This window comes from Thermobia domestica, chromosome 18 (genome assembly GCF_964235325.1).
Source record: "Thermobia domestica chromosome 18, izTheDome1.hap1.1, whole genome shotgun sequence".
Lineage (NCBI taxonomy): Eukaryota > Metazoa > Arthropoda > Insecta > Zygentoma > Lepismatidae > Thermobia > Thermobia domestica.
This window is the reverse complement of record NC_137471.1, coordinates 171,883,009-171,955,097: the sequence shown is the minus strand read 5'-3', so window position 1 is coordinate 171,955,097 and position 72,089 is coordinate 171,883,009. Positions and strand designations below refer to the sequence as shown.

Below are 72,089 nucleotides of genomic sequence, written 5' to 3'. Positions count from 1 at the left end.
TCCTACTAACAGATACAACCTATGAACCTGTTATCCTACAAAGAGGTGCACACTTTTCCTTTTCCTATGAAAACTGTCCGAATCTGCAACAAGTCCCAATCTGCAAAACTTGGTATCAATTCCCGCCTCCGAGATAGAGCTACAATTGCAAGTCTCGGCTTGCTCCAGAAGAATTCAGGCCGAAACTTGTAGTACCACTATTGACTCATTATGTTCAAAATCGAAAAGGTGAGACGTGCGTGCACTTTCATGTATCTCCACCCGAAAAAATTATTGAACTTCATAGTGATCATGTATCTAGTTATTTGACTATGACTTTTATTTCTATTTCTCAACATTCTCTTGTACTTACCTCATAAACTCATATTTTAACAACTATTACACGAGGAACAAGTTGACACATTACTTATCAGTAAAACGCATCTCACTCCCAAACTTAATTGCAAATTTACCGGCTATCAACTCATTCCACACGATATGAAGCTTCCGGCTCGATGCGCCACTAGCGGCGTTACAATACTATTTTATTCTTACACATGTAATATTTTCCATAAGTAGAAGCTTTGCTTTATATATACTTAAACACAAACAAAATATTTGCTGAGCAAAACAGTATATTCACATAAAAATATTACATACATATTACAGTTTCGCCAACTAACATTTTGGCTTCATCAGACACTATGAGATACATGAGAAACGTGCAGTCTTATATACACACAAGAGCTGAGATATCTTGCTTCTGATTGGCTCCTGGCAGCAGCCAATCCACTTCAAGTATTCTAATTCGTATTTACCTATACCGAGGCTTCCTATCTGTTGTAAATTACACACACACATCAAAAGGACGATCTTAGCACAAATAATCTAAACTAACAATTAATTGGCATAAATAATTAAATAATATTATAAATATATATAAATACACATAAATAAATAAATATATAAATAAACAGATAAACATACAATTACTCATACGCTTAAAAAGGCGACACACAGAGTATATACTAGTGGTAGGCACAGAAACCGGTTTTTCGGTTTCCGGTTCCCAAAGAAAACCTAAACCGGTTTTTAAAATTTTCAAAAAACCGGTTTCGGTTTCCCAAAAAAAACGGTATCGGTTTTCTTCATTTCCGGCTTGGTTTTCTCCAAAACCGGTTCTTGTATTCTTCAAAAACCGGTACGGTTTTTCTACTGAAACCGATTTCGGTTTTCTTCAAAGTCGGTTCAGTTTTTCTTCAAAACCTGTATCAGTTTTTTCAAAAATGGTTCCATTTCTGACCAGAATATTTTTCGTTGTTCTCCGGAGCCCATTTCCTTTCCACAGACAATTTTATGTGTTTTCCAGAACAGTTTTGAGTTTTAGTTTTTACTAAAACCATTGCGATGTTTACCGAATCCAGTATTGGTTCCTTGAGAATCTATATATGTCTTAGATCTTCAAATCGGCTTAGTTTTCAATCAAAATTGGCTTCCGTTTTCATCAAGAACTACCTTTGAGCTTCTACCTTAATCCAGTTTGAACTTTCATCAAAACCCAGTTGGGATTTTTGTTATAACGGTACTTTATTATTAATATTATTATTATTAATATTATTATTATTATTATTATTATTATTATTATTATTATTATTATTATTATTATATGTTACGCTTAACAACATTTTTTTTCTTCGATTCAATATTCACTCTTCTGTAAATCTCTAGTTGTTTCAAATACAATTACCTTCCTTATTATCAATAGATTTTCAGAACCTGGATTTATTTTAATTAGACTAGCTTAACCTGCACTCTCTACACAGCGCATCATTCACATATGAGCATGGATCTCCTTGTCATTCCTCACAACATCTGTACATGTCCCCTTATAGACACAAATAAAAGACGTCTTGATAAAAATCGGCAAGGGGTACCACAAAGGAGAGATTTTTTCAATATCTCGCACCGTTTGCAAGATTGAGCCTACTTCTGGTTGGAATTTCTAATTCATATATGATCAGTGCTTTCTTTCTTCTTGCATGCAGTATGTAATAAGCAAATATATTACCTACACAATTTATTACAATGCCACTGATATATGGTGTTCACTAGCAAAACATTCTAAATATTAAAGATTCTCCATCACTCGAGAAATAGTTTTCTTCGATTTTCATTATCAATTGGTCATTAAATGAAATGAAATCAAATCTTTAAATTTTACGTCCCACGCTTATGCCGGTTAGGCTAAAGGAGACGGTGATAATGAGAGATGAGTGAAATTGTGGAATGAAGAAAGTGGGAGGAAACGGGAGAACCCCGAGAAAACCCACGAGCACGTTGTTTGTCCACCACAAAGTCCACACGGCGCGAGCTGGGATCGAACCAAGGACCTCAAGCACCGGAGGTGAACGCTCTACCACTGAGCCACCGCGCCTCCTGGTCATGAAACAAACGCCTGAGAAATATACAACCACTGTATACAAACATGTTGTGTTGGAGTGTATAATTTATAGAATGTGTTATTTTTTAAAATGTCAACACTTCCAGTGTACCCTAAAAAATGTATTAAAGAAATAATGGCCATGCTTTTTAAATATTCAATTGGAACTGGGCCAATCTACACAAAATTTGGAATCGACCAGCAAGACTGGCACGATTCTAGCACTTGTGGTTTTCGAGATCTCATTGTCAAAAGGATTGGAGACAAACATATAAACTTTTCTTTGCACACAAACATATAAACCTAGCATTTTAATATATAGATATTTCTAGTCTCAAGTGATCAATTTAATGGGGAGAATACTGAAATGAAACACTATGCCCTGTATGATAGAGTTGCGTAATATTATGTAGTAGATAGAAGAAATGGTAATACTAGTACAAAGATTGCTTGATTAATGTCTTCACGAATAAAGACAGACGGAGGCATTCCTTTGGAGGCTCATCAACCGCCTTTTCAAAAATTACTGTGTATTGTTTCTTTGAAACAGCTCTTTCTTAGTACCGTCGTTGAATTAATCTACTATAGCGAATTTTTTGGCTTGTTTGAGAGCTGGATACCAAAAGTCCGGATAACTATTTACCAGTAAGAAATTGAAATGTATGTAGGCCTATTGGTGTTCATTTCCTGCACTCAGAGTACAAAATTATTGTGTAAATCAATCTTTTCAAGCGCTTTGAGCCCTCATTCACTAGCGGTTTTCGAGCTTGACACAACGTAATATTTGCGTTTAGTTTGCCGTAATGAAAATAAGCATTAATAAATAGCTTTTTCAGTTTTGTATTGTGCTGATGTACGCACATTTTGCTTTGCATGAACACAAATCGCTACCACGCAGTGGTCTCATGCAGTGACACACATCACAAATGGAGTGTTATGTCGAAGCTTCAGATTCTTAAGGATGATCCTATTTCGTTCCTGTACATTTAATGGAGAAATTTTGTCTTCTTTACAGGTCAAGTTGCTATGATCAAAAATACAAGAATTTTAAACCATCTAAAATGTTCTAATTTGGGAGTCATAAAAAGGGGTAAAAGTGGATCTGAAAAGGTAGGAGGACGGTAGGTAGCAGCATGACGTCACGCTTGTTCCCCCTTCCTATATTTCTCCATTGCATTTTTTTTAGGAACTGGGCGATGCCTACATATTTTTTCGAAGTCGGGACGGAGTCCCCCCGCGTTTAGAATCTATACCCTAAGTTGCCGTTTATATATATATATATATATATATATATATATATATATATATCAACGCACGAAATATTGATTTAGCCTCTCATCGTCAAACAGTTTTGAACAATGGAATAACAAGGCTCCCTCTGCGCGGTATGTTCTTCCTCATATAGGTATTATTTTCTCCCTTAGTGTGATTCTAGGAAAGTGAAGTGCATTTGATTTTAAAAATAAGAAAATTAAAAAAATTAAATAAGTAAAATAAAAATATTAGGTTCATTGTAGTTCTAAACTGGCTATGATATGCTATACCACCAGTTACAGTATCAGATTTAATTTCTTGGGGACACAATCGAAGGCTGGATCCATTTTACTTGAGGGGGGTTATACTGAAAAGGTTAATTTCACATTATTTGCGCAATATTAATATATACTACCAGTCTGGGGTGCAGGTATAGCCTACGGGTAGCGCCCGCCTCCTTGGCCCCCTTTGGCAATGTTACTTGTACCAGATTTGATTAACAACTCCAGGTACGGAAAGTTCTATTAATATTTTATTTTGTTTAAAAGATGTTAGCTTAAAACTAAAATATTGTTGTATTAAAAGATGTTTCGATGTGCACAATAGCTAACATTGTTAAAATATACTGGTAATCAAATGTACGAAAATGTCATTTTCTGTAATATATAAAACAAAATGCTAAAGAACGTTTTTGATAACGTATAACGTCCTCAAATGTACTTTATTCTAATTTGAACGTTTTGGAACCTAAAAGTCTTAAGCCTATAATGTGTCGAGCTTTTGATAGTAAACATTTGCAGGTGCATATAGTGCAACGATTGTCAAGGTCAACTGTGCAAACGCACTGAGCAAGCATTTAATATTCATTTCAGTGACCTGCAAGATAAGGGTGAAAGCAGCAATTAAGGTGAAGCAAATCACAATATGTCACGAAGTGAAGTGTGGAAATACTTTGAACGTGCCAAGACTAGAGAAGAAGCTTAATGCTTCTTGTGTAAAAAAGTACTTAGATGCAAAGGAGGATCGACAAGTGCTTTATTATCGCACTTGAGGACTAAACACATGTCTTGTATTAACAAAGTGATTGCACGGAACACTCAATCAGAAGATGATGACGATCCTGGAATCTCTGGTTCTACAAAACACATCACGTTAAGGTAGGAAGATTTAAACACTTTTCTATCTTATGTAATTTGATTCAAGGGATAGATACCGTCGTATGTTTTATCATGTAATATTTCATTTAATATTTAACTTTCGTTATTTTGGACATCCGCTTGGTCTAGTGGCTAACAAGCTTGCCTACGGCACGCGTGGATTCGGTTCCCGGTGGGATACAGTTGAACGGAAAAAGTGGTTCAGATTTCATTATAATCAGTAAGTCCAAGTCTCCTTTAGTCATCATGGCATAACCGTGGGGCGGTAAATTGAAACAAACCAAAACTTTCGTTATTTTATTTTACCTTAAAAGTGGCTTTAAGGGATAGTGTTATGTACAGTAAGGGCAATGTTTAAATTCGTAATATTTCCTTTTTCGAATTCTAACGAGGTTCTTGTAACTTGGACCACGTTCTAAGACTTTTGTTAGTAGAAACATCGTCTTTAGTTTTAGTTAGTTTAATCGTATGTCATTATACTCAACGTTTAATAAAATATCCCAGGATTTCTTCAATTTCTTTGGGGTGACTCTTGCCCTCGCCCTGTACCACATCGAGTTGTGTATTAATGGAAACTACGGCTAAAAATAATAAACATTCTTTTTCCCCCAACTTCGATCCGACATTTCGTTCTCAAGTTATTTATTTATTTTTTTATTTTATTAATTTTTTTTTACATCTTCCGACAGATTTTTCGCTGGTCATAGTACCGAAAGGAAGTATTTGTACACCCAGGTTGGTCTATACTTTTTGTCTTATCTTGGTGTCAGCAATCTGCTCCCAAACGCTGTCAGTGTTGTTTTGAAACACTGTATATTTCTATCCTGTATATTTCTATCCTTTTTCTGATTAGCTTCTGTCTGCTAAGCACCTTCCAGTTTTCCCAAAACAAACCAAAAGTGAACTACATCCACTTCATCGTCCCCCTCCCCTATGCTTTCTTGTTGTATAGTACTTATTAAATATTTATATTGTAGTTGACAGAAATTGAAAATATTGATTAAAATATCTGGTTAAAATGCTAGTAGAGGAACTCTCTCTTTAGTGCAGAAATTCCCTCCTTGTGTCTTACCGCCATTTTAGGCGAGAAGGGATTAGGCAAGATGTGAATTCCCATCTCACCTAAAATAGCTGACATTCTTCTCTTGGAGATATCAGTGACTGATAAATCGTTAGGCGAGATGGAATGGAATCTCCTTTTTTATGGAAGATATTTTTCCTTCTCTGATAACTTACCACAAGGATGCTGGTGACCAGAACGGCATCCAGTTTCCCACCACCCTAATTTCAAGACAGCGGAAGTCCGAACAAATCTCCTGAGGCAAATTTGTCAAAACAACTGTTGCATGCATACCCAATTAGTGGCTTGATGAGTCAAATAGTAATACACTAAAACAAGTTTCAATGCTTATATTCATAATTTCTTTGCTTTTGTCTTTAAAATAAGTTTATATTTAATTTGTTCATAGAATTACATTGTGATTTTGCTTAAACATAATATTGTGTCATTTTCTTTTTCAACAGTACCTTTGTGGAAGCTTCCTATTCGGATAGTTCTGAAGATTCTCCTGGAGAATCAGGCTGTGTTGAGGCCACAAATATGTCAGAAGATACTACTGTGAAAGTTTCCTGTGAAACTGTCACCAATGACGAAACGCGTGATGATGTAATTAGAGTTCCTCAAACACAATAAAAAGCGAACGAATGAACGAAGATCAATAGTAAATTATCTTAAAAATAGCCGGCCGTGCACACCAGAACATGAAGAACAGATTGCGTAAAGGATTGCAAACACGATAGTAACAGATCTACTCCCAGGAAAGGGTTTCGGGAGTTAATGTCCTTTCTTGAACCAAATTATAGCGTACCGTCTAGGCGGACACTATGGAGACGCTTGGAGCTTTTTTATTCTGAACTGAAAGAGCAAGTACAACAGAGGCTACAAAAAGCAGAAGTAGTTGTTTTACGACAGATATATGGACGACTCGAGCAACAGATTCTTACATTACAGTGACATGTCATGCTCTGTATACGAACTTCTGTACAGAAGATTTTGTTCTCAAGACAATTGAACTAGAAGAACGACATACAGCTGCAAATGTAGCTAATGCTATTAAACTGTGTATGGAGGAATGGTGCATCAAAGACAAAGTAGTTGCATTAGTTCACAACAATGCATCGAATATGATTAATGCTGGACGTTTGTTGCCGGTTTACAATGTATCATGTTTGGCACATACATTGCAGCGATCCATACTGACCAGTTTAGAGAAAAGCGAGGTAACAAATATAATTTCAATCTGTAGCAAAGTGGTAGGGCACTTCAAACATAGCACCACTGCTTCAGTCGCGCTTGAAAAGAAACAAGAAATTCTGAAGTTACCAAAGCATCGCCTTATTCAATATACAAAGACTCGCTGGAACAGTGTATATTGGATGATCGAACGGTTGCTGGAACAAAGAGAAGCAATAAATGCAGTGTTCTCTGATAGAAATGTCACTAAACCTATGGATGCAAGGAATTTACAATGAACTGAAGACAAATGGCAAATCATGGAAGATATTGTTCGAGTACTGAAGCCACTGCAAATGGCTACAACAGTTATGTGTGATCAAAAGTGTTCCATTTCTTTTGCTTTACCATTAGGCTATGGTCTTATTTCTAACCACCTGAAGGAATGTCCTTCAGATTCTGAAATTGTTAAGAACTTGAAATCTTCAATATCAGTTGACTTAGGAAAGCGTCTTCTGCTCGATGCATTATCCGATTCTGAATCATCAGATTTTTTGTCAAATAGTGTTCTGAAATGTTACCTCTTAGCAACATTCTTGGACCCAAAGTACAAATCATTACCATTTCTGAATTTTAAAATACAAACAAAGATCCATAGATTGGTTCATGATGTGCTCGTAGAATCTGAAGGATCAGAAAATGATTTATCACAGCAATCGTCCGGTGGGTCATCAGCATTAGACTATTTGCTTGGAATATTTCCATCGTGTTCAAAAAGTCCTAATGTAACAGATGAGCTTACTCTTTATAAATCAGATCAGTGTCTTTCGCAAAGTGGCAACAGCCTTGAATGGTGGAAACTTAACGAACATCGGCTTCAAAAATTAGCATGTCTTGCTAAAAGAAATTCATGGTGATCTAGACTTCTCCCTGAAAATGCAGATATATTAATATTTTTGAACAAAAATCTAAAAACTGTCGTTTGCAAACCGCAATAGGTTGGCACAAGTTTTACTGGTGAATTAAATTTTAAATAAAAAACGCTTAAAATGCAATATGCAAACATGATTTCACAATCAAACTCAACTCGTAAAATTTATGTTTAGTGAAAGTGATAGTTTTTCTTAAGCTATATCAATCAATACCATTTTAAGTTTCCTTTCGGCACATTTTTTTATGTTTCTTTTCTTGTTTTGAATTGATAGAATTCACTAGTGTTTATCTAATGAAAGTCGTTGTACTTATTGTTTATTTTATGTAGGTTTAGTTACTGGCGTAAGTAAAGTATTCAATTTTAGGTGAATGAATATAATTATTGATATCTTTGTTTAGTTTTTGATAACATTCTATTATTTTCCAATTGAATGTTACCGAACATTTTTGAACTTGCTTCATTAAAAGAAAACTACAACTGTCCGTTAACTTATAACTTTCGCAAAATATGGAAATTTGAAGCATGTAGTTTGATTGATGCTACTTAAGCAGTGTCGCAGATCGAGAAATTTCGTCGATTTCTGCATTGAATTTTAAGTTGACATGGGAAAAGTATGTATAAAATACAGAATGAATACGGTAAATTTCATAAAGTACAAATTAAACCCGTAATAAATAATAATATCCATTCATAACGTTTTCTTATTTCAATTAACTGTTTCTATCGCTTTCAATCTCAATGAATCAATGCATATACATACAGTTTGTATTTGTTTTTGTTTGACTAGTATTGGCGGATGGCAAATGCTTCACCTGCAGATAAGTTTAGGGAGCTTATATATCAAACTTTGGTTTAAGCTCAGGGTGAGAACTGCAGCATCTTTTTTTTTCGCTGCGTAAGTAAACGGAAGTGTAGTCCTTGGTTCTATTGATGTATGTGATGCATGTGAAATATTTGCATAGGGCTTTATTATTTCGCCGCATATACGGTATGTTAGTGGATAATGAAGTAAGATAAGAGTAATATTAGTAATGTTACATTGTTATTGAAACTTGTAACAGAGGAGAGGCGCTTTTGCTATTTTTGATCTAATGTCGTTAAGAAGAATAAAGGTATGACATATCCATGAATCTGTGAGATGTCTTTCAGTTTTCTCTTTTGGTGAATTTTGGCAAGTTTATGTTATTTATACATTATTTCAAATAATGACATTCCCAGGCTTGTAATCATAAATTTGCATGCAAACAAAAACATTTGTATATGTAAAGAAGCAGTTCTTGTTTTCATTATCAGTGCATTTTTAGAACAAAACCTCAGTTGTCTAAAAGTGACTTTCAGAGCTTCATATTGTATCTTCGTGAGTGACTGTAAAATTTATTAAGAAATCTGGTTGCTGGACACTACTTGTGTATAATTATCAATTTCTTGTAGTGTATTTTTTTCTGTGTTAAGTATTTTTGAAAATAAAATAACTAATTACATAGCACAGCATTAATATTTAGAAAGAAACTTTTTCATAAAATGAAATACCAACTTCATTTCTTTGTAATGAAGAAACTTGATTTATTTCGAGTTCTAGAAACTTGATGTATTTGGAGTTCACAAATTTTGTCAATGTCAACGAGTGAGAGGTTCTTTTATCTTGCTTTGATTCTAGATGTAGAAAGTTTGAATTGAAGTATATATCTATTACGTATGTATCTTCCTAATAAACTTCTAAAGTGTACCAACAGTATATATAAATATTTAAAAACAAAATAATACAACTCTTGTATCTTTCAACACAAAACTCCACAATTTGCAGACAAATAAAACCGGTTTTGAAGCTTCTAAATAGTTTTGTAATTTATTTCGTACTTTCTTTCTACTTGTTTAAGAGCATGTAGGTTAAGAGATAATATGAGCAGCAAATTTAAACGCATAAAGAAGTATGAAGGTACTAGCAAATGGCTCCACGACACCACGTATGGAGGATATCTTAGCGAACCATTCTGACTTTTTTTAATCCATTCTACGTAGCTAAAATCAAAGAACGCTGAAATACGTATTTGTTTGTTGTAAATGAGAGGTTCAAATTACATGTGTGTAACCTCAAAAGTTTACCTCACATTTAGCGATACTCACCGTATTTTTTATAATTTTATTTATTTGTTTTTTGGTGAGGTTTAACTGGATTGTTGACGGAGCTTGCACAATACAATATTTTATGTTTTTGTTTGCAAATAAACCTACATCTGTTTTATTTTCTGGTTATAATCACCATAATTTGCATCGCTGGTTTCTTGAGCAATGAAGAATTTGTATTTTCCATTGAACCGATGTTCTACGTAGTAGGACTTTGCTAGTAGTAGCTTGTAATTCCCATCTAAGCGCTTCACATCGTTTGGACTTAACAGTACAAATTCTCAAGACTGCGCTTCGTTCAGTTTGACGAGCTGTCGTGATTGTCTAGTCAAGTTTTCGGCTTTTACTAGAACATCTAAACGATTGGGTTTATTTATCTTTACAAGCAATTCAAAAGGGGGGGAATAGAGTTCGATCCCAAGACCTTTGGCATGCAGTACAACTGCGTTTACCACTCGATCATCTGTCTTGTGTGATAAGCAGCCTCTTATTAGGCTTTTATATTTAAAATATCAACTTGGTCCAAATTTGATTATCCGTAGTTCGCTAATGGTATATTTCCACAAGGCGAGTATAGGCTCCTTCTTAAGGTCTTAGTAAATACTATGGAAAAATATAATAAAAACTCAAACATCGTGTTTTTTTAAAGAAAAAAAAAACAAGTAAATTTTTGCATATTTGCGTACTTTTCCCGTAGAAGATAATGTTTATTCCAAATTCAATTTTCGCGCCTCTATGTGCCCATTACCCATAGTAATATATACAGAATTCGCGACGACAAGAGATTTTGATCTGAATAATAACACGTATTCCCTGCTTTTAATCGACATTTAATTTATTCGTGAGTATGGTTTTCGTCTGTTAATATTGATCCCAGATATTTGAAAGTATTCACTTTATCAAAAGTATTATTCCATATTTTTACGCATCCTTAAGTTGCAGTATTACGATCCTGACGAACTTCCATGTATTTAGTTTTCTCTGCATTTACTTCTAATCCTATGACCCTGTAAGCGTTTAATAAGACCTCTCCATTTCCTTCTACTGTTTTTATCATCCCCAATTAAATTTACATCATCATACGCCATAACCTGGTGAATCCCATTTAACTCTAGGCCCTGGTTGCTATCTTGCAAAGTTGAATAATAATGGCGACAACGCATCTCCTTGTTTCAGGCCATTCTCGACGTGAAAGCTCGTGGATATAAATTTTCCTACCCGGACTTTACTTTGTTATTCATTTAAACATACCTTAATTAATCTAATTAGTTTCTTCGGTATTTCAAATTATGTAAGAATGTCGTACAATGCTTCTCTTCTAACCGGGTCGTAAGTCTTTCTAAAATCAATATAGAAATGATGTACCGGAATATATACAGTGAGCTTATGTCCGGTTAACTTTTGTCCGCTTTTGCATTAATATAGGTGAACTTATGCTCGGTGAGGTTATGTCCGCGACCCGCCACTACATGCAAGAAGAGCATAAGGATGGAAAACTTGCTAACTTAGTTTCAAATATCCATATGTTAATTATAAAAGATCACTTTGGAAGAACTGGGAAATAACGAAACAACCCCTCCCCCCTCAAATCAGCCTTCCAGATAGTGGTGTGCAACGAACAAGCGCAAATGTGTCGCCTGGGGCAGAATTCAAGAAATAGGGGTCTCCTTAGGAGAAAGCGAACTTTTCTGTATGTACAGCTTCCGACTTGCCAGACGAACAACAAACACAGTCCCAAAACTCTAGTATTAGTGATCATCTCATAGGTGACTTTCCCTCCTCTCCCTCCATTTATTCAGTGAGTGAAATCTCCTCGTAGTGTTGATAGAACAACAGCGGAAGGCAAGAATTCATCCCTCTCCCAGCACTCAACCATGCATCAGTCTTCGGCAACAAATTTCCCAGGAAAATCGATGTACTTGCCAAAATGAAACATCCCATTCCAGTAGAAATGTTGATGACAAACAATGCAAGCAATGCAAAGAATTTGCGGAAACAAGTAAAGGGAGTGGTCATGGTATTGAGGTATATATATATATATATATATATATATATATATATATATATATATATATATATATATATAGGGAGAGAGAGAGAGAGATAGAGAGAGAGAGAGAAGTCTATTTACATCAGCAGTGAATTTTGTTTGGAGAGAGGCTTAAGGAACGGGTAAAAATATTTGTGTTGTAAGTGTAATGCGAAAAAATAATCACAATTTTTTTTCGGGAGGGGGTTGAATCCGATAACCACTCCTAAATACGCTACTGTACATGAGTCAACTGTTCCCATATTATCTAGCAGCAACGAAACAAATTTTGAGTAAAAGCAATTTTAATAGCTATCAATATTCGAGACGATACCGATTTTCCGAGACTGACCTAAGTCTCGTCTCGATTTATAGAGGTTTATCTCGGTCTCTGTCTCGTCTCGGTATATAAAAGTCTTGGTCTCGGTAACATCACTACTTTATTTGCCATAGCATCTGCAAAGCGAATATAATTAAATTTCCTGCCTACTAGCTACTAGAAAATGTCATCTTTGGTGAAATACTTTTTTGGTGTTTCTTCTAAATATACAGGGTGTTTCAAAACAACATCGATAACATTTGGGAGGTGATTCCTGACACAAAGATGAGACGAAAAGTATAGATCAACCTGGGTGCACAGATGCTTCCTTTCGGAGTTATAGGCTACCGAAAACATGAAAAAATGAACTTTAAAGGTCCATAGGTCCTAAACTATGGGACGTACGGTTGTCGGGTCAAGACTTTACTTAGGCACTAATATGTGCCCTATGCAAAAATGCATGTTTCAAAATCCTAAGGTACTCAACCAATAATTTTTATAGAGAGAGTTTGGCTAGAGGCATATAAGTTCAAGTACTCACCAATTACCTCTATAAAAATTGTTGCGGAAATGCCCCAGGATTCTGAAACATGGATATTTGGATAGGCCACATATTAGTTCCTAAGTGAAGTCTTGACACGACTACAGGACGGCCCATAGTTTAGGAGCTATGGGCCTTTAAAGTTCATGTTTTCGGCAGCCTATAACTCCGAAAGGAAGCATTTGTGCACCCAGGTTGGTCTACTATTCGTCTCATCTTGATGTCAGGAGTCATCTCCCAAACGTTGTCGGTGTTGGTTTGAAAACCCTGTAGAAGTTGGTGAAAAGCAATATCTCTGTCAAACTTCCTTCCAACTGTACTTGCCTTCGTCATTTCAACTCTTAGTGTAAAGCATTCTTATATTTTTTTTTCTAGATAAATGATTTACTTGGCGGAAGCCAACTCAAACCAACATATACTGCATTTTATCTTTCTCTTTACCCGATAACTTGAAGTAACATATTCATGTAGTATGTACTGTCTAATAAATTAAATTCTCTCTCTCTCTCTCTCTCTCTCTATATATATATATATATATATATATATATATATATATATATATATATATTAATTGTATATTTATTTTAGGTAGTGCAATTAATATTCCTGATCAGTGAACTGAAGGCTTAAGCTAGCATACATAACGTCTATCTGTAGCCGCGGGTTGGATTCTACTCGTAGTAATACTGATTTCAAACCTCATGCCATTTTGAGGCATGGTTTTTTAACATAACTTGAAGAACACAGAAAAGGCTTAAAAACCAATACCTTAAAAAAACTGCTTTTGTTGTAAACGGATCCGGTTTACGGAGAACAACGAAACTCCACTCTGGAGAGAAACGAAACTGGGTTTGAAGAAACTTGAGACCAGTTTCGCTTAAATCCGAACCGTTTTTTTAGAAATCCGAACCGCTTTTGGGGAAAAAACCGTACCGATGTTTGGAAAAAACCGAAACAGATTCCTAAAAAACGAACCGGTTTTGTAGAAAACCGAAGCCGGTTTCGGTGAAAAGCCGTAATGTCGGTTTTTCGGATTTCGGTTTTTTAGAAACCGGTTTCCGGTTTTTATTAAAACCGGTTTTGCCTATCTCTATAATATACTCGTATACTATACAACCACATATATATCTATATATAAATATATATACTATAACATATATACATATACACACACACGTATATAGAAATAACTAATATGGACTAATAAATACATAAACACGTGTAAGACAATCAATATATATACCACAATATAATAGATATGTGTATTCATATCTTATACTTTAAGCTTTTTCAAAAACCTATTCCACTGTTGGTCGATGATCAGTCCTGAGTTCCAGTTCATAGCTTTATTACCCTCAATTTCTATAAACTGTGCCTCCTTCCATTTCCTAACTATGCCTCTTTCTTCCTGGCCTAAAATTTTTACTTCATTTTAATTAACTGAATGTCTCGTGTCCCTTACGTGTTTGTAGACCGCATTTTTGTACCTTTCTAGCCTAACGTCATCCTTATGTTGTCTTATACGCTCTCTTAGTCTCTTTCCAGCTTCCCCAATATAACACATATCACACTCACCGCACTGAATTTTAAAAATCAAGCCTTTTTTCTCCATCATTACCCCTTGTTCTTCTTCTGTCTTCTTCCTTCTTTTTTCCCTTATTACATCCAGAAGCCTCTTGCTCCCTTTTCTATAAGTTGAGATGCCCCCATCTTCTTAAGCATTCTTTTAATGATTTCTGTTTCTTCTCCCAAACTTTCTATCCCCCACCACATTTTTCTTCTTTCTTCTATTCCTCCTTCACTTTGCTCTCCTTCTCGGCTTATTTCTTTTTCTTAGTTTATCTTCTCCCATCTCCTTCTGTATTTTAGCCTCTTTCTATCGTATCCATTACTCTCCACCTGCTTATGGAATGACTGTATACTCTGTTCCGCCTTGTCTCTTTCACTGGTTATTTTCTTAATTCTATTCTAAATGTTAATGATGAAATTCCTGTTGGTCGAGTAATCTACATCAGTTCGGGCGTGGCAATAGTTTCCCGACGCGCAACTGTTTTGATACCATTCTGTGTATATCACTCCCCGTTCCCTCCTTATTCTCATATGCAGGAAAACTATAGCCTCTTCCTTTTCTACCTCTAGCTCCAGTTGTATGCCTTTCTCTATATCCTCAATTTCTTACAAACTTTTCCAATTGCCTTACAGTTCCTTTCCGAATCCCCAAGCAATCGTCCATATATCTAGCAAAAAATACTAATCTGTCACTTCCTTTCATCCTTTCTTTCTTCTCCCAGTCGTTCATAGTAATTTCTGCTAGCACTGGACTCAACCTGGAACCTATGCTTAGTCCTTCCTTGATTTTCAATAAATTATCACCTATAACACAATAACTGTTATTCCATATAATCTTCAGGGCCTCCTTCAGTCCTTCTCCACTCCAACCATTGATCTTTCTATCCTTCATCAATTCAGTGATGACTTTAACAACGTTGTTTCTTCTTAGACTTGGAAACATAGCCTTCACATCGACACTGAAAATGATTGTTTTAGCTTTGCTCTGTCCTACTTCCTCCAACCTTCTTCTAAATTCAACCGAGTTTTTCACACTGCTACTGTCCTGTTGCTTCCTTAACATTTCCACAACCTTCTTTAACTCCTCCTTCAATGATTCAAATATATTTCCTCGGCAATCTAATACTGGTCTCAGTTTTACCTCCTCCTTATGTACTTTTGAAAAACCTTTCATTACCGGTATCCTACCTTCTTTATTAAGACCTCTTTCAAAACCTGCTTTTGTTAGTGATACTAAAACTTTTTCTTTAATTTCCTCACACATAGATCTTTCACCTATCACCTCGTAAGTATCATCACAGATATCATTCAATGTTTCTTTGTATCATTGTTTTTCCATCACCCCATTGGCACCACCTTTGTCCACTTGTTGCACACATATGTCTTTTCGCTTCTTTATATCCTTCAACACACTGTACTCGTGTTTTGAAAGGTTCCCCTTTGGCTTCTTTATGTTCCTTTCCACAATCACCTTAGCCTTTCTCCTTATCTCATCCCTTATCTCCTTGTCCTGAACTTGAACTATGGCTTGCTCTACCGAGTATATAACCTCTTCTGCGTCCAATCTTTGTTCTTTCACTTTAAACTTATAGCCTAAACTTAACACTTTCTTCTCATCATCCGGCAACGTCACATCACCTATTACTACCACATTTTTTTCAATGTCCTCCTCCTGATTTGACTTCCACCCTAACCGCCTTCCCTTTTCCATTAATATTTTCTTCACTTTCATATTAAATTCCTCTTCCCACACTTCAAGCCTCTTCATAACTATATCCCCAGTAAATATCAACAAACTATCACTAATGTCACTTTTTAACTGGTATACACATGGTATAGCATTGACTCTCCATCTAATATTCCAGAGCATCTAATCACAACTATTTATTACAAATTTTTATGTGTCACAGTGACATTCATGTATGTTCTACCAGGTCGTCCTATTCCCCTCCCATTCCAATATATTTCTAATAATTTCCGACATTACCTGATCTCTTCCAATATTAACATCCATAGCCGCTCAGACCAAGAGAAATTGCTTTTAACAATTCTATCACTGCCTCCACTACAGGCTTGATTCACCCATTACCAAAACCAATCCGTTCCTGATCTAATACTACTCCTGACATAGTGATCACATGATCTCCCGCCCACAGATTTTTCATCTACATTCTAGATCCTCTGGAATGTAGATCGCTACTAAACTTACTAATCTCATACAATGTCAGCGACATATCCTCCTTTTACTGAAAATGAATTTAACCCTTCGAATACCAAGACTGGATCAATTTGGCCCAGATGATGTTTTATAAAGAAATACTACAATATCAAAGAGAGGTAGTGGGCTAATGTTTTAGGTATTCCTCCATTAACCATTCCGCAAGCTACGTGATTCTTTACTCCTCAAAAGTATGTAATCTGTCACATGCTTGCTTTCAAAGCGCACTGCACCAGCAAACCGCTCTGCAAGGACTGTCAGGTGTAATCAAAATACAATGTGTGACAGAATTTATTCCTAACAAAGACAGCGTATTTCTATGTATAAATTTCTAATGTTACCGTACTATAATTCAAGTATTGTTTGAAAGAATCACGAGCCACCACTGACAGTGTATACTGCGCATAAAATGTACTGTAATATAAAGAACGATCAGGTACATTGCCCTTTCCATTGTACGTTAGAAATTTTAACTCCCTGAATGAAACTTCATATATATTTTTTACAAGAGGCAGGAATGGGTCAAAATAACTCACTTTACCTAACATTGTAAGCTTGGTATTCTAAGAGTTAATCCACTCTAATCTTTACCACCAATCATTCAACTCGCAACTGAGCAGTTCATCTCTCAAACCGCATATATATCACCTCATCATCCTAAAATTCCTCCGCGATACTTTCGTCTAGTTAAACACTCACGTCAAATCTATACAGAATATGTTTGCACTGGCAACCACGAAGCTCTTTAGCATCATAGGGCCCTCCACCGAACAGTGTTTAATTATCTTAACGTATACGACAATGGATTAAAATTTGATACACAATTTCTGCCATATCATACCCTTCGCAATATTAGATGCGTTTCAACGCATTAGCTGGCAAATTTATTCAAACCTTTTATCCTCTCTTACATCACGATCAGGAATTGCACAAAGACCAAGAAGAAGCTAAAACCTTTGCTTCCTAATTATAGGAGATTTTCATACCTCTATCATTCACTTAGCATTTTAATTATCATCCTGTAGACCATTTCAACTTCAATTCACCACATATTCATCTTCAACCCAATATATCTACTCACAAAGCACTCACTACCTTCATATCTACCACGCAAATGACTAATGTCATCTATCATAAATGTTATAATGACCCTGAAATCAATAACATCTATCGACATGTAAGACAAAGTCCACCAATACTGCTCAATCTTAGAAATCATCCAAATTTCTCTTGTTTTTTTAAAATCAAGAATACCGTCCAATACAGCTCAACAGAATCTTCACCAAAATTTTAGGAAAAAAAATATCGTCAAATGACTTTATGTTCATCTTTCTCATTACCATCTTTACCACACCATCAAGCAGGCTCCCGCCCACAAATTAGCATCAACGATCAGCTTCTGCATCTCCTCAACTGCATCCATAAGCAGTATAATACCACCAAGTCATCCTGTCTGGTACTCTTTAATTTAGAGAAGGCATTTTTTGACGTGTAGCGTTAGGATTTGCTTTCAAAACTGCTACATTTTTGCCTTCTAATCGCATATATCCGTTTTGTTTACAATTTCTTGTTTGGCCACCGAACTTACGAATACATTAATCAACAGTCATATCAAACAATATTTATGCACTCAGGCATATCTAAGGCTCTTTACTTTCACCCTCTTTATATCTACTTTATGTTGTTGACATGCCTCTTCCCCCACAAACTATTGTTATATCCATACGCTGATGATACAGCTTTTCTTGCAGTTTGCCGTATTATTCACTAAGTAAACAAAGCCTTACAACAAATAATACACACGTTTGTTCTGTGGTGCAATAAACGTCAACTGAAATCCAATGCTGCTAAAACCGAAACTATAGTAATTCTGGCTCCTAAGAAGCGCTCCAGATTTCACAGTAATTCACACTTACTTCCATCGCTGTTAACGACAATCGTCTTACAATCTCCAAAACTGTTAATACTTAAGACACACCATAGATAGATACCTCAGATGGAAGACTATGTCCAGGACATCAACAAAAAGGCATATACCCTAATAGCATGTTGGTTTGCAGCAAGTCTTTCATTATATTTGATTTTAACTTGCTAGACTTTCCGTGCACTGTACACCTGCTGCAGGCTTTTTGAAAGAGTTACCCGCAAATGTCGTAATTTGATTTTCACTTGCTAGATTTTACTAGCCTCGGAGGTTTGATGGAACTTTGTAGCAAATGTATCAGTTCTAGTTTCTACCAAGAGGTGGCACAAAATCTAATCTTAGAAATCTGCCCGACAGGTCGCCATTTGTACAGGTGCTAAGTGAAGGTAGAAGTGAATAATTAAGATAATTACGTAAGTATCCAGATGTAGAGATAATTTATATTTTAAACGTGTAATGTTTGACTAAGTTGTTGAGAAAAATATACTGATTGTATTTTAGTATAGCTACAGTGAATGATGGGTTTGTAAATGGCATACAAAATTAATCAGTTTGTACAGCAGAATATGTCTTTATATGCGTAAAAACACACACGCATATCTTAATTATCTGATATGAGCCGTAATTCCTACTGTCTATTTTCAGTTGTTACTATGAACTGGACAGTCAGGACAAAAAAAAAAAAAAAAAAAAAAAAATTCAAAATAACTTATCACTGGTCCATCTCTATCATTCGATGTTACTATATATTGGTTAATAAAACCAATGTAAAAATATGTTTTGTAACATTGGCCGCAATGTGAATTGTGTTCGAACTGATGTTTAAATACTGTGCTACTGCAATTTCGTGCTACTGCAGTCAAGATTTGCTGTGAAGTTTACTTGCATAATACCCTTGTGTACATTGATAGTTAATTGAATACTTATGTAATTGTAGCTTTTTGATCCTGATTTCCACTCCATTAAAATTTAGAACGGGGGATAGATACCGATGGTAATTGCAAATAATGGCTCAACTTTAATTATTCTCCTCCACTATCAAACCTAGAAAAAAAAATCGAAATACATAATTCACAGAGTGTGTGCTACTGCAAGTGAAGATTTGATGTGAAGTTTACTTGTGTACGGGAGGGTTCTAGATTACTGGTCCCCCATGTAGATTAGTAGCTGGGTAGGTTTTTTTCTGTACTAAAGTTTATACATTTAACTTATACAGTAGGCTATTGCCGAGCGAGCGTCAGCGAGTGAAGGCGGGTTAGAGTCCCGCAGGGCACGTTGTTTTCTGTCTTTATTACTGCTCAATGGGAAGGGGGACCAGTAATCTAGAACCTTGCCCTTGTGTACATTGATAGTTAATTGAATACTTATGTAAATGTAGCTTTTTGATCCTGATTTCCACTCCATTAAAATCGAGAACGGGGAAAGATACCGATGATAATTGCAAATAATCGCTTAATTTTAATTATTCCCCTCCACTATCAAAAAATCGAAATACTTAATTCACAGAGTACTATTACCTTTTAGATGTATCCCTGATCTATCAAACCTACGAAAAACTTCAATAGCCTACTCAATTCACACAGTATTGCCGAGCGAACGAAGGTGGGTTAGTAGCCCCGCAACGCTCCTTGTGTTCTTGAAATTCATTACCGTGGTAGTAGTAGTAGTAGTAGTAAGAACTCGAAATTACCATTCCTTATCTCATTTCTTCTACAAATTTCGCAGATGTCTTGTCAAAATGAAGGGGAGTAGCTAAAGTTAATCCAAAATAATGGAGAAGTCTAGGAACGCCCCTCCAGTTTCACTGTGCAAAAAGCTGCGGCATTACTCGAGCAGACGGCTCTACCAAATTTTCACACATTTATTGCGTTTTCCGGTTTCTTCTTGCAGGGCATGCACTAAATGAGAAGCTAATGCATAAACCATGAACTAATTTGTGCTAGGTGGCCACTAAAAGCACGAATGCTACCTATCCGAGTCAGGGCAGGAACGCAGCAGGGGTACCGAGGGGTGCGTCCGTAGGGAGCAGGCGCGTCAGCGACGGGGGCATACGCATAAACAAGGATAGTGGAAAAATACATAAGACATCCGCAATAATTTTCATCTTCAAAAACAAATAATTGTAATAACTCTTACTTTCAAAGTGGCTTCGCTGGTTTCCCGGGTACAAATGGCCCGCTGCGAGGAGAAATTCGTTTGTTTTGCATTTTTACTTCTTTTCCACACGTCACATAGTTGATTTTACGTTTTAACACACCATGACGCTGCAAAAACTTTATAATATGACACTCTTTATCACCCAAACGACATAAGTGTATTAACCGCCTGCCCGGAACGCCGACATATATTGCCACAAAAGTGCCGAAGCCACCATTCCCCATCCTGCTTGCTCTGGGGCGAGAAGCAAGGTTCTAGAACACACTCCCTCTCCATTGAGTTGTAATAAACGTAGAAGCAACGTACCCTGCGGGGCTTCAAACGCGCTTTCACTCGCTCGGCAATAGCGCGTGTGGATTAAGTATTGATTTGTTGTACAGAAAGCAGTGAATCTGACTCAAGTGAGAGGATCAGTGTTCTAAAACCTTCCCCGAACTAAGCTAACTGAAGCTCATAATTTGTTTGGGAACGATGGATTCGCTTCCAAATTACCCGAGGTCAAACAGAAGCACAATATGATCGAGTCACCATAGGAAACCGGGAAAGGGGACATGTGTTAATTTTAGTCAAAGTTTTGAGAAAATTACCGTGCGAAATGGAGAATTTGTCGTTTGTATGCTTGAAATACGAGAAGATGTATTTGTTTCATAAGTGGTGATGGAATTACTTAGCGGAATGTTACAGCATCGTTGGATTGTGGGAAGTTTCCGAGCGGTACGTGCTAATATTTAAGAACGACACCGGGTTTGTTAAATCTAACAGATATTGAACGAGGTCCAGCAAAAGGTGAACTATTTGTATTTTCCAAAATACAGGGTAAATAATCATAGTGAGTTATTTTAGCTACAACAACTCTTATCACATCTATTTACACAGCACATTTAAATAAATAAATAATATGCTATGTATTAGCAGGGTTTCAAAAAAAACCGGGCTTTTTTGAAAAAGCCCAACCCAACTGGGCCCATATGGGTTTATCGGGTTTAATTGGGGGTTGTCAGGTTTTTTCGAAATTTTTCAATGTCTTTGGGCTAAAAGTGTTAAAGTGTAATTTATATTTCAAGATTGTCATTGTCACTACTTGCAACAATTTTCTACTCACTGCTCTTTTGAAAAAATTGCCGTCATTTTGAAATTTTACATTAGATTCCCGAGAAAATCTGTACAGCAAATTTAGCTTAACTCGTGCTTTTACTGTCGAAATTTCAACTTAAAAGACTGAAAATTGCGCTTCGTATCGTTGATACTCGCTGTTTTGAAAAAATGGCCGCCATTTTGATATTTTACGTTGGTATCTTTTTTTTTTTTTAATGTTCCGGAAATTATCCGAGTTTCCATAAAATGCAATGGAAAAAGTAGCATTGCAAATTTCGCTCGCTATCAAGTCGGATTTCGCCTGCTATTAGGGTGGTGTAATAACTTCCTCGAAACTGTTACCTGCAACAGCCCACTGTTCATTCACTAATTACAGGATTTCCAGCAAGTCAGAATTTTTTTTTTCACTTTTCGAATAAGCTGATATTGATAGCAGAAATGGAACGGAGTTAAAATACAGGACATTTCCTCTCACGACTAAATTTACGGGGACGCGAGACACTCGGGCCCAAAAACGGGACTGTCCCGTTTTTTATGGGACGTATGGCAGGCTTAAGCGTAAAATAAATAGTTTTATTGTTGAAGTATTCATTTCCCATCCTTCTGCGTTTAATTTCCCGAGCACTTCTTTCACGGCGTGTACATCAAAACTTCCATTAGTACGGAAATTTGAACTCAGCACTTGAAATAGTAAGCGGTACATAGTCTTCGAAACCCCGAGCATTAAGCTTCTTAAATTTGACAAGAATTTTTACGCTATTGCTGGTGTTGATTCTACAGAATGCTTATTTGAAGAGTAGCAACAAATGACTTAACTAAACTGTTATTGTTGGAGAACCAAATTTTAGTTGAACAAACTTGTGTTTTACATCAAAAGTAAGAAATAATACTAGTAGTTTTACTAATGTATTTACATGTGTACTAATAGTACCGGCACCTATGACCGTAAACCCGTCAAACGTATGAGTGATAATGTCCCTCGGTGTCGCCAAGTCGACGAGCATACTATTCACGGAAAATATTTTTGAAAGTACAAAATCGCTTATTTTACTTCAAATAGGCTATAAGCATAACCCATACATTAATTTGTTGTATAACTATCTCAAGCTAAGGTAAGTTTGAAAAAAAAATCCTTTAGTGCATTCAGAACTTTATAAAGGTCTTATGTTGAAGGTTATTGTATACCTTAACGTGAAAGCCTCTAATTCGCCCAAGGAAGGTCTAAAATCTGATGAAAATCACTTACAATGTGATCACCTTAGTTGTACCAATAATATACTAACAAACAGGTCAAAAACCCAGGTGGGTTTTAAAGTGGGTTTTTCCAGGTGGGTCCAACCCGAAAAAACCCACCTGGTTTTTTCGGGCTGCGCCCACTTGGGCAAACCCTGTGTATTAGTTACAAGTTTTCATCTATTTTGTCGCATAGGGTGACCCTGTCTTTCCGCCATCAATTCGATGGCATTCCTGATACGAACATACTGTTTGACAGTGACATAATCTGACGCGTTCAAGTAGTTCGGCAAGCATCGTATCGTTTGACACAGAATGGCATTCTAATATGCGCTTGTGGTTTTACAATTTATTAATATGTTATATTTTTTTAAAAAAAAGCTTTACTTTCATTTGAAAAGAATTAAAGGAAGTCTGAAACAAATACCTTATAACCCTCTATACTAGCACCTATCTAGGACGCGGAGCCGCCTCCGCATAAACCCATCTTTTTTAAAGTTAATTTTGTGGACTGTCTCATCAGACCCTTACAGGCTTATGGGATATAATACTGCCATATTCTTCTCTGAGTACGGGGCCGCGGTGGCTCAGCGATAGTGTTCACCTCTTGTGCGTGGGGTCTGGTTCTATTCCAGCTTGCGTTAAGTGGGCTTTGTGGTGAACAAACACCATGTGTAAGGGTTTTCTCTTGGTTCTCCCGTTTCCTCCCACTTTCTTCATTTCACCATTTCATTCTTATCATCACCGTCTCTCTCAGCCTCGGAGAAAAGTTTTGGGACGTTAAACTCAATATTTAATTTCATTCTCTGAGTACAGGAGTCTTTGCTTAAATACTTCGGGTACTGAAGTACCATTTTTTGTTGATATCTGAAAGTTAATAATCGAAACAACTTCCGCAACGTTATACGAGAATCGGTACTATTGAACTGTAGCATTTTCTTCAATACTAGTGTGGACAGCTTTTTTTTTTTAAAAAAAAAAGGAAAACGGAATAGTAGAATACATTATCTGCCATTAATCGATTTGTTACTTTCATTCTTATTAAAAGTTCGTTTCATTCGTATTTAAAGTTATATAGCCTGATCTCTTTCATTATTACTACTACTCAGCTGATGATGTAGGGATAGTGTGTCTGGTTCCCAAGCATCGTTCGGTAGGTTGAGCGTGGGCACCAAGCTTGCTCCGGGCAGCCGTCTTGACTGAAGTTTTCCTACTTTCTCAGTGCCACCAGGCAAATGCCAAAATAGTACCTTTTATAAGGCCATGGCTGCTGCATCTCACGATCCTTGACCTTCCCCTTTCCCTAAGGATTGTATGCGTAAAGGACTAGAGAAATTTTATTCAATTTATTATTACTATCTCAATTATTTATATATTGGGACCAGAGGAGATGTGGGAAAAAAATTGTCGGAGCTGATCTTTGATTTGTAATCTTTAGTTGGGCCGAATGACTTCTTGATATGTCTTCAAGTTCCCAGGTGTGGCAAAAATGTCAACTAAATCTAATATGGCCATCACTCTGTCACTCAAGTTTAGTGTTTCTCTCTCTAACTTGGAGATTTAAAGCACATACAGTGGCTAAATCTCAACAGAACACATTACATATTATGCTGGGTCAACCAAAGAACGTTTGTTTGTTTTTCGTATAGTGTAAAAATTGAACTGTTACATTGTATTGGGGAATTCTGCTGGACTTCAGTTGGTCGAATTCGACCCTTAATTGGTAATCTCTAACGGGCAAGTTTGGCTGACATATTTCTGAAGGGCCCTATTGTGTTTGCCTTGCTACAGTATCTTTATTAGCTGTTGCCACTCAGATGGTTCAGTCATTTTCCTGTCAGCTCCATTAAAATAGGCGTGGTAAAATGTGGGTGAATAAGAGCCATAATGTTTTTTTCTCGTAATAACGGTTAACCTTCCGATTTTGATATGCCAAATCCCTGTAGGTGCAAATTATTTTTTTAAGGAGTGTAAGTTACGTGATGAACCGGGGATCAAACCTGGGACCTTCGAGCATACGTCCGATGTGCTGCCATCTGCGCAGCCAATCGATCCACTTCTCAACCACATAAATTCCACTCTATAAAAAGTTGTATACATTCTCTTTATTGTTAGTTCCCTTTTTTCTCAACGTAATTACATTCACCAAGCTTTTTGTTGCTGGTGTAACTTTTATTGTAAACTAAGATTATTCTATATATACAGTATATATATACCTTAGAAATCTAAAAAGGAAAAGGGTAGTGGTAGCTCATATAATTTCACGGAATGTATACGCTTTGTGAACGTTACGATTTATTCAACTTTACACTGACGTAAATGAAATTACCTGTTGCAGTACATGAATCGTTTTCGAATCGACAGTGGAGTATTCTACAACAGTGGATGATAGATTTATCAAACAGTGTAAACAATCTGGATAAAAAGGTGAATAATATTCTAGGCAGTAAGGATGTATCAGAAGAAGACGAGAATGACGACCATTTTGCTTCTTTGGGCGTGCTACCGTTGAAAACATTGAAAGACTTCCATAAGTTTGAACAACAGTTGAAGGACAACTCTAAACTCAGATTGAAATTGGTAAGCAACATTTTTCTTTGAATGTAGCTGTGTGTATATTATATTGTAGTTGGAGTTTATTCTGAGATCCTAATTCTACAGGTATTCACCTGTTCATCGATATGTCAGGCGTTGCTTTTTATTTTATATTTATAGGTTATACCTTTCTAGCTTGTAGTGAATGCTACTTTCTTTGATCTATGTTTTTTTATTCACTGATAGAAGTCATGGGGAACCTCCCCGATATTTCGTTCTCTCATACAGTTTGAAACTACTTGGCACATACATTATGTGCTTCCCATCTAATGCTGTATGGTAAACCGTATTCCTCAAAGTACTGTTTACGTGGGCCTGTTCGAACCAGTTGCGCATGGTGGCTCTGTAGTAGAGTGCTCACTTCTAGTTTCAAGGATCCGTGTTCGATCGCAGCCCCTGCCAACGTCGTGCTCGTGGGATTTATCGGGGCTTTCCCATTTCCTTCTACTTTCTCATTCCACCATTTCTTTCATCCATCCTTTGTCGTCTCCTTCACCCTAAGCTGGCACAACCATGGGGAGCTAAACTAAATATTTCGTTTCATTTCGCTTAATTTCTTTTTGAAGCAATGTTACCCTTAAACAGTCGACGGAATCGATTGAAAGTTAATTTTAGAAGGTGTGGAGCGTTGGGTAATCATTCGCTAGGTTGTGAGTTCTAATTACGTTTATAGTCATCCTGATTTTTTTTAAAGTTTTTATATAGTTCCACGTAGACATTTCCTAAGTGCATCATTGAGGAGAGACGGGGGTTAGTAAACCCAAGATTTTTTTGAGTTCGACAGTTTCCTCTATAGCTTGAAAAACAGAAGGGCAAAGATTGGCACGTGGGAATTATCCAATCAAATTTATTAGTGCCTAATACATTATGGAATACTTCTATCTTTCTTTGGTAGATGCTAGTGATATCATGAGCAACAAGCACCATATTGTTGACATAAGTATTGTATATGATGATGATGATGATGATGATTGTTTGAAAGTTTGGTCATGTCATGTAAGCTGCGTACTAGATTTTTACGAATAGAATTGGATCATGCTTATTTTTAGGCAAATACGATATTTTATTTCTGTAGATATTTTTAGTTTACGAGAAAAGTGAAAAGATAACTAATAGTTGAAATCTCTGTATAGTCTTTCTTAAATAGGTTAATGATCTAGCTGCTTCTGTTGCATGCTTGCAAAACCTGCAGAAGCTTATTCGGAAATAATTTCTCTATTGAAAATTTTTATTACATTACCGAGCTCCAGTTCCTTTACTGTTGCTTGAAAAGGGCAAGGAACTATCTCCGATTTTCAGTTTCTGCTGATGGCCTTCACTCGTAATGATTTTATTTGTGCACCAAAAAAGAGAGCTTATATACCAGATGGCTCTACGAATAGATGACAGAAACCTCTCTGTATTTTTTTTAACTTGGTTCAAAATTTCAGAGAAGGAAGCTCATAACCATGCAAAGGGTTCTATTTATTTTCCATATTCTCCACTGTTAAAATCAGTTGACTGATTCGTGATTAGCAAATAATTCAACAGTGAAATTGTTGCAGGAATGAACAAAATAGAAAATCACAATGCGCCACGCATGAAATCGTTTATGTGAATAGGAACAGCCTTCTTTGCAAGCTTATACTCTCTATGTTTTAATTTGTAATAGCCACTTTTGTTTAATGTGAGTGGGAAAAACACGTTTTAGAGGAAAAAGATAGTTCTTAATAAGACAACTTTAGTCTCTTACATGTAATATGTAAGCTTGTAGTTGCTTATTGTGAAAAATAGAATCATTAAATATCTGCATTTTTTCAGGTTTAAATGTTAATCAGTACTGGTGGTCGTGATGAGAAGACGCTCATCAATAATATGCTCCGACGCCTCTTACATGATGAATTGGCCCAGATGTTCACGTTAAGTGGGAGATCGACGAAGAAATTGGATAAGAAAGCGTTCATTGGGACACAAATTGGGAATATTGTATTACGTAAGTACTTTATATAAAATTTTCTTTATACTGATACCTATAAATCTCACTGCTCCGATCGGACTACCTGATGAGGTTTCCCCTTATGTCTTCAGTTCCAGCAGACGAATGATGGGATGGTAGATTCTGGGACTCTGCCTGTCCCCATCCTTCCCTTCCCTTATCCCGGCCTGACCCGTAGATGCCCAAGAGGTAGAAATACATTCTTTCAAGTTTAGTTTGTGAATATGTCTAAGATTTTAAAAGGTGAGGGCAGTAAGCTATAAATAATATGCATTTTAAAATTTTTGAAAGATTTTGCAACTTTGTTATGCTATCACCCACATCGTATATTGCAGCAAGACACCAACATGGCAATTCTTCATTAAGATGTCAGGTAGGTGTTGCTGAAAGAAACTGAAATAATTGCTGGGAGTAAATTAACTTTGGAACATCGGTGATTTTTGACGCTATATCCGAATTATTGAATTAGGCAGCTGTTTAGCGTGATTTCATTTTAAATAAATATTGAAATAGTTGTCATGACTTATGACTTAACCCTAGTATGAAAAGAGGTTCCTTAAAAATTTTAAATGTAGTTTTAAAATATTTATATAGGATTGCGCTTTACTCACCAGAAGGAAGACATTTTTCAGTTTTACCTATATATTGTCTGTTTACCAGAAATGTGGAAATCTCTGCAAATTTGTGTAGCTATCAATATCGGGCCTGATTTTTTAGTCGTAATTTTTAACAAATGACAAACCTGTAAGACGAGTCCGAGTTTCTTTCAACAAAATGTGTCGTTGGAAGTTTACATTTTTCCTATTCTTTTTTGTTACTTTATACGTAAGACGACCTTTGGCTCTTAGAAGTTGTCTGTTGCCGTTTAAATAAGTTTTCGAGGCTAATTTACTGCTGAAATATTCGCTTGTCGCCTGCGGTGACGTTAGGGTTGGGAAGTGCTTTCTCCCATGTACAACAATGATCCGGTAACTTACCTTGATTCGAGGCTTTGTTTGCCTTTAGAGGCGCTTCAATATTGTCACTAACGAAGACGTAAACACATCCGCTTCTAACTCGAAAATACGAATTTGAGAGAAAAATATATATATATATATATATATATATATATATATATATATATATATATATATATATATATATATCAAAGAAGGTCCGATTATCGAAATTCGAGAAAAAACTTGCGAGTTTTTCTCGCTTTTAGAATTTCAAATTTGATCTTTCTTTGAAAGATAGAATCGTGGGAGGCGCTCTCATATAAATGAAATAATAAATATTTATATGCTAATGATAATGCTCTCCACGCTTTTCTTTTCGAAAGTTTTTTTTTAATTTTTATTTTATTTTTAAACTTGTTTTGCATAGTTGTTTGTAAGAATTTAGTTTTTAATTCTCACAGCCAATAGAACTACATATTGTATGAATAAATTTTATATATATATATTTTTTCGCGCTATAGTTTACAGTTTGTAAACTCTGCAGCAATGTCCGTGGTGTTTACCTTGTATTTTTCATTTAAAATGAGAAAAACAAAGGGATGGAATTAACTCCATGTCCAAGCTGCTTTTTACAATATGAATAAATAATTCCAGATCTTTCTGTCCTTACGAAAAAATGTGAATATATTGATGTAGACTTGTTCATAAAACTTCGTCCTTACCAGTGTCTTGCATTGCTGTGTATACTCAAATACAATTTTATAAAATTAATTATTTCTGTTTTGACATGCGTGTAAGAAAGTGTACATTAGTACTACTGATGAGAAAGTGAAAGAAAACATAGGCAATTGGCTGCACCAAGCTAAAACTAGGTTGATTAGGCTGTAAGTAGTATGCAATTTTATAATTGATGGGTTTGTAAATGAAAACTAGATTTTGAGTTTCGTAAAAGGAAACTAGACTGGATATTTAATAGATTTCTTAATCGCGTCAGCGAATGATAGGTCCCTGTATTATAACGCAAATGCCACCTATAATGCAGCCCTTTATTACACACTTAAATAAATCTTTAATAATTGTCAAATATCATATAAGGGTAATACGTACTTCTGCTTTGTAGTAAAAGTTATGCGTTTCGCTTCTTTAAGCTGATTCGTTGAATGGCTCGAGGGCTGATTAGATACCCAGTAAATCTGTTTAAAATATTGTCGAGGACCCAAGTTTTGTCCTCGAGTGTACCAGCTAGATTCAGAAAGATGATGAAGTCGGAGTGTAGTACTGAAGTACAAGATGGTCATACAGGTGTCTTATTTAGAATTGAATTTAGAAACAAAAGTAACAAACAGGACCTCTTTTATCAATTTGTAAGAATGAAACGGAAACACACTTGAGAATAGGTGATTGTTTGAAGAGAAAGAATATAGTAAGCTGACTGGACATTCATGAAGTCACGTTTAGGTTTCTTAAACTGAACATTTCAAGAATACAAGACTCGGAGAAGTAACAATAGGTGACGAAGATAACACACGACAGTGTTGTCCACCACAAAGAAATTATTAAAATCCCTGAAAAGGACACACAGGGGCTCATTCTGGTTCATTTTGTTCACTCTGACTCATTCTGTTCATTCGCGCTTATTTCCCTCATTCGGATTCTTAAGATTTCAGTCTCTACACCGAACTACAGTCTCTCCACATCCATTTATAACCTGTAGCAGTACAGTAAACAACTCTATTGAACCGAGTACCTCAGGGAGCGGATTCAACGTCTTTACCGCCGATGCAATGGGACAGCAGACGTAGAAGGTACAAAAGATGCCAGTGTTTATTAACCCTCAAGAAACCTAAACTGTGTACTGAATGTCTCATTCCTTTAAACAATTACACGTTCTAAGTCTCAGTTATTGGAAACAATCACAGTGTTTAATCACTCACTTCTCAAACAAATCACTAGAATTTAGAGAAAAAATATCTAGCCAGAGAAAGAAAAAAGGTTTAGTTTGTATATAATATATTAGATTCGGGATAGCGTTGATAGATACTACTTATATAAGATTTAAGATATAAGGTAAAACGCTGAGATAGTGATGAAGATATTGCACAAGCTGCGTGGGTGGACAATATATCGTAGTAGGCAGTACTTCTAGTAGAACACTCGAAACATAAAAGTAAACTCCAGTAGACACCTTGATTACAGACATTGTGGAATTAATAAAGCGAAAACTACTTTAAAATTAATTTAATGAAATATGTAATGAATTTATAATATAATAAATTGATGGTTTGCATTTCCTTTTATATTTCAGTAAGGAGAAGCAGCAAAAAGAGGAAGCAGCTGCAGTTGGTGGGGAGCAAGTGGAAGAATTAGCGTAGTACTTTGAAAAGCAAATTTTGTATTACATATTTAGCCCGTGGACGAAAAAAAAAAGTTAACTAACAAGGGCAAAATATAATTAATGAAACTAAATTAAGTGTTGTTCATTTATATTATTTAGAATGCTTTCCTTATAATATTGAAGTATTAATTTCTTTTATGTTTTTATTTAATTTCCTTTAGAATATGAACACGAGCCTATAAAAGTCGAAATATTTTTAAATAAACATGAAAAGAGCTAAAATCACCGGAAAGCATTCCAGTTTTCACCCTCCGACGTGTGCTATTAAGTTAAAAAAGTATTTCTTGCTGCAACGTAAGTCTAGGGTGAGCTTTTTCAATTGATATCAAAGGTATAAAAAAAGGGGGAGGTATTCTAGAGTCTTATTGATGCATCCATTCTCAGAAGATCAAGGTTTACGCACTAGCGTTTAGTTATAGTTTTGTCGAGGAATTCCATGTGGTTGGATTATAACTGCTATAATCAGGAAGCTTACACAAATGTTAAAACTGTTTTAACGAACCTCAATGCAGATACAAATAATAACTTGATTTTTCACGGTTACAGCAAAAGAATTTTTAGATTATTTTTTCACATTTTGCTGTTGCAGAATTTTAGGCCATATTGTCATTTTCTTTGATATCAATTGGATTCTTCTATGAGTGTAAATTTGCATGCAGTACCTTCTGCAAGCGTTTCACTTCCGTAAGTCAGCAGGCAGTGGCGAGATGAGCATTAACCTTCGCTGCCTAGACTTTCCATTGTAAAAGAAAAATGCATGTTTTATTATTTCTTTTACAAGTACATCACTTGGTCTCGCCAAGTGGTATATTTGTATTGTAGCAAAATAATGCACTTTTCTTCTGCAATGAACGTGCAAGCTGTACTCGCTAATGCATCCTTCAATGTGCTATCACTAGCAGAAGACTTGCAGAGGAAGTAAATTGCTTGCTGCAGGCTTGCTATGCTAAATTCCACACACTTGCAGTAGACTTGCAATACAAGTATATACCTGCAGAAGACTTACTACACTCACTTGATGAAAACCTGCTGTAGCCTTGCAATGCAAGTATATACTTGCAGAAGACTTACTACAAACTTGCTGTAGACTTGTTAGGGACTTGCAGTGCAAGTCGTATCCTTGCAGAGACTTCCTTTTAACCTACACAAACTTGCTGCCAACTTGTTGTGCACTTGCACTGCACGTGATATACTTGCTGAGACTTGCGTCAAACCTGGACTAACTTGTGCACTGGCAGTGCAAGTAGAAACTTGCTTTGCAAACTTACCATACATTTGCACTGCAGGCGTGCTGCAAGTTCGAAGAGCGTCAACTAGGAAGTTTGCATTATGCATCAAACTTGCAGACTTGCATCACAAGTCTGCTGCAAGTTTGCCAGACTTGAATTGCAAATCTGCTGCAAGTTTGTTGCAAGTCATTTTTGCTATTTGGGGAACGACGTTTTGGATTTCGGTAAAAATGACTGAAACCGTGATATGTGTAGCTATGGTGATTCCGAGAAAAAGTCTTAATGGGCACAACCACCAATCACTGATAGTTTGACCACTACGAGGCCACTTTTTCGAAAGCACCCGAAGATAGTGATATTTTGGATTTCGATGAAAATTACTGAAACTGTGATATGTTGTAGATATTGTGATTAGGGATGCGCACGAGTCGAATTGGGTGGAGATTTAAGTCTGTCTCGACTCGTCTCGAGAAAATATTGTCTCGACTCGAAAATGATTCTGTCTTGACTGTTTCTGTCTCAATTGTTTCTGTCTCGACTGTTTCTGTCTCGACTCGACCCCGAACTCGAGAGGAGACGCCTCCAATTTCGACTCCAGACAAAATATACTAGTTAAAATATACGTAAACATTAGCCAGAACATTATGACTACCTAGCTAATCGTCAGTATGTCCACCTTTGGCACGGATAACAACGGCGACGCGTCTTGGCATGGACCCAATGATCCTTGTAGGTCGCTGGAGAGAGTTGACACCATATGCGCACACACAGGTCACCTAATTCCCGTTAATTCTAGGGAGGAAGCAATGCGCTCTGACGTCACGTTAAATTACCTACCAGATGTGTTTGATTGGGTGCAGATCCGGCTAGTTGGGAGGCCTAGCACAAAGGTCCGTATACACGGGGGTTAGGGGGTTGCGCCCCTCTAAACTTTGGCTGCCCCCCCTAAAATTTTCACGGTAGGCTTGCAAATGAACTATAATATGGTGATAAAGTATAATATGATTGGGTCGGCCCCCCTAACTTCTACCAGCGCCCCCTAAATTTTTGGGCTGGCAACGAGCCTGCAAGCACATCACTTGGAACTCGCCCTTGTGTTTCTCGAACCATTTCATCACACTCCTACCATTGTGACATGGTGCATTATGTTGTCCAAAAATGCCACTACCATTGGGAAACATGGTCGTCATGAAGGGGTGTACGTAGTCTGCAATCAGGGTGCGATACTCCTCGGCCGTCATGGTGCCTTGTTCAAGCTCCACTAGAGCGTGGATGCTCATGTGAATGTTCCGTAGAGCATAATTAAGCCCACGCTAGGTTCTCTCCGTCCCGCAGTATCCACCCTCCATTGTTATAATAAAGGTATTGGGATTCATCAGACAATACAACACTCTGCCACTGCGCCAAGGTCCAGTGGCGATGGTCACGTGTTCATTTCAGTCGTAGCTGCCTATGTCGTGGCGATAACATTTGCTCATGGATGGATCGTCGATTGAGGCCCATCGTTAGGAGTATTCGACGCACTGTGTGTTCAGACACACTTGTACTTTGTCCCGTATTAAAGTTTTATGTTCGTTCCACCACAGTTCGCTGTCTGTCCTGTTTTCCTAGTCTGTTCAGCCTGCGACCTTCTACATCTGTAAAGAGGTGGGGGCGCCCAACCCCTCGACCTTTGGACGTTGTTTCCTCTTGGTTTCGCCACTTTTTGATGACACTCACTACAGCACTCCTCGAACATTCGACAAGTCCTGCAGTTTACGAAATTCTCGTCCCGAGTCTTCGGGTCATTACAACCTTATTACAGATCTGACCTCGGTCAAACTCAGATAGATCGGGTGCTTTCCCAATTCTACACACGATCAGCACTCACACTCATACTACATGCACCGTACGTATGTCTGACTTGCAGGCATTCCTCGGCGGGTGACTCTGCTATCGCCTGGACGGGTTTATATGGATAGTAGGTAGGTGGTCATAATGTTCTTTCTGATCAACTCGAATTCAAAATTATAGAAAGATTTTCAAGATATTCGAGTCGAGTCGAGATTTTTACGAGCAGTTTCGACTCGACTCGAAAATTCGAGAAATACGTTTGTATCGACTCGTCTGGAATTTTACAAAGTGTGTCTCGACTTGAATCTCGAGTCGAATTCGAGTAGAGATTCGAGACACGTCTGGAATCGTGCGCATCCCTAATTGTGATCCTGAGGAAAAGTCTTAATAAGCACAACCACCATCATTGACCGTTTGGCCACTACGGGGCATTTTTTTAGAACAGCAGAAGGTAACGTTATTCTGGATTTCGGTGGAATTGCTTGAAACCGTCACATGTTGTAGATATTCTGACAATGAGAAAAAGTTTCAATTTGCACAACCATCCATCGCTGACCGTTTGGCAGCTACAGGACCACTTGTTTTCTTTTTCTTTTTTAAAAACCAGAAGGTAACGGTATTCTGGATTTCGGTTTAATTGATATGACACTGTCATATTGTAGACATTGTGATCCTGCAAAATAGTCTCAATGGACACAACCACCAATCGGTGACTCTTTGGCAACTACGGGCCACACTTTTTTTTAAAAACAGCAGAAGGTAAGGATACTCTGGAATTTTGGTATAATTCTTTGAAACCCTGAAATGTCCTATCCCACAACCCGGAAAAGGAATGGGTAGAGTAGCGGCCAACATCATTAAAGCATAGACAACACTCAGATGTTGATCTAGAGGGAAAAAGGAAAACCCTGGAAAGCCTAGACAATTTTTCAAAGAATCACTACATCTACAATCAGTTTCGATCATTTACAACGATAATCAAAAATATTGTTATACCCGGCTGTTTTAAAAAGTCGGGACCTGTAGTGGCCAAACGCTCATAACTCGATTATTCGATGGTCGTGTCCATTAAGACTTTTTCTCATGATGAGAAGATCTTCAACACAACTTAGTTGTACTCAATCGTACCGAAATCCAGAACATCATTGTACTCGGCTGTTTGTAAGAAAGTAGCCCTGTAGTGATTTGAGGTTTTGTCCATTCAGACGTTTTCTCAGGATAACAATATCTACAACATATCAAAATTTCTGTCATTTTGACGGAAATCCAGAATATCAGTATCTTCGGATGGGCTGCTTTCAAAAAAGCGGTCTCGTAGTGGCTAGAGGATCAGTGATTGGTGGTTACGCCCATTAAGACTTTTCTCAGGATCACAATAGCTACAACATATCACGGTTTCAGTCATTTTTCCGAAATCTAGAATGTCGTTATCTTCGGCTGTTTTCAAAACAGTGGTCCTGTGGTGGCCAAACAGTCAGTGATGACGGTGGCCAAACGGTTTGCCTACTGAGACTTGTTCTTAGAAACACAATATCTACAACATATCACGGTTTTAAGCAATTCCACCGAAATCCAATTTCCGTTAGGATTGTGCGGAGTCCTTTGTGACTTAGAAGGGGCCCATTGCCCCCGCAACCCTTTTCTCGCAAAAACGACAAAACTTGTATTTCCTTCTTTGAAGTCATCCTTGCGTCGACAATTTCGTTTCTTTAATGTGTCCTTTTTAATCAAGGGCACCCTTTTTACAAAATGGGTCCCTTGGCCCCCTTAACCTTTTTTCCGAAAGAAACAAAAAAATACGTGTCGGTTTGTTTTCGGTCTAGTATATAGGTGCTAAGTTTGAAGAAAATCGGATGAAGAGAAACCCTTTAGAAGCTATCTCCTTTACACTTTTAATTTTTGGACTTGAGTTTTGCTCCAAAGTCTTCAATTTCAGTAACTCTCAGGATGAATCTAAATAGACGATATATTACTGAGAATCGGATACGAAGTGTTTCAACCTCTCTAGTTTTAAACTAGAGAACATGCCAGTATCGGGATAGCAGCTTAAGCAATGCACACGAAAGCACATGCACTAACACCAGGGCCGGATTAAGGGGGGGCTTAGGGGGTCTATAGCCCCGGGTCTCCATGTGGATATGGGCTTCCAATCTGATCTAAATCTCAACTGGCTTTCTAAAAAGAATTACGAAGATACAATCATCATCATGAAATAAAATATGACGAAAAATATCAAACATATTTCATTAACTTTCGTACTGTATTTTGAGAGAAATGTATTAGGTGAAGTCAGAAGGGGCCACATATTTTTTCTAGCTCCGGGCCCCCAGATAGGTTAATCTTGCCTTGACTAGCACCTTACGTAGTACTGAAAAGCATTAGAAAAATTAAAACATTCCTTTTCTTTTGACAGTTAATCTATCTGCAACCAGAATCTTAAAGTGCTACCTTGAAATACGAAAACTGATATGACGTTCTCCTAAGACAAAAATTCTTCTTCTCTTGTAAACTTTAAAATTTCTTTCACATAGCACGAATGCGCAAAAGTCCGAACAGTGGAGAGAGTGCATTAAAATGATTTGGCTGTGTATTCTTATGGCTGTGTGGAATCTGGGTACATCATTGCGGTCCAGAGTTCAATCGGCATAGCATGCAGTGGTGGCACCATGATCCCCACCCCTCAAGAAATTCCAGATAATGTAATCAGCTGGTAAGATTATGGCAATATTTTTTTCTGGGAGGCAGGCAGGTAGTAAAGACATACTGTCATTAATTATCTCCACGGTCCAAAGACAATTACAAGTTACTATTATTCCAAAAGTTAGGCAGAGAATCAAAGGAAAACCTAGAGGGATGCTACACATGAAAGCCCTGCTGCTGCAAGACGATGCTTCTACTCACAAAAATCGCCTTACCTCCACCGCTATTGCCGAAGCCGGGTGCCCGCGAAGAACAAAGTTTGCCAACGACAAGCATGTTATGCAGGCTGTCGAAGAATGGCTTCCAGCACAGCTGTCAAGTTATTTAAAAAACTGGTATTTATGCTCTAGAACATTGTTGGAAGACATGCATTATAGTAGGAGGGGACTATGTGTGAAAATGGAAGATCTTCTATATCAGGAATTATTGAGCACTCCTCGTAATATACAACACTGCCTACATTGTCTAATTCACCTAAATATACCGATTTTCCGCCCTATAGAACGCGACGGATCGGTTGACAACTCCTATCCATGAAATTTTGTCACTGTCGTCTCCCTCTCTGTACGGAGAATATCTTACGAGGATACAGTGTCGTTAGACTTATTTAGGATGTATTTTTCTAAAAAAAAATCATTCAACACGTCACAAAGTTTTGAAATATTATTCGTGAACTTTTGGTGTTTGACGTTTTCTCAAGCGTGCGTTCAAAAGACGGCTCAACGAATCGTATTTCGAAATCTTTCGATGTATCAGATGTAAAGCAAAAGTTTTCTCTGATTGGTATACAGCCCGGGCTTCGCGAGTCGTTCTGCTCACTACAGTTAAAGAATGAAAAGATTGTATGATCCAAGAGCGCAATCAATAGGAGTGCAGACATAACAACAAATTACAAAAAAATAAACAAAAATTTCCAGTACATCGCTAAGGTCTGGCGCTGATATTAATTATACAGCAACTTGGCACAGTGATGACTGAACCGCTTTTGTTTTCTCCATCTGTAGACTAGAACAGTGATGGGCAAACTACGGCCCACGGGCCAGATGCCACCAGCTGAAGCGTTCTATCAGGTTCGCAACATGACTCCTGATCTCCAGAATTTAACTTCACTTCTGAAAATCCGTGAATCTCACTTTAATCAATATTGTGAGAAACTTGTAGAAATGCTGTAGAAATTTCATTTAACACTTCAACTTTGTAGTCTTCCAATCATAGAGATTAGTATTGTAAGAAGTTTTTTTAAGAACATGTATAATTGTAGTTTTTCTTTAAATATTGGACCACCAAAGCCGTTTTTTTTCTTTTGGCCCCTTCCTAAAATAAGTTTTCCCATCACCGGAATAAAATCCAAACCCTGTGCAAAACAGTTTCGAGGTTCACTCCTCCTCCAGGGGTCTGCAGGATCGTTGCTACCACCTGCTTGCTTGATAGTATTATTAGCACTGTGGATTTACCTAATAATATGCAAGCTTGTGATAGAACAACACAAATTTACCGAATTAAAAAAGTTTGTGATTTAAAAAAATGTTGGATCATTATATAAGTGTTAAGAAGCAGTTCTTATCAACAAATGGAACAAGGAATCATTATGGCAGCCAAATTTTGCTTCTCATCGTTCTCTCTAATTAGACCCGATGAAAAGAATGTATTCATTTTATTATATTTAAGTCAGATATACGAGGAGTGTTCAAATGGGAAGGTAAAAGATGACACTGTGGGTATAATGGAAGTCTTTATTCAAAAGTAATTACCAGACGCCTGAGCACAACTATCCCACTGTATTACGAGCCGAAGGATTCCCTGTTCCCAGAATTCCTGTGGCTGTGATAGCAGCCAGTCCTCCAGTGTGTCCTTCAGTTCGTCGTCCGTGTTCAAGCGCTTGCCTTTGATATGTCTTTTTAGCGGACCAAACAAATGGAAGTCGCAGTGAGACATGTCCAAACTGCAGGGCGTATGTTCAAGCTGCTTCGACTTCAACTTGTTCAGTACACCTTGTGTGACCTACGAGACGTATGGACAAGCGTAATCGTGGAGTAGAATCACTCTACTTTCTCACTGACTTGTTGGACACACAGTCTCTCCCGTATACAGCCACCATCCGGCGATGAAGATCAACCGATTAAACTCCTTCCCCAGTCATAAATCGGATAATACCTCGCTGCTCGTCAATCGGCGGTTTTTTCATTGTGAAGGCCATGATTTCCTCGCACGCACTGGCGCGTCAACTCGACTTGGAAGGAACACATAATTGCCGGATTCTTTTCTGCATCATGTGAGAGGCACTCACGTATGGGCACAACCAACCCGGACACTCATTCTCTCTTTAGATGTCGCAGTACTTTATTTCAAACTGACATATTCCTATTTCAACATATGACGTTTGATTTCTACGACGTTTCGTACGTTTTCATTTGAAAATTCCTTGTAAATATGACCTCGAAGTATGGGACTTAACAATGAGTCCGCGAATGCACTTTTGGTATACGTGGTTCCGCACACATTATCAATAATTGCACATAACCACCATTACCGCCATTGTATGTCCTTCGTGACAGATTGTTTGTGATTATGAGTTCAAGTCAGTTATGCAAACCTCAAACGTTATAAAATCCCATCTCGTGACGTAGAAATTCCCATTTTATTCTAGAATTTCCCACATTATGCTAATTATAAATTTACAAAACTTGCAAAGTAAGAAAAATAAAAGTACTGAATGTTATTTTCTGTAATATATAATTAATCGATTTTCTACGTTTATCAAATAACTTTTAGGGAACAATTGTCCTTGAAAGAAGCAATTTAATATGTTGAAAAAAACAAATATATTTTGTCTTCAAAACTTACATTCAAAATTAATATGAAAATAACAAGAAAAGGAAATAGAAAAAAAGTTCGCAGCAGGCCCGTGCTGGGATACTAACGAGGGCGGTGGACAAGTCTATCAAAAGGGCGCCTATAGAAAGGTATATATATATATATATATATATATATATATATATATATATATATATATATATATATACCAAACGTCGGGAGGTGATTCCTGGTACAAAGATAAAACAAAAAGTATAGACCAACCTGGGTGTAAAAATGCCTCTGAGCTATGACCACCCGAAAATTTTCGAGAAAATGCAACAGCAGCCATACTCGAGAACAAAATGTCGCATCGAAATCGGGTAAAAGAGAATGTCCATTATTTTTAGTCGTAGATTCCATCAGTGTACAATTAGATGTAGTGTAATGGCAGTGCAAGGGTGACTTCCAAAGAAACTGGAGTATTCTTTCGAGTATTTTATCAAACCTTGAATAAGGAAAACGAACAACAATCAAATACAAGATTTCAACAAACAAAAATAATAGTACATCTTTCAAGTTAGAAGAACACTTCGAATTCGAAAGACAGAGGGATATACATATGTGATTGATCTGTTTTGTCTCAGCACAGAATAAACTCTCGAGAGAAGAATTTAAATAAAGTATTTAACGTATCACAGGCGTATCTGCTAGGCTAATGGTAGTGGATTTCAAATGAACGGCTTTCCGTTCAAGTTACGAGTGTGTGAAAATGGAAAAAATAATTTTGAACCAGATTAGGTTTTTTAACGACAGTCAGGCGGCAAAGATCATGTATGATGAGCGGGAGTACAAGTGAGTCTTGACATGATAACAATGATTTCCACAATTTATGTGAATACAATTTGGGCAAAAGTAAGCTGCATTAAGATGTTTCCTCCTCGTAATACGTAATTCTGTGGAAGATTATAATTTCTAGCACAGAAGCAATGGAACTCAACGAAACACAATCTGTTGCGCGTGTTGCACAATGATACAAAGAAATACAGAACAACCGATTTATTCTGTTTCGTACCAAGTAGGATAACTGTGAAAAACTCAGAAGTATCTTGTACAGCATTTGTGCAATGCAATGTGTGTACTACTATGAGCAAAGTAAATGACGCGTCTCTTTATTTTGAAGTTTTTTGAAAATATCTCCGTTTTCTTTATATGTTCGAAATTTCGGAAGGTTTCCCCAGTGGAACAGGTTAATAACAAACCCGTTTTTAAATTTGTGTTAGATATTAGTTTAAAATAAATAATTTAGAAGCAAAAAACATTAAATCGACAGAAATCTCGAGAATTACCAACTCTGCAAAAGCTCTGGGAAATTTTCAAGAACGCGAGGGAATTCTGCAGTTCAACACGAAGCAGCGACATCTATGTCATTGTGAGAAACGTGGATTAGATCTACAAACGAAAATTTTAACGAAATATTTCTAATATGTCTTATTATATGCATTATCAGCGAACTCCAAATATATGAATCTATGCTAAGTATTAACGTATAGATAAAGCAAATAGTGGAAATTACCTATGAAAAAAGACGAATTGTTAGCAGAGTCGTAATGAAAAATCGTTTTACTGTAGAACAGTTTCAGTTCATCTAAGAAAACAAGTAGCTCAGTTAGCTAAAGCAAGGAGTCTGTGTGCGGAAGGTAGTGGGTTCGATCCCCAGGGAAGTTCCGTTGTCATTTTTACCACTATGGTAATTTTATTTATTTTCTTTATGTGGGAAAGAATCAAATTTTAGCATATGTGTAAAACTCATTACGATACCAAAAAAAAAAAAAGAGAGAAAATTTCGTTGTCGCAATTGCATTAGTGTCTCTAATTTTTGTTTGCAAAACAGTTTCGTAATGATTTCCCCTGTGCGCAGTGCTCACTACATGCTCACTGATTCATAACGAATGTTTTTCAGTAAATGTTAATTCTAATTTGGAGAATTTTATAAAGTTTCACAATGTTTCTCACTAGATAGTCTTCTATCTACGTGTTTGGATATTTTGATAACAGATTTCCCTACTAAATGTTTAATTTTCCCTATAAATATTTGTCTTAAATTGAAATTGTTTTGAATAATAAAAGTTGCCCGAAGGAGGAGAACTCAAGTAATTGATATTCTACGTAAAAGCAACCTATTGTAGAATGATTATGTTTCTTACCTTCAGCACATAATCTTAATGTTAGAGAGTCAGACAGAGAAAAATCCTGTTTTTTCCTCCCCTATGACCACTTATCTTAAAGCTCTACATGTAATGATTCGTGTCACATAATTTCGGCTCTCCAAAGACATTCATATTTATTATTATTATTATTATTATTATTATTATTATTATTATTATTATTATTATTATTATTATTATTATTATTATTATTATTATTACACCACGTCACAAAATTTAAAATGTATGAGGGGGCAGGACGTTTTATTTCCCCTTCTCTTTTCAGCACCCTCCAACAGAAAGTATAATAATTTCTGAGAAGCAGGGCAGACAAAATGAATAAGAAATATATTTAGAGCATCCTTTCCTCCTTCGTGAATGGAATATCACGTAGCATTTTTTATTCTACCGAATACGACCCTAGGCCGTTATGGTTAGGTAACAAAAGAAATACCTAATATATTTATAGCGCCCCTTGACTGTAATGTTAACTCTTCTTTATTTGTTCCAGGCAGCCCTACAGAACCAAGGGTGACAAAAAGAATAGGAAAAGTGTCTAAAGATTACAAAGCACTTTATATTTTGTCAGAAACAAGGCAGTATATACACAGCATTGCTTTCGTTAACAAGTGTTTCACCCTTGAGTCGCTTATAAAAGTAGGCAGAATAAACTTTTGCCGATTATTGTTCTAGAGGGATTTGTCCAGGATGGTTTCGTATCGGGCTAATAACGATGGGTATGTTTATTTTTATCACCGTTAAAGAAATAGCAAACTTTCTGAAAGGAACTTACTTAGGAAACATCAGATCTTTCTTCTACTTAGCCAGAGCTCACTCTGAAAAATTGCATCTGGCGTTCTGAGTGAAAGTTTTATGGGACTATTAGAAACATATATATTCCTGTTTCCACGCTGATGGTAGAATTTCTTAAGCAGTTATTGAATTACGTTTGAAGCATAGGCGTAAATGGCGCCCCTGCAACCCTGTGGCGTGGGGATCGCACAAGCTGTAAGGCCAAAAAATATACAGAAAATACGCAGGGGCGGACCAGGCCAAATTTTCACACGAGCAAAGTGGCGCCATCCCCCTAGTACTACCCTACATTTTACATTTTATCATAGTGTTTTTAATATTTTAAACCCATTTTTCAAAAAGAAATTCATTACCTAGGAAAACTTCACAAAATATGGCCCGCTATAAACAATACGAACTCCGCCCCCCCCGCTTGGTCTAGTTGCTAGCACGCCTGCCTTCTGTGGTACCGGGTCCAATTCCCGGTGGATTACTGTTGAACGATAAAAGTAGTTCGGATTCCACATCTCCCTTGGCCATTAAGGCATAACCGTGGAACGCTAAACTCAAGCAAACAAACAAACAATATTTACTTCCCTGCCACTCTTTATTCTACATGCCCTCTCTCCCCTTTTGGATACAGCCCCCTTAGTACTATGAAACTCTCTTCTTCCATGGTGAAATGGAAAAAGATCATGTAATTGCCACTACTTTACAAGAATATAAACAAAAGATGTCACTAGAAAACACATTATAAAATTTACTTTTTGAGCCTCGTTTTGGCACCCGTCTTTCTCTGGCGCCCCGGGCACTCGCCCGGCCCTTCGTCCGCTCCTGAAAGTACGGACGCATAACTAAGGACTGCGGAGGAAAGGTTAACCTTCATGTTATACCACTGGTTTGACGTGTTTGAAATGTTCAGTAACTGATCGGTTAGTGAAATAATTTCGACGGTTACTGATGTTTAAAGTTTAGCTAAGACAAAGTTACCTAACCAAATACATTTGATATCGCGATGTCACAATTTGATTTTTCCTCACATCAAAAAGAAAAAACAGTAATAAAAACCCTTATCGTACTGGGCTCCAACTAACAACCTAATTCGTACAGACTAGTTGCTCTGACCAACTGAGTTTCGATTTCTTACGTGAAAGAAATCTGTTATATTACGAGGCATGCTTTTCATTATCAAGACTGTTCGAAGTAATACGAACATGGCTTAAGAACAGAGACGGAACTGAATTATCACTCGATTGACCTTGAGGGTAAATCAGCAAAGGGTAGCTATAAACGTAAGTTCAGATTGCATTTCTGTGAGGTTCTGTTCAGTATTCCTATCTGCCAATAGCAAAAACTGATAGTCAATGCTGAACCTTGGAACGTCACCCCGAACAACAAGCCTATTATTGAGAACTACATATGAAACATGTTATCAAAACTTATCCAGCTTTTATCTGGCATGAAATTATTATATACACCAAAATTCACTCTCCTAAAATGTGTATCTAAACATTGCTCTACGTATCTACGAAGCAATGTTTTTTTTTATTATCGAAATATGTGAGCAGGAAACTCTAACAGCCAGCCATTTTATTTAAATCGTAATAAACCCTGTAACCGTGCGTTAACGTGAAGACAAAGCTTGCTCCATTGGTAAAGTGTTGGAAGAATGAAAACTCAATGTTCGTAGGTTGGAATCTATCCAATCACCACAACATTTTTTTTTCTTATGTGTAACGATGATATAAGAAAAATGTATAACTGTTTAGACAAATCTTCAACCAAGTCTGAAGAGAACATACTAAAACAGTAACACAATGACGTCAACCAAGAATTATTTCATGTAGCGTTTGGACGAAATTACAGCAGTCAACAATTGCAAAAATAAAAAGAGGCTGATAGGTGTAATGGAGTCTAGACTTCTGAATGCATTTACTTCCTGAAAACTTCCGTCTCGTCATTGGTATGCCGTAAGTCATGGTAAAACCTTTCAATTGGAAGTGAAATGACACAAACTAAAACAGTTTTAAATCAATAAATGTCTATGTATAAAAGTAGGTGTCTCTTATCTGTAGTTCTGAGTTCCTTTTACTTTGAAGTGACAAATGAGAGAAGAAAGTATGGTGTTCGAAAAAAAATCAAATTTGAGACTTCAACGAATTTACACGTATTAACTTATGGCCCCTAACACCGAAAAAGTTATTTTTCGATACATGTCCATCTGTTCGTCCGTCCGTTCGCTACACTTTTCTGTGCACTCGCCTAGAGGCCATACCGTTTAACTTATCTGCACCAAATTTTAGTTTAAGATTTTCATAGTATTTCCTATAGTTTTTTTATTTCCCTCCTACTCCTAAAACGAGGGTTGTTTCCTGTACGATGAAAATAGAAAAAAGATATTTTCTCTTAACTGGCTCTAACGATCTTGTTTTCTTTTTCTTTTTTTTATAAATCAATATTTAATTAGCAACCTTATTTTGTGGTATAAGGCATTTATCTGAGAAAAATCTACAAGGGGTAGTTTATATTAAGGGGTTAGTTTTTTTCAGTGATTTTCTCAAAATGGACTCAAGTGTTGTTGTTCATATTTGTAAATAAATATTTCATTAATAACTTAACAATATGGCATAAGTCGTTGTTCTTAAAAAAAATGCGAGAGGTATTCTTGGTGGTGTGTGTTGTCTGGGCGGTTTTCTCAAAAACGACTCAAAAGAGTTTATTCATATTTCAAAAATAAATACTTTTTAATAACCGAACAATATGGCAAAACTCGTTTGTCCTGAAAAAAATATGCGAGGGGTAGTTTACTCTTGGAGGTGTTTTTCCTCCACGGTTTTCTCAAAAATGAGTCAAGCAATTTTGTTCGTACTCAGAAATAAATATTTCATTAAAGACCTAATAATATGGAATAACTCGCTTACTCTGAAAGAATCCTCAAGATATAGTTTATTCGGGGAGTTATTTTTCCTCACGATTTTCTCAAAATTACTCGGACAATTTTATTGATAACTAATAAATAAGTATTTCATTAATAACCCTATATTTTAGTTTAAGTCATTTCTATGAAAAACAATTACAACGGATAGTTTATTTTGGGGATCAAGGTTTTTTTCCGACAATTTTCTCGAACGACTTATACTAAAATTTCGCAAATTAATATTTCATTAATAACCAAAAGTATATCTTAACTCATTGTTCGAAATAATTCACAAGAGGTAGGTTACTTCTGACGTATTCTTTTTGAACGACTTTCTCAAAAATGACTTATTTGATTTTTTTTCATATTTCATAAACAATGATTGCATTAATTGGTCTATTATATGTCTAATGAAAATGTGCTCAAAGCGTGAGTTAGTTTTGAAGTGTGTATTTTCTTCAATCGAAGTATTTCATTCGATAATCTGACATTCGATGTATTTGAATAATACGATAATTTTATTCGTATTATCCAAATACACACTTCAGTAACAACTGCGGCCTAACACAGTTAAGAAATTGAATTTAAAATGTTTAGTGCGGTGGCCCTGTAATTGAATATTTTTTGGTAAACTCTCTAGCTTTTTGTGGTAAACTCAGGCTTTTCTTTTTCGAGCGGCAAAAGAGAGAAGAAAATAATATATCAAATAATATATCAAAATATATCAAATTCAGATTGTCAAAATAATATATCAAATTCAGATTTCAATGGATTTACATGTTTCATGGCGTCTACATACCAAAAATGTGACTTTTCGACACCCGTCCTTCCGGTCCGTCCGTTCGGTACACTTTTCTATGCACTCGCCAGAGGCCATACCGTTCAACGTATCTATACCAAATTTTAAACTTAGGGTTTACATAGTATTCCTACAGGAGATTTTCCAATTTTTACCTACCACCTAAAATAAGTATGGTTTACCAACAGCCGAAAATCGAAAAAAGCTATTTTCTCAAAAATGGTTTTAACAATTTTGTTTATTTTTCATTAATCAATATTTAATTAACAACCCTATATTGCAGTATCAGATATTTCTCTTAGAAAAATTTACGAGGGGTAGTTTATTCTAGGAGGTGACTTTTTCTCGACGATTTTCTCAGAAAAGACTGACAAATTTTGTACACACTTCATAAATAAATATTTAACCTTACAACATGGTTTAAGTCAATTGACCTGAAAAATATATGAGTAGAGTTTATTCTTGGAGTTGAATTTATTCCCAGTGAGTTTCTCAAACACGACCAGTTGACAACGCTGTGTCTCGACAACGAAGCTCAACTCTAAAATTGTCTTCTTTTGATGTCACGAATCATCTCCCGAAGTTCGCGGACATCTTTCAGGTTCACCCTTAATGAAGCTTCTTTTCGAAAAGTTAAATATTAACTTTAGGCATTGTTTATCTTTTTTAAATCACAAATGCCGTTATTAATTTTAAGGCAGAGAGCTACTTCTGAGAGAATAGATCTTGAAAAATAATTTTAAAACTTAGACTTTTGTTTTCGAGACATTCCAGACAAGACGAGACATTTTACAAGCTATCTCGTGTCCAAAACATTTGTCTCGTCCTATCTTGGATGTCACAAAGCGCGTCTCGTCTCTTTCTCGAGACATGTCTTATCTCATGTGCATTCGTTAACACTTGGAAAGGATTATCTTTATACTCAAAGCTTTGTTTTTATAATGGTTGAATATTTATGATAATTGCTGTCAACATAAATTACAGTCCTTTCAGTTGAATTAATTTTTATTATTATTATTGAAATTAAAATTAAATGCAATATCTAGTTTAACGTTGCACGATTATGCACCTACGCTAAGGGAAAATGATAATGAATGAAATGGTGAAATGAAGAAAGTGGGAGGAAAATGGAAAATCCCAAGAAAACCCATACCCATGCACACGGTATTTGTCCTCCTCAAATTTCACTTGGCGCGAAGTGGAATCGATCCACGGAATCCATGCACCAAAGGTGAATGCTTTATTATTATTATTATTATTATTATTATTATTATTATTATTATTAATAATAATAATAATAATAATAATAATAATAATAATAATAATAATAATAATTGAAGCTAGCTTAACGAGTTGAGTTGATGTTGAGTTTAACGTCCCGTTAAGCAGCGAGGCTATATGAGACGTGGACCTACTGATTAACGTGGAATCCGAACCACATGAGCTAACGGCGGGAATAGAACGCGGGTCTCACACGCCAAAGACGCGTACGCTAACCGCTTAGCCACGGAGGAGCTCCGAGCTTAACGAGTTTCAACCGTCCGACTCAACCAACGTTTGGGTGTCTGTTCGTTCGTCTGCTCCATGACAACTTCTCAAAAAAGACATTTCATTTTAATGAAACTAGTAAGTGCCATATTTTAGCTTTGCGAAGTAACTATTGCTTAAAATTTGAATCTGCAAAATATAAGAGGTTAAAGTAACCAAATGGTGCAATTTTCCACTCATGTATACAAAACAATTTTGCAATATCAACTACGTGAATCTTGTCTCATAAAGAAGCCGAAACCCCTACACCGAAGACCCCTCCGAGATTTGATCATTGTCCACACGGACTGAAATTGTCGTTTGAAGCCAAGACTTTAATATGAAGCCAATAATTTCTTTAAAATAGACGAAAAATTCGAAAGTTATAAACATGTTAATATTTTTGCCTTTTCTCATAATGTGGCCGTGTTAGCCTACACTGAAGAGCCCCACGAGATTTAATTATTGACCACTTGGACTGAAATTCTCATTTGAAACCAAAACTTTAATATGAAGCCAAAAATTAAACATTTACATCAATTTAAACTGACTGGGATCCGGTTCACCCCACTATGGTTTAGTTTAGTTAAGTGGTAATTTGTGACAGCTTCACATCATCAAAAGAATATTTCACTAGTTCGTGCTAGATCCACCACTGGAATCAATATACACTTTTTCTATTCTTTTTGTCACCCTTTTTTGTGTAGGGGCTCCCTCGTACAAATAAAGAAGTGGTAATATTACAATCAAGAGGCGCTATAAATTAGGTATTTCTTTAGTTACCTACCCCTAACCGCAGAGGGCCATCTTCGGTAGAATAAGGGGCCGCGGTGGCTCAGTGGTAGAGCGTTCACCTCTGGTGCTTGAGGTCCCGGGTTCGATCCCAGCCTCCGCCAAGTGAACTTTGTGGTGGACAAACACCGTGTGCGTGGGTTTTCTCGGGGTTCTCCCGTTTCCTCCCACTTTCTTCATTCCACCATTTCATTCATTACTCATCATCACCGTCTCCTTTAGCCTAATCGGCATAACCGTGGGACGTAAAACTCAAAGATTTCATTTTTTGGTAGAATAAAAAATGTTACGTGACATTCCAATCATGAAAGGGGAGAGAATGCTGTAAATATATTTCTTATTCATTTTCTCTGCCCTGCTTATCAGAAATAACTTTCTGTTGGAAGGGTACTGAAATGAGAGGGGCAAAATAAAACGTCGTAACCCCCCTACATGGTTGCTCAAACAATTACTAAAGAAAGCATTTTAAACTAAGATATTTAAGATTTAAACTAAGAAACTAAGATATCCTTACATTATGTAAGGATGGCATATTCAGGATTATTATTATTATTATTATTATTATTATTATTATTATTATTATTATTATTATTATTATTATTATTATTATTATTATTATTATTATTATTAGAACGTTTTTGGAGCACCGAAATTTTGTGAAACGAATAATGGTATGTAGAGGTTTAAGATGGGTGGTCATAGGGGAGGAAAAACCAGGATTTTTCTCTGTCTGACTCTCTAACATAAAGATTATGTGCTGAAGGTAAGAAGCATCATCATTCTACAATAGGTTGTTTTTACGTAGAATATCAATTACTTGAGTTTCCCTCTTTCGAGCTACTTACTTTAGTAGTAAATTCAAAACAATTTCAATTGAATACCAATACATTGTAAAACTTTTCTGTAATTAAACATCTAGGGAAAATTAAACATTTAATAGGGAAAACTGTTATCAAAATATCCAAACACGTAGGTAGAAGACTATCTAGTGAGAAATATTGTGAAGCTTTATAAAATTCTCCAAACTAGAATTAACATTTACTGAGAAACATTCGTTATGTGCAGTGCATAGTGAGCAGTGAGCACAGAGAAAATAATTACGAAACTGTTTGCAAACAAAATTAGGGACGCTAATGCAAGTGCGAGAAATTAATTATATTCACGGAGAAATTATATGTCGATTAAAAGCAGGAAATTCGTGTTACTATTCGGTTCCAAATCTCTTATCGTCGCGAATTCTGTCGAGGAATTTTAAGCTTAAAATATAAAAAACGATAATCATGACTGTTGTTCTGTATGGTTGCGAAACATGTTCAGTTACCCTGAGGGAAGAACATAGACTAAAAGTATTTGAGAAGAAGATCATGAGACGAATATTCGGAACCAAGAGGAACGGGAATGGGAAATGAGGAAACTTCATAACGAGGAACTACATAATTTATATGGTTTACCCAACATTGTTAGGGTCGTCAAGTCTAGGAGGCTTAGGTGGGCAAGACATGTAGCTAGAATGGAAGAAAGTAGAAACACTTTCAAAATCTTGACTGGAAGACCAATCGGGAAACGACCATTAGGAAGACCTAGGCGCAGATGGGAGGACAATATTAAGATGGATCTCGCAGGTAGGGACGTACGCAGGGGGTGGGACCTGGGGGTCCGGACCCCTCGAAATTTTGACTTTTATGTAAATATAGCCTAATTTTAGGGGCAATTTTAGGAATTTTAATATAAAATGCCCTCCTCTTGAGTTTGGACCCCCCGAAACAAATCCCTGCGTACGCTACTGCTCGCAGAGATAGGAATACAAAGTAGAAACTGGATGCAGTTAGCTAAGGATAGAAGTCAGTGGAGAGCTTTTGCAAACGTGGCATTGAACCTCCGGGTTCCATAGGCCATAGAGTTAGTTAGTTAATGCAAGTGCGACAACGAAATTTTTTATTTATTTATTTATTTATTATTTTTTTCATATCGTCATAAGTTTTACACATATGTTACAATTTGATTCTTTCCCACATAAAGAAAATAAATAAAAGAACTATAGGAATAAAGAGGACAACTGCACTTCCATGGAGATCGAACCCACTACCTTCAGCATACAGACTCTTTGCTTTAACTAACTGAGCTATTTGTTTTCTTACGTGAACTGTGTCTGTTCCGGTAAAGACGATTTTTCGTTACGATCGTGCTACCAATTCGTACTTTTCCATAGATAATTTTCACTATTTGCTCTTTCTTTACTTAATACTTGGCATATATTCATATATTTGGAGTTTGCAGATAATGCACGTAATAAGACATATTGGAAATATTTCGCTAGAAGTTAAGGTTGTAGATTTAATCCACATTTCTCTCAATGACATAGATGTCGCTGCTTCGTGTTGAACTGCAGAATTCCCTCGCGTTCTTGAAAATTTCCCACTTTAGCAGAGTTGGTAATTCTCGAGATTTCTGTCGATTTAATGTTTTTGCTTATTTATTTTAAGCTAATATCTAACACAAATATTAAAAACGGGTTTGTTATTAACCTGTCCTACTGGGGAAACCTTCCGAAATTTCGAACATATAAAGAAAACGGAGATATTTTCAAAAAACTTCAAAATAAAGAGACGCGTCATTTATTTTGCTCATAGTAGTACATGAGACAGCTGTGAAGAATAACAGTTTACTGTCTGATATTGTCAACCGTTGACCGCATTGCAAAGATGATATCGCCGAAGCAAATTTTTCCGCGTGCGGTAAAACACACCTGAAATTTCGGAGATGATTGCCGCAACTATATTAACTCGAGCAACAAGTTCTTCGGCTGTCATGTCTGGTGTTGCATACGAAAGACGTTTCATAACCCCCCAATAAAAAATCAAGGGCGTAAGGTAGGGTGAACGAGGTGGTCATAACACAGGTCAATTTCTCAAAATCCAACTATCTGGGAATGTTTCATGTGGCTAGGTCTGCATATTTCTGTCAAAATGTGCAGGTGCACTGTCATGCTGGGTTCACATCTACTGTCTTAAGTTTAAGGGCACTTGTTCTAACAATTTTGGGAGAACATTACTTAAAAATAAAAGTTACGTACTCCTACACAGGCAGGCCGGTAATAAATCAGGCCCTACCACAAAATTATCCACTGTATAGCACCGCGCGCTCACACTAAATCCCTCTGCTTATTGTTCACAAGAGTTTCATGTAGTGTTTTAATCCCTACACATGGCTACTGCTGGTTTCAGAACGGTCTCTGATCATTTCCAACAGGCTGTCTTGAAATTCAACTGTCCACATAGTGCGATTTTCTCCGATTTCAAGTAGGAGAAATTGAAGAGACCCTTTGTCCCGAAGGCGAATATGGAAGCTCGGAAAAAACACGACAGTTACTCTCTTTTGAGGGCGATAGTCACGATATAAACGCCTCGCCTATGAGCTATTTCCCCTTGCATCTCCATAAATGAGGTGTATATCTTCCTGCTCGTGGACAGGGTAATCTACCATTGCGCACGCATGTACAGATTAATATAATCAATTTTACTTGACACAAACGTCTACAGTTTTACACGGCCGTGAATACCTGAACACAACACTCTACCGTTGTAAGCAACACTTTCTATCCTGTTATACAGCAATTCAACACGTAATACCAAAGTATCGGATTCTTATATCACTCACAAGTTGCGTCAGATGCCCACTACAACACAGTCACGCTAATTTATTCCTTCCACATCAAAACTGCTATACAGCCTTCTGCGACCCACTCGCAAGTGGCACACAAGGGACGATATTTCCGTAAGTGCTGCTATATATACGTCTAAGCACAAGTGCCACATTTTTTTCCTCCGTGTAGATATTTCATCCAGCTCCAAAGTACATAGAAAACTTCGAAAAAGATTTTACACCATTTGTTGCATGTGTTTTCTTCTAGAAAATGTTTCCAGCAGTGGAAAAATCAAAATATGAGGGAGCTACACTACGGCAATATTTTGGTATATTAACAATAGGAGTGTAGTATTTCGTAGCTCAGGATTAAGGTGCGGTTTTCCAACTCCAAGAAAAGGGAAAAGTTCCTCGAAAATATCCCTGGAGGAAGATTTACCTAACGGATAAATTAAGTATATTGTACCAGCGCATTTCCTTGTATCGTTATGCAACACATACAACATCTCGTATTTCGTCCATTTTGTAGCTTCTGTGCACAGCAGTATCAAATTCCACGAAATAGCATATTACGAGGAGGAAACATTTTAATGCAGCTCACTTTTGCCCAATATGAATTCACGCAATATATGGGAATCCCTGTGTCATTGGAGAATCTCTTGTACAATCGTTCATCTTATATGATCTTTGCATTTTTTGGATACTATATGTTGTTTCTTTACATGCCACCTGACTGTCCAATACACATTCGTTTTAAACCTATTTTGGGTCAAAGTTATTTTTTCTATTTTCACATACTCGTAACTTGGACACAGCCGTTCAGTTGACATCCATTACCATTAGCCTAGAAGATACGCCTGTGACACGTTAAAGACTTCATTTAAATTCTTCTGTCGTGAGTTTATTCTGTGCTGAGACAAAATAGATCAATCACACATGTATATCCCTCTATCTTTCGAATTCGAAGTGTTCTTCTAACTTGAAAGATGTACTATTATTTTTGATTGTTGAAATCTTGTACTTGATTGTTGTTCGTTTTCCTCATTCAACGTTTGATAAAATACTCGAAGGAATACTCCAGTTTCTTTGGGAGTCACTCTTGCGTCGCCACTGCACTATATCCGATTGTACACTAATGGGATCTACGACTAAAAATAATGGACATTCTCTTTTACCTGATTTCGATCCGATGTTCTGTTCTTGAGTTATGGCTGTCTTTACTTTCTTTCCGACACATTTGCATGTGATCAAGGCAACCTATTAATTTAAGTGATGGGGAATGGGGCGTTGCATTAACACAAATTAATATTCTGTGGAGCTTTATAATGTTGGTGAAAATGAAGAAATTATAATAACTACTCTTATCGATGAGAAAGTTGAACGTCATCATGTTCTATTAACACCAGAATAGTATTAATCGATTGAATGCTTTCTACAGTTGATTCCTGAAAATGTTTGTATGTTACATTATTTACAAAATAAATATCAAATTGTTATTAAACATTCCTTAAAATTAGATCAATCTATGATTGGTTTACACAAGGATTAAAACATTTTTGGATTTATTAATGAAAATACACTTGATATTTAAAATGTTGTATACACAAAAGTTAGAAATGTTGATTTAATATTAACACGTGGAAATTTCCATGTAATATAGATTATAATATTTCCAATACAATTAATGTATGTTTTGATATTGTGAAACAACAATAAAATATAGAACCGTTAGTTCGAAAACTTAGTATATATAATGTACAACATGGCCATGTAAAAACTTTTGTTTCACACACCGCATTATGTTAAAGTTAAAAAGAAATATTTTGATACCATAGAAGTAATCTTAAAAGATGAACACGGGTTAGAATTACCATTTCGTATTGGAACTACAAACCTGACAGTTCACATTAAACGAAAATGATTTCTGAAAGTATTGATGATAGTTTTTACATTACATTAGTTTCAAAAGTAGTGCAGATGTGTATCCTACAAACAGTGGCGTATTTACGATTTTGTTTCGGGAGGGGCTTTGCTAACTTTCGGGGGGGGTCTTTGCCTGGAAATGGGAAAATTCTGCAACATATTTCCTTTACTTTACTATACTAAGTAAGATTTCGGGGGGGGCTTAAGCCCGGAAGCCACCCCCCTAAATACGCCACTGCCTACAAATAATCCAACACATTTTATTGATCAATTAAAAATAATATTCTTTTATCAGAATCTGATTGTCAAGTAGGATTAAGTGAAGTACATATTTCATTACTATGTTACAATGTTACTGAAGGTGAAAGGCATACAGGTAATGTGCAAGGTTTTTTATGTATATATGTGTAAATAAATGCTGTATCGCATCACCAATCTTAATTTTATATAAATCGTTGCTTCTTGAATCGTTCTGTAAATTTCTAATCAGTGACGTAGAATATTTTGCATGCTCATGTGTAAATAATAGTTTCGTATATCGTTAACCAAAACTTACTCTCTGTATTTAACTGACAAAAGTTAAGATCTTACTCAGTTTGATAATTGATTTTTATAGTTATAGAGTTCAAGGAGTTATTCTTTAAAAGCAGCTATCTGTAAGGTAGCATAGCAAATTTAAACTCAGTAATACCAATGGGTTGTAGGGGGCCCTTTGCCCGGGTGATATTTTCCGCTTCCGCCGGCCCTGGGTGCACCAATAACTACCAGTACATTTGAATTGAATTGGAATTTTTTAAATGCCTTTACGCACCTGTGCACACGCAGGTGTGGTGTGAATGAGGAAATGCACTGGAAATCCTAAGTATCTGTTCTCGGTGAATCCTTTTGTTGAACTTTTAGAAAATTGACTTAAACTATCGATTTTGCAAAACTTCCCTTTGATTTAAGACCAAATCGAAACATGAAAGAGGAAAATTTCGGAAAATATTGCTATTTTCACTCCTAGCTTCTCACTTTACGTAGTGTATATCTACAAGGAAGGGGGTGCACATGCACCTTTGCACCCCAATAAATCCGGCCATATATACATATATATATATATATATATATATATATATATATATATATATATATATATATATATATATATATATATATATATGTGTGTGTGTGTGTGTGTGTGTGTGTGTTGAAAAATCCGGATTGTCAGGTCATAGCAACTAGAAATATTAATCTCGTTCAGGGTTGTTTTGTTTAGATCAAAATGTTTAAAACAAGTGATTAAAACTTGTTTTAAACAATTGGTTTTGTTTAAATCAAATTTTATATACGTTTTAAACATTTTGTTTTAAGCACGCATTTTTAAGACTTGTTTTAAACATATTTCTATTTTATCTTATTTTTGTAAACAAAAAAAAATCTGCCAGAGAAAGAAAACTGTCAAAAAGTGTTACCCATTCAGAAGACTATTTTCTTCTCATGTGAATGTTTTGACTTCTCGTGGTAATGTGGTAATCTACAGTTTATTTTCTCTCATGGTCTCCGTTTGATTTTTAATGTTCATTGTATTGTTTAAATGCTTATAAGTTAACTTGCGAGAAAGTGTCATATTCGAAGGTTGTACTACTTGTAGAACTGATATTAAAAAGTAAATAAAAGAATTATCATGGAAACAAATTTTTATGTTGTATTCAGAAAACAAACATAGGGTGCTTGCGGTTCTGAAATTAATATTTCGCAGGCATTCCTTGATATAGTAGCCTACATGTTGCTTCTCACCAGGTACATTCGTCATCTTCAGGTCGATAGTTTATTGACCTCACCAGCTGTGACGTACCAAACGTCAAAACGGCTGTTTTTTGTTCTCCTTCCCCGATCCTGAGAGTTGCTCAAAGCAAATATCAAGCAACAGTTGTAAGACTAATCTAGTGAAGTGCAACTGCTGCTGTAGATTTTACACTGGGGCTTCTCTCCACCTGGCCACTATCCGAATGGGTGGTCTTTACCTACACACCTACCTTTTTTAAGCACTTTTGTTGTATCTGTTGATTTGTATCATCATGGCCTCAGCCTCTTCTGGCCTACCACCTATTTCAGCGGACACTTCCATTTCGGCTGCTTCGTCAGCTATGCGGAAGGACCGCTCAAAACGCTCCAATGATACTGGGCCACCCATTCACGACGATCAATATGCTCATCTATCTCATGCACCAAAGGCCAAACGTCATCATACCCTCAGTGAATCTTCACATTCATCCTCAGGATCTCGTATGAACGACGACTCTCACGAACGCACCACGAAGCCTCAAATTCATTGTTTCCTTCTGACTAACTATGAATCTAAGTATCAAGATCTGAAAATTCTGTATCTTCGCCTCGTCAAGTATGTACCGCGCACTAAAATCACACAACTCATCAACACTCAGAAAGGCATCATAATCAAAACAACAGATCACGATTACGCCAAACATCTCCTTAATACATATTCATTTGAAATCTTCGGCAAACAAGCTAAGATCATCAATCAGGCACCTCGTCTATCCAAACAACCGCCTCCACCACGCCGTCAGCCTGCATTTTCTGTCGTCATACGAGGTGTCGATCCGTCTTACTCAGATGACGAAATCACCTTGACGGCCTTTCCATCGTCAAATGCATCCGCATTAAGAATGCTTCCGGAAACACCTACATGGTTCGGGTCTTAACCCAATCCAAAGAAACCATTGACTCCTTGCTTTCCAATGGAGCATTCATCTACCGCAAGAAACACCGCGTTGAACCATCCAAGTCGCTTTCACCGCTACCCATGCGCTGTGAAAAATGCCAAGCCTACAACGCGCATGCGACTAGTTCTTGCCCAAATCAGTTAAAATGCGGATTCTGTTCAGGGCCTCATAACACCCGTCAATGCACTAACCTTCAAAAACCTCCACATTGTTCTACTTGTAATGCGACAGATCATCCTACTTACAGTTATAAATGCAAGGCAAGACCAACCGCCGATCCGTTCAAACCTGAATTAACTGTTCCATTACGACCACACGCTACCCAAACTCTCCCACCACCTACAGATGCTTGTCAGCCTATCACTATTACCCAGTTCTTGTCATTTATCACTGTTACCTTGCAGAACATCCATCCACTTCTCCGCCATCATATATTACATCAAGTTCAACAGGCTGCTAAGGATATTTTCCACATTAATTTCACCGCCCCATACTCAGGACAAACTGTTTACTTTCACTCGGACACACTCCAGACGGAAGTCTAACTTTCTCTGTCTTCGTTTTCTCTCCCCACGTCATGGTACTTCATTTCCTTTTTCTCAACATTCGATCACTCATGCAACATAACATCTTATTCCAACAGCTTCTGATGGAGGAAAATATTCATTGTTTTTTGTTAAATGAAACCCATCTTACGCCTCGCTTAAACCCTCACATCTCACGTTATACTCTTCTTCGCCATGATAATACCGCACCTGCTCGTCGAGCATGGGGAGGTGTTGCCATCGGCTTTTCACCATCAATTCCATATCGATAGCATTCTCCTTATCTGGCTTCTCTTCCCGAACATCTCATCACTACGTCATATTTCAAAACCCTTAACATCACCGCTGCTACAATTTATGTTCGACCTGGTCACCCCATATCATATTCTTTCTTTCAATATATCTCTGATAATTTTCATACTTATGTTATTTTAGCTGATATTAATTTTCACAGTCGTACTGCTCGTCAACAGGAACATTTTCGAACTTACCTCACTACCCATACTACAGGTTTCTTTCACGATCTCCCACAACCCACACGCCCTGAAAGTAGCACAACACCCGATATCGTCATAACGTCCTCCAATCTACTCACCCGGCATACTCTTACAGTGTTAGATCCCCTAGGCAGTGACCACGTCCCTGTTCTTCTCACTCTGACACCTACTCCGCAACGCACTCCTACTCCAGCACCATTAATTCGCAGTGTACCTCGCTTTGACAAAGCTAACTGGTCTGCCTATCGCACTTCTCTACAAACACAGTTAGATTGTATCGCCCCTCCTACAACAGAAGACGAAATGTATCACTCTCTTGATTCTATAACTGGCGCCATTCGTACTGCTTCAGAACAGTATATTCCTCAGAGCACTCTTCATTCCTTTCGTCCACCTCTCCCCCACAGTATCTTCATCTCATTCATCGTTCTCGCCAACATTTTCGAGATTTCACTCGTACTGGCAACCTCGAAGCACTCCGCCTCTATCGCCAATATCAACGGATAGTGCATAACTACCTTGTAGCCTATAAACGCCGGCAGTGGATTAACCAACTCAGTACCTGTAACCAACTCAGTACCACATCTCATCCTTCCAAATTCTGGAAGCGATTTCACCGACTCACAGGCAAAAGCTCTTGTACTTCCTATCCACTTCTTGATCACGATCAGCCACTCCCAGATGATCTTAGCAAAGCTAACGAGTAGAGAGGGAATGGGGATTCTGCAGACAAATTTATTATTAGCCCATTTTAACTATATGTCACCCCATCATCTCTAATAACTTCTAATCTACCCCTAATAATTTCTAGCGCACTCCCTATCCCAAATAACTTCTATCACATCTCAAATAACTTCTATCTTACTCATAATAACTTCTAATGCATTCTATCACTAAATCTAGTTACAAAAATTACTAAATCTTGTTACAAAAATCACTAAATCTAGTTACAAAAACAAAAAATCACTAAATCTGGTTACAAAAATCTGGTTATAACCGGTTTTGACTTCAAAAATCACTAAATTTGGTTACAAAAACAAAAAACACTAAATTTAGTTATAAAAAATCACTAAATTTAGTTATATAAAAAATCACTACATTTAGTAAAATAAAATTATAAAAACACTTTTATGATTTTACCATAAAAGTTAACTAAATTCTACAAAATTACATAATAGTTACAAATTAGTATATTGATAGTTACAAGTTCGGATATTGATAATGGAATCTTCTGCTAACCTCGTTCTCTATAGGAAACAATGACATCTTAAACTCTGTCCACTGATCATAATTCAAGCTGAATAGACAGCCGTTAATATCAAAAACTACTTGAACTTCGGTTTGCACATTTTTTACAATTACATTGAAATTATTAGTAAGTATAAATTTCTTTTGAGGATCCATTCTATTCACTCCATTTTTTACTTCTGACGACATATTTTTGATCATTTTTATTATTTTTTGGATTTACAAAACCGATCCTCATTTGAAATTTACATACAGAACTCAATAGTTGGATAATTATCTTTTAAACCAGTGTATTTGATTTTTATTCCATCTTTAACGATCTCATCAATCATTTTATCTGTTAAGTATTTTGTAAATCTAGGTGGAAGAAATACCTTAAACTCTTCACATTCAACTAAAATGCTCTTTCCAAACTTAGTTTTAATCTTTCCCATTTTCACAATCTTATATTCTGTATTTAATTCTAATTCTCTTAATCCAATAACCTGTTTTTGTTCAAGACTTCCAAGTTTATTTAAAAGTTCAATATGACTCGCCATCGTATTTATTATATTAAACTTTTTAAAAATCAGTTTCTAATAGTCTCGAATTTCGTTAAGTATGTCATTGATTCTGTTAACAATATCTCTTACATTTTCATCTGTTAATTCACCATTCATGAGCTTAATTACATTAAGCTCATCTTTAAACAGCCCAATTCGATTCACCATATTTTTATAATATTCTTTCTTTAAAGCTATATTAAACCGTGTTGATAGACCATTGATAACAGCAGAATCCGAAGCAAATGCAGTTGTAATAATTGAATACACTGTAACAGGAATAAATACATTGATGAACACTTTAGAAGCCGATAATAGAATTGATAACGTAATAAGAGTAGTATAAACACATTTTATTCTCTTGAACTTCCTTTTGTTTTTCATTAATAACTTCTCAAGATTTAATATAGTATCTTCAATTAACACAATTAAATTCTCACGTGGAATGTTATCTGGAATAGTCATTTTATTAAATAAGTTTTTATGATAATATCATAAAAACACTTACAAACTAAACAAATCTAATAAACATATAATTGATTTATATCTTCTCAATTATTTTTTCTTTCTCAACATCATACTCTAAATTTTTCTTACCAATCATAACAACATTGCAAATTGTTTTATCTGGTACATCGCTTTCAAAATTAACAGTCAGTTTCAAATTAGTTCTATCACTTACAGTTACTGATTTATACTTGCTTGTGTTAATTACGAACATCGGCCTATTTTCTAAAAATTCTTTAGGATAATAAAACATCTCAGTATTTCCAATTGTAGCTCGCTTATATACCGTATACATTTCATAAATTTTCAAATACTTATGTTTGGCAAAATCTAAGATTAAAGATTCTAATGGGAAAGATTCATTTCTAGAATTACGAAAATGGATATTCTGAACTTTACAATGATCAAAATAGCTTGAATCTTTTTCTTGATTATCATTTCTATCAGTTTGGAAAAAGGCAATCACAAAATTAGGCATATCAAATTCACTTGAGTTAAATTGTGTGGTTAAATCGAATTCTAAATATTTGCCACTAACTGATTTCTGTAAACATTAATATGTGTTGAATGAAATAGGAATCGTACCTTCTTTTAACATATTAGATCTTAACAAGGTGGCATAGTTAGGTTCATAATTAACAATAGGCATTCTTAACTCCATATTTGTAATCTTAATTTTACCTGGATGCGGTTGATCATTCTCATATGTTCCATCCTGCTTTTTTGTTTTCCAAATAACAAATGCGTTATCATCAGAACCACTTCTTTTAAATGTATATTTCAATCCTCCTTTCCACATAATATCTTTAAAATCTGAACAAAATCCTGGCAAAAGTCTTAGCAAAAACACTATTTCTTCATCTGTTCTTGCCCACGTAATTCCTTCCCATCCACATTCATCATAGTGATTTGCCTCTGGTTTTGAAATCGTACATGTGTTTACAGCTTTGAAGTTAAACCAGGATAATCTATAATATCTAATATCTGTCCATGCTTACTAACTTGAATTTGAGAAAACAAATGTGGGAAGAAATTATTAATAAGTCTAATATTTTGACCAGTAGTATATTCTCCATCAGCGTCTCTACCTCTAATTTCAAAAGTTACATAAATATCAGCATAATAAGGATGTATGAAGCCATCACCCACGTCAATATCAAATTCAATAGACCTGTTTGGCTTATTTAAATTCTCGATTGTTTTTTGATTAGGTTTAAAGGATTGTACTTCATATGATTCTATCTTATCCATATTTATTATAAAAAGTATTTGTAATCGTTTTATGAATTAAGCCCATAAAAACTTAAATATAACTTCTCCAAATATCCTTATTCCTATTCACCTGACTAATAATTTCTGAAAAACTATACCCATCTGTAAACATTTTTAACACTGTAATGCATAAATGTCCACAGATTACCTCGTTAAAATGTTGTATACGGCTGCTATTGTACTCTATATTATGACCAAGATATTTTACGAGTGTTTTTGGCGGATTACCTCCAAATGAATCAAACACATACTTTCTGTTTCCTTTTCTCCAATAACAATTCCAATGCGTTTCTATATTTTTAGACGTATCAAAATTAACAATACCACACTCATTCTTCCTTGGTTGTTTAGGCAATTCATCACTCATAAATACACCTCTAAAGTTTGTTATCTTAAGTTTTTTAACAAGTTGTATTAGATCTAAATTACTTAAAGGTTTAATTTCTTCTTTTTCTTTACTGTTTTGGAGTTTACGTTTTTTGAAAGCTTACCACCTTGTTTTTCTTCCATTGCTAAGTTATGTCGCTTTTGTTCCTCTAATTCAATTTTATTCTTTTTTGCATCATCTACAGTCTTAGCAATAGTAGCCGCACCTCCAGCAACAGAACCTAGAGCACCTATTAAAGCTAAAATCGTTGGAATAGTAAATATAAAACCACCATAATGAACTTTATTATCATTTGTCTTCATGTCTTTGTTTATTTTCTTAAGTTGTTGTATAGAAAGAGATAGAGACATACATTGTCCTTTTCTTAGTTTTGCTTCCTTTTGTTTGAGTTGTTTGTTAGTTAAAATGTGATCTATATTTAATTGTTTAAGTCCCTGTAGGAATCGTAAATGTAAAACCTTTTAACTGCATATTTATTATATAATTAAAAGCTTTTTATGAAAAATTTCCATAAGAAATACATATAAACCTAAATCTAAAAAATACTTATAAACCTAAACCAAATCTTACTTATGTTACTTATAAACCTAAACCAAATCTTACTTTTGTATTCATCACTAAAGCAGTTCCAAGAGCAGGTAGTTTTTCAGTTATTAAATTAGCATCTTTAGCAAAAACTCCTTCCCAAGCTTTATTTTCTAATTCCTTATCTGCAATATGTCTTCATTCTGTATCTTTATTATCCCTATAGTATATATCATGCTCTTTACAAGCTTCGTCTAATGCATTTATACCTTTATCACCTCTTTCTAATCTTTCTTGTAACTTAGTAAAAGGTCCGCAAAATTCATAGCCTGGAATATGTAATTCTGGTATTCCCTTTATGTCTAAAATCCTGTTCATTAATCCTTTTCCATACTTCTCATTATTCCAAAATTTTGGTGGTAGCGTATTCAATATCTTTATCAAATAACCTATACCTTTTGGATCATTAGGTATAAATTGTATGAGTTTAGAATTAATCATATCCATAATACCTACTTTCTCATTATAAAAGTTATCATTTCCAAATTTTTCTTCCCCATCAATAACAATCAAACGATCAATCAGTTTTCTAACATCATCCATCCATATGTATTCTTTTGATAATTCGTTATATACCTTTATTCCTTCTCCAGATTTTGGTGTCTTTTTTGAAGGTGTTGTTGGTTTTATATATTCATCCCAAATAGGTTTGATAATTTCTTTATATTTTTTACCTTTACTAGATTTTTGTTTTCTTGTACTTGGATCATTATTATGAAATGCAACACTAGGATCAATTACTATTTGTTTATATTTTTCTAGATCATCATCATTATAATTTGTTGGATTATGTTTTGTCAATAATTCCCATAAACCTTCTGTTTCTGTATAATGTCGATTATTAATAACTAAATCATCACCATGAATTTTAACTTCCGCATTTCCTATCATATGTATAATTTTCCCATCATCATATGGTTGTATTCCAGAACTTTTATCATCTCTAGTTGCATAATATCTTGAGGCAATCTCACCAAAATGAGTTGTTGCTAAAGATTCTATTCCTTCTACTTTATATTTAATTTGTTTTCTCATGCGTTTTATTTCTTCTGTTATAGGCGTATCACTTTCATTTATAGGACTATCATACATAGGTGGTGTTTCTAATAAGCTTGAATGCACTCTCACACTTTTATGTACAACTGGAACTAACTCTTGAATTAGATTTTTATTTTCTTCTGCTCCTTTTGATATATCTTGCCCTAAATCTTTAATTGCATCAATAACAGGCTGATCTTATTCTTTAAATTTTTCATACTTACTTCGATTACTTTGTTTAATTTCCTTAAATCTTTTAATAAGTTCTTCTTTTAACTTAATATATTTCTTAGCTTTATTAACATCCATTTATTATATAAAGAAAAAATAAAAACATAACATAACATAACATATACGTTCACCTGCATTCATATACGTTTAGTTTACACTTTTAGAAATTATTTAATTTTATTTCTATATTTACGATTATTCACCTTCCTAGTCATATCTATTGTTAAGAAACCATGTTCTTCACTCCAACACTTGCTACATAATAATTGTAATTTTTCAAACGACATATCAGATGCAACAAATTCATCATATATAAGTTTTAAATTTACATTGTCCTGTCTAAATATACAAAGAAAGTTTAAGTTATCCCATATTAATTGTTTTGGTACTTTAGAATATGTTTGTCCAAGATAGAAACAGTTCAAACCCTTATGACGACCTCGAGTAAAATATTCTCTAACGTGGTTTTGTTCTTCTAATATGAAATCATCAAATACTACCACAGAATAGTCCTCACATTCATCTAATGGAATAATCTCTTCATTGTTTCCTTTTATTATTGCTATTGTGTCTTTAATATTACCTTCTATATCTCGAAAAACTTGTATTAAGTGTTGGTATTTAGGTTGATTTAAACTTTTAGAATAGATATAAACATTTGCATATTTTAACCATTTAGGTGCCAACAAAAAATTATCAATCATTAACGTCGTTTTACCACAACCACTAGGCCCAACTATTAAACATCTTATATCATCAGGTAACAACTCACCATTCCTCTTCCTCTTCGCTGTTTCTTCTGTTAACCTTACTTTAATATCCCAATTATCCATATTAGTTATTTATTATATAATAAATGAAGGTATTTAATTTAAATGGTTATTCATCTGTATTAAACATGTCTTTGCACTACCCATTTGAAAACGATTTAGAAGTAGCTGTTGCAGGATTTTACACAACATACTTAACTCCAAACATTACAGAAAAGAGCAACAAATTAACATTTGGTAATAGTAACTCAAAATTTAAAAAACAACTCATAATTCAGCCTGGTCAATGTAGTTTACAAGAATTAGAAGAATATATTAAATCAAACCTTCCATATACCAACGATCCTTTTAAAAATATTCAATTTACTGAGAATAGAAGGAAAAATAGAGTTAAAATATTTAGCCAGCAATGTGATATAACCTTAGATACCATTAATACTGTATTAGGTTTTAGTGAAAAGAACTTGACTGAAAAGATAGAACATGTTGGAGATAAGCCACCAAGGTTTCATCCGTTTGATACTATAAATATTCACTGTAATTTAGCAGAAGGTATGATTTTAAAACATAATGACACAACAAACAACGAAACAGACTTAATTGCAACATTTAGAACAAATGCAGAGTTTAGAGAACCAATTATATATGAACCTAATGAAAAGATATTTTTCCCTATACATCACAATAAATTTAATAAATTCAAAGTTTCAATTAAAGATGAGAATGGTGACCTGATTGATTTTGGTGGAGCTCGTATAACTGTTTTACTTGCTGTTAAATAATTCAATTTATTATATAATAAATATGGATATTTTTGGTAATGTTAAAAGTAAGGCAAGTGATATTAGTGAAGAGCAGCTGAAACAGTTAAGGAATTTAGATAATGTTGTTAAGAATGAAGAATTTGAAAAATATAAAAGAGAAAATTATTACACACATCAAAATTTAATGAGTCGTACAAATTTTAAATCTGAACTAAATAAAATTTTCACAACAAATTATAGATCGTGGATTGATTTACACAACAAAGAATAGTTAATATAGCTAATGGTATTGATCAACAAGATGCTATTACTTTAAACCAGCTCGAGTCAGTGAAAAGCGATATTAACAACCAATTAGAAAGTGATAGAAACAAATTTGAGGATGTATTAAAATCATTACAAGACACACATATAAAGAAAGATGATATTGAGGTTTTAAAAGGTGAATATATGGAAGAATTTAAAAAGACCAATAATAATGTTACTATTCTATTTAAAGCAAAAGTTCCTGTTTCAGAATTTAATCAATATAAGTCAGAAATATCATCCCAATTAAATACACTTACAACAAAAGAAGATTTCCAAATGATGAAGAAGGAAGCATTTAAACTAATTATGCAAAAAGAAACTATAAATTTATTATGTCGATTGAGAACTAGAAATGTTCCAAATCCAATCTTCAGAATATTTAATTTATCTAATGATTATGAGTTTCTCTACAATGGAAAAATAATGCATATGGAATTAAGTTTGGATAGATACTTTTTAGATATATTTTTAAACAATACTTTAGTGGTAAATTTTCCTTTAAACATTAAAAAGGGTGATACAATTATGTTTCAAGCACAAAAAAATTCAACTATGGTTGAAGGACAATCATTGCAAGTTATTATGTATATAGAAAGAGAACTTTAATGATTTTCTTTTAATAAATAATGATGTATTGTGTTAAGTGCAAGAAATCAACAGGTGCAATGAAAAGTACCATTAGAGTAGAACAAACAAAGAATGGGAGATATGTTAAGAAAGGTATGTGTGTTGTATGTGGTACTAATAAATCCCAATTCATTAAAAAGCCCGATTGACTATATGAAGGTGAAGGTATTAGAGAAGATATTATAGAAGAAATTCATAAACCATCTAGAAAAAATTATCCTAGGTTAAGTGTTATTGTTAAAGGTATAGATGATTTATGGCAAGCAGATCTTGTGGAAATGGATAGTGGTGTGTTAAAAGGTATTTCCAAAATCAATAAAGTGTATAAGTATTTGCTAACGATTATAGATGTGTTTTCAAAATATGCATTTGCTGTTACTGTTAAAGATAAGAGTGGTAAGAATGTTACAGAAGCATTTGAATCAGTGTTAAAATTAAGAAAACCTAATAATTTACAAACAGATCAAGGGAAAGAGTTTTACAATAAAGAATTTGAAGATTTGATGGGGAAAAACAATATCAATCATTACTCAACATATAGTGGTAAAAAAGCTTCTGTTGTTGAAAGATTTAACAAAACACTTAAACAAAATATGTGGAAGAAATTCACTGTTCAAGGTAATTATAAGTGGTTAAAAATATTGCAAGGTTTGGTTGATGAATATAATAACAAAGTACATAGAACAATTGGTATGAAACCTGTAGAAGTGAATAAGAAAAATGAGCATGTGATATTGAAAAAAGTATATAAGAAAGAATAAAAGTCTGTTAAGTTTAAGTATAAGATTGGTGATTATGTTCGTATAAGTAAAATTAAAGATTTGTTTGAAAAAGGTTATACACCAAATTGGTCAGCAGAAGTGTTTGTTATTAATGAGGTTATACCATCTAATCCACCAACATATGAAACTAATGATTTAAACAATGAAGAAGTTAGAGGAAGATTTTATGAACCAGAATTATTGAAAACTAAATATAAGGATGAGTATTTGGTTGAAAAAATATTGAGAAAGAAAGGTAATAAAGTGTTTGTTAAATGGTTAGGGCTTGATGATTTACATAATAGTTGGATAGATAAGAGTAATGTAATATTATAAATGTTATATTTTATGGTTTAATAATTCACATAATAAATAAATAAATAAATAAATAAAAGTAATGAAATATTATAAATGTAATAATTATAGTATAATAATTCACATAATAATTAAATAAATAAAAGTAATATAATATTATAAATGTTATTTTTTTGGTTATTTCATAAAAGGTAATAAAGTGTTTGTTAAATTATTAGGGTTTATTAAATGGTTAGGGTTTAATAATTGCATAGTAATTAAATAAAGAAATAAAAGTAATATAATATTATAAATGTTATTTCATAAAAGTAATTAGGTGTTTGTTAAATAATTAGGGTTTATTAAATGGTTAGGGTTTAATAATTTGCATAATAATTAAATGAATAAAAGTAATATAATATTATAAATGTTATCTTTTATAGTTATTTCATTAAAGGTAAATAGGATAAGAAGGTGAATGATAATTATGATGATGAGTAAGTTTATGAAAATGATTCAGTTTTTATCATATTAATAATGACTTTGATGGGGTGATCCCATAAAAGCCCTATACTAACACAACACACTAATATATGTAGACAATGGCAGGAGTGTACAAGTATTAGCAGTTGTGTTAGGAAAATTGAGTATGCTAATGTTGGTATATATAACATGAAAAAATATGAAAATGAACTAAAAAATTTGGTAAATATAAAAAAACGATACAGTACCTTTTCATATAAAATGAGTATAAATAATGTTAATTTTACTGGTGAGGAGATGAGGGAGATGTCGATTACAAAACTAAAACTAATATGTAAAGTCAAGAAAATCCGTAACTATAGTTCTTTAAATAAGAGTGAATTAATCAAAAAGATCGAACAATATCAAAATGAACCAGATGAATTGAAAGTTATATACACAATGAAAGTTGATGAATTAAAAAAACATTGTAAAGGTAAGGGAATAAAAGGTTATTCTAAATTAAGAAAGGCTGAACTTATTGACCGTATTAAAAAATATGAAGATGAACAAAACAGATCACAAATTAGAAACATATTTCCATTTAAACAAGATGTTTTTGAAGAATCGAAACCACAACGAATACCAATTAAAGTAGAAACAAAGGAAACAACAATACAGAAACGATTACAAACTATCACAATTGAAAACATAGAAGGATATAAAGATCCGGTGAAGTTTTTAAATATAAGTGGGAAAGTAGTTATTAACAAAATCAAGGAAGAATTAAAGCACCACCCATTAAAAGTCAACCTTGTATTCATTTGTGATTATATTAAAGATAAAGAAGTACAAGAACGCAATTTTAAAACTATGAATGAAACAATATTACAATCAACTGACTTAGACGAATATATAACCCATGCTAAACAAAAACTATGTAGAGAGATGGAGGAATTTCAAGGTAGAGGATCAGGATGGACATTACATCAAATTAAACATTTAGAAATCAGACTAAATAAATATGTACCATTACAAGCTTCTTCCTACATTGACCTTCCTAAACCAATTAAAGATAAGAAAGCAGTAATCAATATTAAAAATCAAGATAATAAATGTTTCTTATATTCAATTGCAAGTTATTTAAAACCTATTGATAGATTTTCTCAATATCAACGACCTTCACACTATAAATAAATTGTGAATGAGTTACAAGATAAATATTGTAATGGTATTGAATTTCCTGCACAATTAAAAGATATAGTAAAGTTTGAAAAGAGAAGTAACATATCCTTTAACGTGTATAGTTATGATGATGAATATAATATATACCCACTTCAAATCACAAAAAATAAGCAGGACAAACACGTCAATTTATTATATGTAAAGGCTGAAAATAATAGTCATTTTTGTTGGATAAAGGATTTATCGAGATTAATAAGAAGTCAAGTAACAAAACATAAGGAGAAATTGTACTTTTGTGATAGATGTTTGGTAAGACATTTTAGAAATGAGAAGCAATTACAACAACATGAGCTATATTGTAAGGAGCATGAATCTGTTAGAATAGAACTTCCAAAACCATATGGTTTAGTTTTAAGTAAAATTTAATTAACTTTATATTTTTAAGTTATAAAAGTGTTTTGTAACTAGATTTAGTGATTGTTTAATTTATAACTAGATTTAGTGATTTTTTGTAACCAGATTTAGTGATTTTTGATGTCAAAACCGGTTATAACCAGATTTAATAATTTTCTGTAACCAGATTTAGTGATTTTTTCATTTCTGTAACTAGATTTAGTGATTTTTGTAGCTAGATTTAGTGACTTTTTAATTTATAACTAGATTTAGTGATTTTTGTAACCATATTTAGTGATTTTTTAAAAGTCAAAACCAGTTATAACCAGATTTTGTAGCTAGATTTAGTGATTTTTTAATTTATAACTAGATTTAGTGATTTTTTGAAGTCAAAACCGGTTATAACCAGATTTTTGTAACCAGATTTAGTGATTTTTTGTAACTAGATTTAGTGATAGAATGCATTAGAAGTTATTATGAGTAAGATAGAAGTTATTTGAGATGTGATAGAAGTTATTTGGGATAGGGAGTGCGCTAGAAATTATTAGGGGTAGATTAGAAGTTATTAGAGATGATTGGGTGACATATAGTTAAAATGGGCTAATAATAAATTTGTCTGCAGAATCCCCATTCCCTCTCTACTCTAACGCTTTCTCCAAGACATCCTTACCCCTCTCCCTCCTGATCCTACCTTGCGTCGACACCCTACAGACATGTTACAGCTTTCTTCTCCTGCACTCCAACCCCATTCCACTCACACTCTACCTCCAGATTCTGCCCTTACATCACCTATTACCGTTGAAGATATTCACCATAGCCTCCGTGGCAAACGAAACTCTGCACCCGGTTCCGACCGCATATCCTATCGCCATATTAAAGAAGCTCCTTATGTCCTCTTTTACCTTCTGGCTACTATCTACACGTTTATACTGCGTACTGGATTCCTACCGACCCCTTGGAAAACCTCTACCACGTTAATGTTCTTGAAACCTAACAAACCACCTCATGCAGTCTTTTCCTATCGCCCAATACAGCTTACACTCGTTTTCAGTAAACTACTTGAACGTATCCTCGTCTTCCGTCTTCACCTCCATCTTTCCGTGCGTAATCTCATCCCACTTCACCAAGCAGGCTTCCGTCCCCAATTCAGTATTAATGACCAACTCCTTCGCTTAACCACTCACATTACAAATCAGTTTAACTCCAATCAACCGTCCTGTTTAGTTCTATTTGATTTAGAAAAAGCCTTTGACAAAGTTTGGCATCTTGGTCTTCTCTATAAACTGTTTTCCTTTGATCTTCCTCTCTGCTATATCCGTTTTATTTTTCATTTTCTCACTGGTCGCCTTAGCTATGTTTCCATCAACAACCACTTATCGCATCCCATTTTTCTTCACTCCGGCGTTCCTCAAGGTTCATCACTCTCTCCACTCCTTTATCTTCTCTATGTTTCTGATTTTCCCAATCTTCCTCCCAACATCAATCTTTATCAATATGCAGACGATACGGCGTTTTTTGCTGTTGCCCCAACCATTCATCAGATTAACCGTACATTACAAACAACTATCGATACTTTTCTTTCTTGGTGCAGATACTGGCGCCTCAAACTCAATGCCGATAAAACACAATCCATCATTTTCCTTCCGCCTGGCAAACGAACTAAAGTGTACCGCAATCCAGCTAATTTTCACGTTCATGTCGATCATGTTTCCTTGCAACCACAGAATACAGTGACCTATCTTGGCATCACCTTCGACCGGCATCTGAAATGGTCACCTCATCTGAAGACCATCTGTAAGAAAGCCTATAATCGAATTAACCTCCTGCGCCGCCTAACCGGTACCACCTGGGGACTCACTGCCTACACACTCCTTACTACATATAAAATGTTCTTACGCCCCGTTCTCACATATGGCTTTCTTGCCTGGATATCGGCTGTCCCATCATTCTATGTTCGATTGCAAATCTTGGAAAGACATGCTCTTCGTCTTGCTTTTCGCATTCGCCTTCCCAGTCCCACCAGAGATCTTTACAAACACCTTTTCCGCACATCCTTTACCACCTAGAAACATTACATCTTCGCTACATCTCACAACGATATCACTCTCACCACCCTCTGCTTTTCGATACAATGCATCAGTGCGCTCTCATCAGACCCCAAACTCCACTCCGTCACTCTCCCCTCTCACTACTTTTTACACTCTACCGCTACTCTCTCCCCCCGATAGTCCTGATCTCATCCTCGTCAATGATTTCATCACCGATACAGCCCCACCATGCATCATTCCATCATTTGCACAGTAGTCCTACTGTTCTACCAGGGCTTCCAACTGTCTTCATCAGATACGGAGCTGCCCCCGTATCAGAAGATAACCTGCATCTGTTTTACTAACACAACCCGATGTTGTGATGTCTAGTGCACCTCACCATCAACCCTATCATCCCACCGTAATAATGATTATGGTTAATGGCCATAATGTCCACAACTCTCCGAAATTATTTCCCCACTCCTATGATGAATGAATAAATAACTGCTACCAAGTTATATTTGCTATGTAAAATACAAGGTTTAATAAAGTTGAATAAAAGTCTAGGAACCCACCCATCGTTCTCCAGTCCTAGCTATTCCCTGTAACCCACTTCCCGATATAAAGGGCGGTACCCTTTGGACGGGTGCTAATC

The 72,089-nt window shown here is 35.5% G+C and overlaps 2 protein-coding genes and 1 long non-coding RNA gene across 6 annotated transcripts; 2 read left to right on the top strand and 1 right to left on the bottom strand.

Annotated features, from left to right (window-relative positions):
* Nucleotides 1-1,585: 1,585 nt before the first annotated feature.
* Nucleotides 1,586-9,821, top strand: LOC145675781 (uncharacterized). 2 transcript variants are annotated; one of them, XM_081746475.1, is made up of 2 exons: nt 1,586-4,830; nt 6,355-9,821. In XM_081746475.1, exons 1-2 carry the CDS (start codon nt 4,736-4,738, stop codon nt 6,521-6,523), a joined length of 264 nt encoding a protein of 87 aa, XP_081602601.1. In that variant the 5' UTR covers nt 1,586-4,735; the 3' UTR covers nt 6,524-9,821. The 2 variants fall into 2 exon arrangements, with proteins under 2 accessions (XP_081602601.1, XP_081602600.1); XM_081746474.1 differs by having other exon boundaries at nt 1,738-4,830.
* A 5,356-nt stretch (nt 9,822-15,177) lies between these two features.
* On the bottom strand, nt 15,178-15,843 carry LOC145675388 (uncharacterized). Its single transcript, XM_081745790.1, has one exon. The coding sequence runs from the start codon at nt 15,841-15,843 to the stop codon at nt 15,178-15,180; it is 666 nt and encodes a 221-aa protein (XP_081601916.1).
* A 3,174-nt stretch (nt 15,844-19,017) lies between these two features.
* LOC145674899 (uncharacterized) lies at nt 19,018-31,172 on the top strand. 3 transcript variants are annotated; one of them, XR_014129055.1, is made up of 4 exons: nt 19,018-19,134; nt 25,545-25,786; nt 27,602-27,773; nt 31,020-31,172. It is a non-coding gene; the product is annotated as an uncharacterized LOC145674899 (long non-coding RNA). The 3 variants fall into 2 exon arrangements; XR_014129054.1 differs by lacking the exon at nt 19,018-19,134 and having other exon boundaries at nt 21,927-25,786.
* The last annotated feature ends 40,917 nt before the right edge of the window (nt 31,173-72,089 follow it).

Excerpts from the sequence above, each read along its gene's own strand:
- LOC145675781 (XM_081746474.1), top strand. The coding sequence starts at position 7,384 with ATGGAAGATATTGTTCGAGTACTGAAGCCACTGCAAATGGCTACAACA.
- LOC145675388 (XM_081745790.1), bottom strand. The coding sequence starts at position 15,843 with ATGTGTGAGGAAATTAAAGAAAAAGTTTTAGTATCACTAACAAAAGCA.